The sequence below is a fragment of the Megalobrama amblycephala genome, linkage group LG21, assembly GCF_018812025.1.
Source record: "Megalobrama amblycephala isolate DHTTF-2021 linkage group LG21, ASM1881202v1, whole genome shotgun sequence".
Lineage (NCBI taxonomy): Eukaryota > Metazoa > Chordata > Actinopteri > Cypriniformes > Xenocyprididae > Megalobrama > Megalobrama amblycephala.
In genome coordinates this window covers 581,443-642,390 of record NC_063064.1, presented here as the reverse complement: position 1 = coordinate 642,390, position 60,948 = coordinate 581,443, and the positions used below count along the sequence as shown (strand labels likewise).

Sequence of the window (60,948 nt, the reverse complement as noted above, 5' to 3'; positions counted from 1 at the left end):
TTTGAAATCGGCCATCACTATATAAGTCATTTTTTTTTTTTTTTTTTTTTTTTTTTTGGTGCACCAAAAATATTCTCGTGGCTTTATAATATTAATATTGAACCACTGTACTCACATGAACTGATTTAAATATGTTTTTAGTACATTAATGGATCTAGAGAGAGGAAATGTCATTGCTGGCTATGCAGGCCTCACTGAGCCATCGGATTTCATCAAAAATATCTTAATTTGTGTTATGAAGATTAACGAAGGTCTTACGGGTGTGGAACGGCATGAGGGAGAGTAATTAATGACAGAATTTTCATTTTTGGGTAAACTAACCTTTTAAATGTAAGGATTAACACTGATTCTGAATCATTTGAAATGTTAAGGAAGGCTGCTTACGAGTCGTTTTGTCTGCATTTGACCAGCAGATGTCCTCCGTGCGCCGTTCAGTGAATCATAGTTTAATTGATTCAAAGATCCGGAACTAATGTCTCCCGTTACTAATGTAATAATTTTAATTTATATGCACCAATACATCAAAACGTAAGCAATATTTACCAAAAAAAATTACTACAACATTAGAAGCACGTCACGTGGGCACTACTTCCGTGAACATTTTGACTGATGACGCAAATGACTCGTTGAAAGGGTTTTGAATCGGTTCAGAAGATCCGCCGCCACACAGACACAGTAAATATGGCTGAACGCGGCAGTGAATCTCGAGTTGACATTGAAGTAAATAAAGAGTCCAATTCGAGTGAAGCTGATCTCAGAAGTGTTCTGGTCACGAGTGTGCTGAATCTGGAGAAGCTCGACACCGACCTGTTCAGGTGAGCCATGTCTCTTCGAAACACTGAGTGTGTTAGTAAACGTTCTTCCAGGAACATTAACAGAACGTTCATTCAGAGTTATCTGGACTTTAATAAACATTATTTATTCGTCAGTTGGATGCGCTTTATAAATGTTTCAGAACGTTCAGAAAACGTTTAAAGAACGTTTGCAAAATTCTAAAATGGAATCTTTCCTTGATATTCTTATAACCAAGAAAAAACGTTTATAAAACATTTAAAAAACTGTTTTAATGTTTTAAAGGTTCAGAAATAATGTTTTTCTAACTTAGAATATATTTTGTGAGCTGGGCTTCCACTCTTACCATGGTAATACCATGTTTTGCCTTCTCTCAGAGGGACACATCACTGGGTTCCTCGCACCCAGCGCCTCTTCGGCGGTCAGATCGTTGGACAGGCTCTTGTAGCTGCGGCCAGTTCTGTCAGTGATCACCTCTACGCTCATTCACTGCACTGCTACTTCGTGAGAGCAGGTAAACTCAGGTGTATCTAACCACACACGGGTTTATATGGAAACTTTCCCTTTATTTCTCAACACTTGTGTGCTCAGGGGACCCAAAGGTGCCAGTGCTGTACCAGGTGGAGAGGACTCGGGATGGCCGCAGTTTCTGTGTGCGGTCTGTGAAAGCCATTCAGCACGGTCAGCCCATCCTGATCTGCCAGGCGTCGTTCCACATGCAGCAGCCCAGTCCACTGGAGCACCAGTTCCACATGCCCACCGTCCCTCCGCCGGACACACTGCTCACGGTCGAGCAGCTCATTCAGCGCACCCTCAGGTCTCACACCAAACCTGTGCTTGCCACAGTGAATCCTCACAGCCTGTTCCACGCATGACTCTCTCCTTGTTTTTCAGTGATCCAAACCTGGCAGATAACACACGACAGGGCCTGAATAAAATACTTGCTGATGAAGTTCCTATAGAGATCAAGCCAGTCAACCCGCCTGATTTCTACAGACGCGTTGCCATGGAACCGAAGACGTTATTCTGGGTGCGAGCGAGAGGGCATATAGGTAAAATAAGCCTGTCGTCTCACCACATCTTTATAGTTAAAACCACTAAAATGATGTCATGCACTGAGAGCAAATGTGCAAAAACGGCAGCTTTACAGACACAACACCCTGTCACTGACAGAACCCTTAAAGGGTACTAGAATAGACCATTCAGGGGTAGATTAGGCACAAAATGGTCCAAGCTGTTTTTGCACATTCATTTCTCGCAGTGTACAAGTATTTATGATTAATGTGCTATACAGTTAGGGTTTGTGAGGTTAAAATTAAAATTGCAAGATTATTTTTCTTTTCAGATCGATGAACCTCTAATTTTTTCAGTATTCGGGATTCCCGTAGTCAAGAAAAACCTGGAAATACACTTTAGCATACTTATTATGGAAATAATATTCTTTAAAAGAAGAAACTGAATGTAATGTTTTTGGGCACTTAGTTGCATTTACAATTAATTCAAAATGTGTAATAGTTTAAATGTAATGCATTAAATGCATTTAGTTCCAGTGCTTTTCTGACCCACTTACATCATGCTTCAAGTTCATTTTTATATGTAATTTCATTCTTATTTTTAATTGTCTTGGAAATATGGTAAAGTGTGCTGCTGAATGTACTGACAAGCATTTATGGTAAACTAAAATTACTTTAATGTCATTTCTATTGAAACTTGTATGTCATTTATTTGTAATTACACATTTGTAATGATGAAGCTGCAATTTAGCATATTTAAAGTAAAACATTAAAAATGTAACTACAGTTGAAATTATAATCAAGCTCTTCAGTATGTTAGTCAATACGTTATAATAAGTGTTTTAAAGTACAACAAAAGATTATTACAACATAAAATTAACTTTAAAGAAAAACTTCTAAATGTGTACTTAAGTGTGTTAAGAAACATAGCCATGAAAGACACTTAAGTGCCCTTTTCTTTCATTAATATTATATTATCTGCAAGGAGTTTTTCAAATATTCTCTTAAGATTTGAAGTGCACGTTCACTACTGTTAAACTGCGTCCCTGGAAAATTATGGAATACAGTAAAATGAAAACTCCATGGTGAATATACATTTGTTTTGTTTACGCATTTCTCTAAAATATTGGTTAATCTCTGTAAAATTAGTTTTTAAATTCCTTACCGAATAACTTCAAAGGTTAATAAATAAAAAACATTATGGAAATTGATTGGTCAGAAGGAGTAGGAACTGCATTAGTCATTCATGCCATTCAATCAGATATTGTTGTTTAATTCAACTCAGATCAAAAATGAATTTATTATAGTCATATATTAATCAATGTACAGTCAGATGGACGGCCATTACTGTAAGAAAAGAGCTGTTGTGTTTGTTTTGCATAATGACTGTATCTGACTCCATATTTCTGAATATTGTGTGTATTTCAGGAGCTGGTAACATGAAGCTGCACTGTTGTGTGGCGGCGTACGTGTCGGATTACGCGTTCCTGGGGACGGCGCTGCTGCCGTACCCGAATCACAGGGCACAGTTCTCGGCCTCGCTGGATCACGCCATGTGGTTTCACAGCACGTTCAGAGCGGATGAGTGGATGCTGTACGAGTGTGAGAGCCCGTGGTCAGGTCGGTTCATTAATGTACCACATGATTCCATCCGAGCTTTGAAATATCGCACAAAAACATGCTGGATAGAGACGACAAGATGCGCTTAAACTGTAAAAACTAATGAGGAGAGTCATTTTTTTTATCCGATAAGAAGATGCGAATAAATCCCTCAAAACCCTCTGTGATTGGACAACTGGACTAACCAGCGGACCAATCACATCGCAGCATCTCAAATGTTGGTTTGGTGGTTCTGAGCCAAAGTCTGTCATCAGAATGATTTGGTTTAATTCCCTCCAGAAGCGTCTCTCAAACACCAGCATCCGAACGCAAGATCACATGACAGAGTTTATTGAGTTTCGTCTGACGCTCTGAGACCAACTCATTTATGATGGAGGAGAAAAGAGCCACTTCCATTTTTATTACTGATATTTTGTGGCATGAAATGACGATTTTGTTCTCTTGAGCACATTGTTAAGGTATGCTGGTGTAGAGAAGAGGCAGATACGGATTTCCACAATTACACGTAGTATTTAATACACAGAAGGCAAGGAGAACCAAACATACACGTTATACAACATTCAGAACGGACAAGGAGTGAAGGGAGTGAGTGTCATATAAAGGGAGTGCTAACAATAGAGTCCAGGTGCAGGTGATGAGTGTTGATGAGGAACTGACGAGGGAAGTGAGTGCAGGTGACGAAACAGGAGGATCATGGGATATGGAGTCCAGGGAAACAAGGGATCCGTAACAGTACCTCCCCCTCCCGGTAGGCGCGTCCTCGCGCCGTAGATGTAACAACCGGGAGGGGGGCGGGCGCCCTGGAGACCTCAAACCGAAGCAGGGGGAGGAGTAGACTGGAGTGGAGGTCTCCAGGGCAGGCTCAAAAGCCATGGCGGGTCAGGAGCCGTGGGCAGCCATGGCGGGTCAGGAGCCGTGGGCAGCCATGGCGGGTCAGGAGCCGTGGGCAGCCATGGCGGGTCAGGAGCCGTGGGCAGCCATGGCGGGTCAGGAGCCGTGGGCAGCCATGGCGGGTCAGGAGCCGTGGGCAGCCATGGCGGGTCAGGAGCCGTGGGCAGCCATGGCGGGTCAGGAGCCGAAGGCGGCCATTGCGGGTCAGGAGCCGAAGCCGAATTGTCGCCGAGCCCAGGCGGCGGTGAAGGACCGGCGGGAGATGGCGGAACCAGCGGCTCCGCCGACCGAAGCGCAGCCGGGGCTCCAGAAGGCCGCAGTTGAACACAGACGACAGACAACAGAGTGAACACCAGGGGGAGTGAGGAAGCCAACTGGAAACGAGGGACGGAGGGACGGAGCGGAGCCGGAGGAGTGCAGTCCAGAGGGGAAGGCAGGCTGACGAGGGACCAAGGTGTGAGCGGAGGCAGGATGGAGACTTGTGAAGCTGGTGGACTGATGGGCAACGGTGGAGACGAGGGAGGTTGGAGCCAGGGTGTAGGTAATCGCCCAGAGGTCCGAGGTGGAGATCTGGGCGAGGGGGCTTGAGGTGGAGGTGCAGTGAGTACATACATGGGAGGCGGGAGAGGGAGGCAGGGAGGGAAAACAGTCTTATCAAAGTTCATAGCTGGAGCGGCTGGCTCGGCGGCGGCTGGAGCGGCTGGCTCGGCGGCGGCTGGAGCGGCAGGCTCGGCGGCGGCTGGAGCGGCTGGCTCGGCGGCGGCTGGAGCGGCTGGCTCGGCGGCGGCTGGAGCGGCTGGCTCGGCGGCGGCTGGAGCTGAGGGCTCGTAGGCGGCGGCTGGAGCTGAGGGCTCGTAGGCGGCGGCTGGAGCTGAGGGCTCGTAGGCGGCGGCTGGAGCTGAGGGCTCGTAGGCGGCGGCTGGAGCTGAGGGCTCGTAGGCGGCGGCTGGAGCTGAGGGCTCGTAGGCGGCGGCTGGAGCTGAGGGCTCGTAGGCGGCGGCTGGAGCAGAGGGCTCGTAGGCGGCGGCTGGAGCAGAGGGCTCGTAGGCGGCGGCTGGAGCAGAGGGCTCGTAGGCGGCGGCTGGAGCAGAGGGCTCGTAGGCGGCGGCTGGAGCAGAGGGCTCGTAGGCGGCGGCTGGAGCGGCTGGCTCGGCGGCGGCTGGAGCGGCTGGCTCGTAGGCGGCGGCTGGAGCAGAGGGCTCGTAGGCGGCGGCTGGAGCAGAGGGCTCGTTCATCCCTCAAATACAATTAAAATCCCCACAGGCACTGGAGCTGGCTCTGTGGGGACTGGAGCGGGCTCTGGAGAGACTGGAGAGGGCTCTGGAGAGACTGGAGAGGGCTCTGGAGAGACTGGAGAGGGCTCTGGAAAGACTGGAGAGGGCTCGTTCATCCCCTCAAATACAATTAAAATCCCCACAGGCACTGGAGCTGGCACTGTGGGGACTGGAGCGGGCTCTGGAGACACTGGAGCGGGCTCTGGAGATACTGGAGCGGGCTCTGGAGATACTGGAGCGGGCTCTGGAGACACTGGAGCGGGCTCTGGAGACACTGGAGCGGGCTCTGGAGACACTGGAGCGGGCTCTGGAGATACTGGAGCGGGCTTTGGAGAGACTGGAGCGGGCTCTGGAGATACTGGAGCGGGCTTTGGAGAGACTGGAGCGGCTTTCTTCCTCCTCCTCCGCTTACTGGGCCCAGTAGAGGAATGTGGGTCCAGCATGGGGCAGGCAGGGAGTTTGCTGGAGGGGTATGCGGAGGAAGCCGGAGGTTGACTGACTGGCCCGGCCAACCATGTTTCTGGATGGACTGGACGACAACACTTATCCTGAACCATGTCCACGAAGAATTTGGAACCATTTAAACACAAAATTAAATTGATAGTTTCGCTTAAGGAGAAACGAAAAACAGGTTCATCAAAACGGATAGTGTCATCATCCAATCCATCCAAAAACAGGGAGATCAAAACTGCTTCAGGCCAGTCAGACAAATAAGCGAGCTCAACGAACTCCTCCACATACCTCTCCAGCGAACGACCTACCTGCAGGAGCCCGATAAGGCGATCGCTGGCGGTCAGAGTGAGAGGCGTTGGAGGAGCTGAATCCAGGGACCCGGTGAAAGGCTCCATTTTTTTTTTCCCGTGGAAAATCCGGTCGTTTTTCGGTCCGTTCTTCTGTTAAGGTATGCTGGTGTAGAGAAGAGGCAGATACGGATTTCCACAATTACACGTAGTATTTAATACACAGAAGGCAAGGAGAACCAAACATACACGTTATACAACATTCAGAACGGACAAGGAGTGAAGGGAGTGAGTGTCATATAAAGGGAGTGCTAACAATAGAGTCCAGGTGCAGGTGATGAGTGTTGATGAGGAACTGACGAGGGAAGTGAGTGCAGGTGACGAAACAGGAGGATCATGGGATATGGAGTCCAGGGAAACAAGGGATCCGTAACACACATGGGATAGAAAGTTTTTTTTCGCAAATGTTTCATGCGATCTTCCAATTTTGTGCATTAGTTAAATTCACAACTTTGGATGGAAACAAAGCGAGTGATGACTATATATGATAATAAACACCTTTAATGTCTATATTAACGAGTATATATGATAATAAACACCATTAATGTCTATATTAATGCGTATATATGATAATAAATACCATTAATGTCTATATTAACGAGTATATATGATAATAAACACCATTAATGTCTATATTAATGCGTATATATGATAATAAATACCATTAATGTCTATATTAACGAGTATATATGATAATAAACACCTTTAATGTCTATATTAACGAGTATATATGATAATAAACACCATTAATGTCTATATTAACGAGTATATATGATAATAAACTTTAATGTCTATATTAACGAGTATATATGATAATAAACACCATTAATGTCTATATTAACGAGTATATATGATAATAAACACCTTTAATGTCTATATTAACGAGTATATATGATAATAAACACCTTTAATGTCCATATTAACGAGTATATATGATAATAAACACCTTTAATGTCTATATTAATGAGTATATGATAATAAACACCTTTAATGTCTATATTAACGCGTATATATGATAATAAATACCATTAATGTCTATATTAATGAGTATATATGATAATAAACACCTTTAATGTCTATATTAATGAGTATATATGATAATAAACACCATTAATGTCTATATTAATGAGTATATATGATAATAAACACCATTAATGTCTATATTAATGAGTATATATGATAATAAATACCATTAATGTCTATATTAATGAGTATATATGATAATAAACACCATTAATGTCTATATTAATGAGTATATATGATAATAAACACCATTAATGTCTATATTAACTTTAATGTCTATATTAAGTATATATGATAATAAACACCTTTAATGTCCATATTAACGAGTATATATGATAATAAATACCATTAATGTCTATATTAACGAGTATATATGATAATAAACACCTTTAATGTCTATATTAATGAGTATATATGATAATAAACACCTTTAATGTCTATATTAACGAGTATATATGATAATAAACACCTTTAATGTCCATATTAACGAGTATATATGATAATAAACACCATTAATGTCTATATTAACGAGTATATATGATAATAAACACCATTAATGTCTATATTAATGAGTATATATGATAATAAACACCATTAATGTCTATATTAACGAGTATATATGATAATAAACACCTTTAATGTCTATATTAATGAGTATATATGATAATAAACACCTTTAATGTCTATATTAACGAGTATATATGATAATAAACACCTTTAATGTCCATATTAACGAGTATATATGATAATAAATACCATTAATGTCTATATTAACGAGTATATATGATAATAAATACCATTAATGTCTATATTAATGAGTATATATGATAATAAACACCATTAATGTCTATATTAACGAGTATATATGATAATAAACACCTTTAATGTCTATATTAATGAGTATATATGATAATAAACACCTTTAATGTCGTATATATGATAATATATTAACTATATTAATGAGTATATATGATAATAAACACCTTTAATGTCTATATTAACGAGTATATATGATAATAAACACCATTAATGTCTATATTAATGAGTATATATGATAATAAACACCTTTAATGTCTATATTAATGAGTATATATGATAATAAATACCATTAATGTCTATATTAATGAGTATATATGATAATAAACACCATTAATGTCTATATTAATGAGTATATATGATAAACACCATTAATGTCTATATTAATGAGTATATATGATAATAAACACCTTTAATGTCTATATTAACGCGTATATATGATAATAACACCTTTAATGTCCATATTAACGAGTATATATGATAATAAACACCTTTAATGTCTATATTAATGAGTATATATGATAATAAACACCTTTAATGTCTATATTAACGAGTATATATGATAATAAACATTAATGTCTATATTAATGAGTATATATGATAATAAACACCTTTAATGTCTATATTAACGCATATATATGATAATAAATACCATTAATGTCTATATTAATGAGTATATATGATAATAAACACCATTAATGTCTATATTAATGAGTATATATGATAATAAACACCATTAATGTCTATATTAATGAGTATATATGATAATAAACACCATTAATGTCTATATTAATGAGTATATATGATAATAAACACCTTTAATGTCTATATTAACGCATATATATGATAATAAATACCATTAATGTCTATATTAATGAGTATATATGATAATAAACACCATTAATGTCTATATTAATGAGTATATATGATAATAAACACCATTAATGTCTATATTAATGAGTATATATGATAATAAACACCACACTGGTGCACTACACTGTGTTCCCATCAGGAGGCAGCAGAGGGTTCGTCCAGGGCCGTCTCTGGAGACAGGATGGGGTTCTCGCAGCTTCCTGCGCTCAGGAGGGCGTCATACGAGTGAAGGCAGTTCCTCAGAGTAAATTATAGAGGATATACTTTGAAATAGATTGGAATTCTTGAGATGCCTTATGATAGTTGCCAGACTTTTTGTTGTTTATTATTTGTCATATTACAACACAATGTCAAGATTGCAGCTGTTCTGCAGTAAATAACAGCAGTCATAAACTTTGATTTTTTTGTCTCTTGTGTTAAAATAATTGTCCATTTAGGTGAACTCTGTTCAGAAATGTTGAAGACAGTGTTTTGTCATGAAGTGTATGAACAATGAGATTATCTTCACTGTTTAATTATAAACAAAAGTCTTCAATGACATACTGCAGGATGTGAATGTGACCATTTCAAATGTAAACAAGAACTTGAATTATTTATAATTTATTAATAAACTAAACAAACTGAGGTTGTGTTGTACATTTGGATTCATTCAGTATCTAAACAGTTATTATTATCTAGACTACTGCTGCTCGTGCGTGTTCCTGCGTGCGCGTAGAGACGCCGGAAGTGACGCCGCTATAACCGCTAGGTGGCCATTCCGAGCAGACCGATAGCGCTTAAAGCTACGGGGTTTCGTGTGTTTGACTCTTATTTATTGAGCATTAATCATGCCGCGGGTGTACGTCGGCAGACTGAGCTATCATGTGCGGGAGAAGGACATCCAGAGGTTTTTCAGCGGGTACGGGAAGCTTCTGGAGATCGATCTGAAGAACGGGTGAGTTTGTGCAGCAGAAGAGCGCGCGGCCTCGACTCTTCCTCATCATGATGATAACTTCACATCTTCAGACATTTAGGCACACTGAATGCCTCTTAATGTCTGCGATCTTGGATTCAGGTGGCATTTTAAACGCTCGGTGTGGAGGTTTGATGAGTTTATCCGTCTGACTGACGCTCTCGCCGCGTGCTCAAAATGGCGGCCGTTTGTTGTTCACAGCGCGTGCACTTCTTTATACGATCAGATCTTTAACAATACTGAAACATCGACGCTTTAACATCGTCACTGTAAATAAATGACCCTTTATCTAAGGGTGAGATCAGCTGAGCTTTAGTATGTAGAGTACACATGTGTAATGGTGCTGACCTGAATTCGCGAACCGTTGTTTGTGTGTCGCGCGCATCAGTTCTCGCGCACTTCAGTGTTTGTGTTTAAATGCACCTAAATCTGTTCGGACACTTTTGGAGTAGCATCATTCCCACACGATTCTCGCACTATTCCTCGATTATATTGTATGGCCCGTGCACAGTTTGCCAAAATGTGCTGTGCATTAAAACTGGCCAATATGGCGGTCATTTGGCCTTATATTGAGCTTAAACTGCATTAAACAGAACGCTTCATCTAACGCGAGTAACGTTATATAGAATGCGTTTAATAAAAAGAAATTGACTAAGATTTTGTGCATGTCAGAAATTTTGTCCTGGTGTAGTGTTTGACCAATAATGCTGCAGTTAAGCGCGATTATTTAGAGAAGTCGAAATCATGCGGACTGAAAGCGTTAACAATCATTTATCGACCTCGTTTATAACACCGTTAAAATAATAATTTCCTCATAAAGGGAAAATCAATGGAATTTTTACTTCCAGAACAGAATTTTGACCCCTGCCAAACTGTCCTAGTATTGGTAGGATTAGGTGTGGGGGAGGGGATAGGATTAGCCAATCAGGTAGCGACTTCAGAAATTCGGCACAACACTGGACTTCCGAAAGGGACTTCTGTTGTGTCTGCTATTGGTGGATCCCATGTGAGTGACAGGTTGCCCCGCCCTTGCGCCAGTAAACGCATCATATTTTGACTTTTTTTTTTTTTTTTTTTTTTTTTCATGCGTTTTCACTTATTTGTTTATACAGTGCATATTTTGTAATTGTTTTTGTATTCTTCTTGGTTTATCCTTTATTGTTTGTTCTTTTATATTATATTTTATTACCTTGTCTTTTATATACAGTAGTCATCATTTGAATTGGATTAAAATTTTTCATCAAAGTTGTCCTAAAACCTTCTAAGGGTGTGTTCACACCAGACACGAATGAAGCGTTGAGCGCGAGTGATTTACACGTTAAATCAAGCAAAGATGCAAATAGATATCCTGTGGTGCGAATGATGCGACGCGAATTGAGCGTTTCAGATGTTTGACGTGCGTAACGTGTGATTCGCAAGTTTTTTTTTTTTTTTTTTTTTAGTTGTATTTTACAACTACTTTCCCACTGACGAGTTGTTTATTCAGAGGAAGTGTGGAGAAACGAGACACAGCCCCTCTCGTGACGTGAATTCGCATCTGTTGTGAAGCGAGTAAACTCAATGTTCAAGCGTCCAACTACGCGCAAATAGCGCGATTTATTCACGCAAGCCGCGTCTGGTGGGAACGCCTCATAAGGACAACTTTGAACTTTTTTCGATCCACTTCAAATGTTGACTGCTGAATATTGTATTTTATTGTCTGTTCCTGTTCTACTGTCATGATGACGATGAATTTCCTTGTACCGTACGAATGATCTTGAGTAGCCCGTATTCTTGTGTTTATAGTGCTGTAGATCTTTAACTCCGGTTCTGATTATAATATTTTTCAGGTACGGGTTCGTGGAGTTCGAAGACACCCGCGACGCAGATGACGCGGTGTACGAGCTGAACGGTAAAGACCTGTGCGGGGAGCGTGTGATCGTGGAGCACGCCCGAGGGCCGCGGCGGGACCGAGATGGATACGGTGGGGGTTATGGGGGCGGCGGGCGCAGTAAGTTCAGTCTCATTCATCATCCGCACAACCCTGTTCTCTCTTCATTTCCCCTCAGGCTCGAGGAAGAAGTGGAGGTGAATAATCACTCTTTTAACTTGCAGAGGACTGTCGTTTCAAAGCTATTGCGCTGCATCCAGTGACTAACTACATTTCTCTGAAGTCTGCAGTTCCTGTGGTCCGGATCGAAGGACTTTGGGATCTCTTTTGTTCTATTTAATGCAGATGGTCCTGAAATGTGACCTTTTTAAAATGGGGATTCCCTCAAAAGATGCCTTTGCTTTTGTAGTTTTGGCCCATTTTAAATGCCAAGGGTCATGAGAAGAATATGCAGTATAACTTGAGTAATCTTCAAAAGTTAGGGACTAAAGATGTTTACATGTCAGGTGGTGGGCTGTTTCCACTTTTCATTGGTCCAGCTCTAAATCTATTCTAGCCAATAGATTTAGTAATGAGTAGGGCTGCCCCCGACTAAAGAGATTTCTAGTCGTTCATTTAAGCCATTGGTCGACTAATCGCTCGTTTATATTAATTTAGTTATTTAAATGTATACTGAGAAGAATACTAAACCATAACGAGCGTTTATTATATATAGCTGTAATGGCTTATTCTGCGCTCGTAAAGCTGTCGCAAAAGTAATGATTATGAATGTGTCTGAAAAATGAAGTTATTAATAAACTTGCGTCAGCGGCAGAGATGTTGACGATACTGACGCTCATCTCCGCGGTTCAGTGAACACGCCTACAGAGAAATTCACCTTTCAGAAGGGTTACATCAGCAGAGAGTTTCTCTTTTCGATTTTAATTGGTTAGTTTAAAAGTAGACATTTCAAGCCTTCTATAGATATATTTCACATGACTGTGAGGCGAGTATGCACACTGAGTTTGGTTTATTTTGTGGCGCGCTCCAGTTCACAGATGGCAGAAGGCGCTTCACGATTGATTTCTTTATTTTACAAAGGCACGATGTTTCCTGTGAGTTCACACAAAGTAGTAAACTCTCTTACGCTGGAATGATGTGTCTGTATGAGCATAAGTGATCGCGCCTCCATGTCTTGCAGTAAGCGCGCTGTACACAAACACATGGATATGCGTCTAATAGTAGCGCACACTTATCTACGTTAGAGCGAACGGACGTGTAAAGATGCTAAATAAGCAGGTCGATGGACTGACGTTTAGTCGGCTGTTAAGGGGCAGCCCTCGTAATGAGTTGTTTTGTTTTTGTTGCTTTCTGTCACATCCTGACGCCTCACTGGCATGTAAACAGTATGACGTGTGACGATGCGATTTTGTGTTTACATCTGAATTCAACATTAACAAAAGTCCTTGATGTTTCAATTTAAAAGAGTCCGGTGCGGGCTGAGTCCGAGTCCATTGAGGCTAAGATGACTGCCTGTCCCGTTTGGCCTTGGCTTTCACCTTACAATGTGTGTGTGACCTTTGCCCTTTGACCCTTGGCTGACCTAACCGGAAGCCATGATGACAGCTGCCTTTTGCCAATAGACCAGGGTGATGGTGAGGAAACCCATTGGTTTTTATGTTGAACGAAATATTGGTCAGGTTAAACGAATTTATGTAGCTACCCGCTAGTTTTTCCTTTTCTTTTTTTTCTTTTCTGTTTATTTTTTTTCTTTTTTATTAAAAAGAGCAATGGGCTTCCCTTGCTATCTGTCTTGTGCTGTCGCTGTTCTGTCAGTAGACAGGTAACGTCAGCTTCTAATGTAAGTAGTCTTGGTTATTTATTAAATTTTTTTCTAGTTTTCCAGTTTGTTTTCATGAGGGTATCATGTACTCGTTTGTTAAACCTGTGTCGCTGCAGCGGTATCATGTTCAGAGCATTGCTGTTCTTGAGCTGTTGGGTAAAGACCAGCAATGCGACCTTTGGCCCTTTCAGAGGGACTGATTGAACAAATCCAGTGCGGTCAAATGTCAAGATTTATTTTGTTTGTTTTTAATAATCCCACAGTAATCGTTCCCTTCAGAACTGTGTGGTGCTGAGGGTGTGTATTGATGGGGTGGGGTAGGAAGACACCTGAACATCACGCTTTATGCAGTTGATGTCTGAAGAGGTTGCCTTGTGTGCGCCCTGTGCGTCTGCTCCAACTCAGTGCTGATTGTCTGCTGTCTTTTGGCTTTTGTCTGAAGGCAGTAGTGGTTATAGCAGCAGGAGCCGAAGCGGAAGAGACAAATATGGGCCTCCGGTTCGCACCGAGTACCGTCTGATCGTGGAGAACCTGTCCAGTCGCTGCAGCTGGCAGGACCTCAAGGTGAGCACTTACTTGAGACTTTAATTGATTGTTGCTATGTTCTTATTACCTGATTCACTGACTTTACTGGACTGTGGCAATGATTTAAGGGGTTAGTTCACTCTTTACTTTGTAGACATTTGAGGAAGTAATATCTGGACTGGGATCGAGGTGTTTTAGGCAGGTCTGGATCAGTGTTCTGTTAGAATAAATCCCTCTGGGAGACCGTGAGCTTTGAAACATTGCAGATCGTATACACGCACAAACACTTTTAGGAAGCATCATGCGACCCCTTAAACTTTGATATTGAATGACGCACTATATTTACGAAACGTGCTTTAACGCATCAAAATGAGTGTTTATTTAAAGTCACGACAAAAGACAAAAACAATGATTAAAAATGTTGAATTAAGATTTACTGAAGAACAATATAAAGTGCACTTGAAGTCAAACATGGAAGTGTACTCGCTTTAAGAACACTTGATCTTAATTTCATTATCTGGTTTTCTTTTTAATTATTAGCATGTGTAGTTTAATTGAGCTGACGGCTTATTTTAGTAATTCTGACACCGAGTGACTTTGGAAAGATTTGTGTCCGTAACGGAAAGTCTTGTTGTTCTTCACCGCAGGACTTCATGCGTCAGGCCGGAGAGGTGACCTACGCCGACGCCCACAAAGAACGGACCAATGAGGGCGTGATTGAGTTTCGCTCCTACTCCGATATGAAGAGAGCTATTGACAAGTTGGATGGCACCGATATTAATGGAAGAAAAATCCGTCTGGTGGAGGACAAGCCCAGACGCCGCCGTTCCTACTCTGGGAGCAGGTCCAGGTCAGGCCTTCGTCTTCAGCTTCGTCTCAGTCATGTGTTTCTGTAGATCTCTCGACTCAAACGCTCTTTCACAGGTCTCGTAGCAGACGCCGTTCTCGCAGCAGGAGCCGCAGGAGTTCCCGGAGCCATTCCCGCTCCAGATCTCGGTAGGATGGCGTGCGTTTGTTTGTTTGTTTGTTTGTGCGGCTGAAATGCGACTCCGATTGCTTTTTCTAACTCTCTTCTGTCCGTCTTCTCCAGGTCAAGGTCCCGCAGCAAGCGCCGCTCCCGCTCCAGGTCCGGTCGCAAGTCCCGCTCCAGGTCCGGGAGGAAGTCTCACTCCAAGTCCCCGACAAAGTCCCGCTCCAGAAAGTCCAAGTCTCGGTCCCGCTCGCGCACGCAGAAGTCCCGCTCTCGCTCCGATGCGCGCAAATCTCGTTCCAAGAGTCGCTCCAAGAGCCGCTCCAAAGCGAAGTCGGAGAGAGATTCCAGAAGCCGCTCCAAGGAGAAGTCTGTGAGTAAGAAATCCCGAAGCCGCTCCGCCTCGCCGAGGGAGAACGGAGACGGAGAGAGGGCCAAGTCCGCCTCTCGTTCGCCGTCCCCGAAAGAGAATCGCCGTCAGTCGGAGTCGCCCGGCAAACGCTCTGCGTCTCGCTCTCCGTCTCGATCAAAGTCTCGTTCCCGCTCCAGGTCTGCGTCTCAAGACTAGTCTCTGATTGGATCTCACAGCAGGAACATCTGATGCAGTTCAGTGTTTAATTGATCATTCACAGCCTATGAACACTCACCAGACGCTCGAGAGGCTGCGCCCAGTGTAGTATTGATTCACGTGCCGTTTTCAACATTGCATGAAAACACATTTGCATACAGAGGGTTTTTCTCCCCACGTGAGGCGTCAAATCAGAATTTGTAATATTTTGTGCTTGTAAGCATTGTTCGGGTCATTGGTTGTTCTTCTTGCTTTAGTATGAGACGTCTTTAAGAGGCTCTTGTCATGTTTGAGGATGCGCATCTGTCCACACATGTGATCGTTGAGTGTCCGGCGGAGCGTCCTCACTGTAGAGTAACTCATTCCTGTCTCTCGCTGATGATTTTTCTTTTTTTTTTTTTTTTTTTTTTTTTTTTTCCCCTGGAAGCTTTTGTTTCTGTTAGTGCTTTTGCTCATCTTGAAATGACTTTGAATTTTTGTTTTTGTTTACAAAAAGTTGAATGCATCACTTGCGGTGTGATTTCTGTGATTGATCTCATTTTTAAATGGATTTTTGGATATTTTCAAGTGTTTTAGTTAAATAAACATTTAATTGGTTATTGGTGTTGCTTTTTTCTTTCTCAAAATAAGAGTTTTTTTTGTTCACACATGAGGTGTAATTACATCAAATACACAGACACGTCCAGCCATTTAACCTCAACATATTTTACTTTAATAATCTGGGTCAAAATAATTCTTCAGCTCACAATTCTGACTTTTTTTTTTTTTTTTTTTTTTGCTATTGCGAGATATAAACCCTCAAGCTTCCAATAAACCATTTGATCTGGTGAGTTAAATCAGAATCTCCTCCTTCCTTCAGACTATTACAGGAGAATCTCCTCACCTGAGTGTCCATGTGACCATCGCTGAACACAAGGTCTTACTGTCTCTTAATGTTTCATGTTAATTTGCTCATTCTTAGTTCCTAATCCATTAACAAAAGTTAATATTTGAAAACTAATGGTTACCAAAACATATAAGATATTTTAGGCAGATAATAAACACATTTTGGTCTCTTCTCACATCAAAACAATCCAGTGACCACGTGTTGCTCTGGAGTTTGATCTGTATATTACAGTATGTTTATTATTTCTGCTCTCATCTCTGGATCAGAGTTTATGATTTCAGGTTCATGTCTGCCTTCAGTTTCATCTGAGGTGTTTTTGTTTTTTGAAATTTGATTATCTTCATAATCTAGAAGTAAAATAAAATTTGAACTCGAGTCAATATTTCATGTCCATATCTGATTATTCCTGAATGTCAGTTAATGTCACTAAAAGAAAGATAATTTCTTGACATTGAAACTTTGATAATTGATCAGAGCTGTTTCAGGCAGTTAATTAATTTTGTGTCGTCATCCTCTCACTTTCTTCTGATTAATAATTCTTCACTCGTGGACTTTATTTGTTTACATTTTTAATATTTACTGTATGTGGCGCAAACTTCAGAAAGGTAATTTCGACTTTTAATCCAAATATGAGCTAGTATGTCATAGTTTTGTCTCAGGATGTCATTATTCGACTCATAAATATGATTTAGTATGTAAAATGTCGTAATTCCGAAGTTTTACGGCATAATTTCGATTTAACAAAGCCTGATCTTCTCTTAAGTGGTGTAAATGGACATCTATAACTGTCTCAGTCACTTTTAAGAATTAATAATAAAGTATCCTGTTTTATTTCTACACGCGCACGCGCACGCACAGTTGCTATGAAGGAAGCGCCCCTGGTTACGCTCGTGTTGTCCAGATACCCACAATGCATCGCTCTCGGACACTACATTATGGTGAATTCTGTGGTAACTTTAATGCCTTTTTCGTTGTTTAGAAGCATCTATATTTTGTCGGTGATGTAGCGCTATAACTGTGCCGTGTTTGAGCAGATTTGATCAGTCGTGTCGCGAGAGAGATTAGCTTTAGCTGCTAGCTTAGCCGCTCATAACAGTGACGTGATGATGCACAATATTTACAGTTTATGTTATGAAATATTTACAGTTTATGTGTGTTTTGCAGTTCTTGCTGTCGTTGTCGTTTAACGTCAGGATCGTCCCGAGGAGATAATGTGTTGAAACATTAAACTCATCAGCCTGTGAGGAGGAAAACAGCGAGGAAGAGACAGAAATCTGTCCATCAAATATAATATCGAGATCATATCAATATAATATCGTGATCATATGTCAGCATGGACCGAGAGCAGCGGAATATCGTCATTCTGAACGCGTCGAAACGAGAGCTGTTCAGCTCCAGCTCCGGGTTCAAGAGCCTGCAGAAGAAGCTGAGAGCTCAGTGGAGGATCCAGAGGTGAAACTGCTGTTATTCTCATCGTCTACATCACTAAACACCAGTTACACACACACATGCAGCGAATAAAATACTAGAAATGAATGATTATGAATCAATGTGATCTGGTGGCAGTTTCATTAAGAACTGGATTGACCAGCAGTTGACCAGGAGTGGTCAGTCTTACTTTTCATATTCAGATTAGACCAATCTAAAATAAGCCTGTTTCTGCTACAGAATAAAAAAATAAAATAAAAATGTAATTCTGACTTTTTCTGAGAATTGCGGGAAGTTAGAATTGTAAGATATGAACTATTTAATTATAAATTATGAGAAAAAAGAATTGCAAGAAATAAACTCAGAATTGCAAGAAAAGGTTAGAATTGTGAGATTTAAAGTCGCTATTTTCTTAAAATAAAATAAACCCTGAGAATTCTGAGAAAAAAAGTCAGAATTACGAGATGTAACTCAGAATTACGAGATGTAAACTCAGAATTACGAGATGTAACTCAGAATTACGAGATGTAACTCAGAATTACGAGATGTAACTCAGAATTACGAGATGTAACTCAGAATTACGAGATGTAACTCAGAATTACGAGATGTAAACTCAGAATTACGAGATGTAACTCAGAATTACGAGATGTAACTCAGAATTACGAAATGTAACTCAGAATTACGAGATGTAACTCAGAATTACGAGATGTAAACTCAGAATTACGAGATGTAACTCAGAATTACGAGATGTAACTCAGAATTACGAAATGTAACTCAGAATTACGAAATGTAACTCAGAATTACGAGATGTAACTCAGAATTACGAGATGTAAACTCAGAATTACGAGATGTAACTCAGAATTACGAGATGTAACTCAGAATTACGAGATGCTACTCAGAATTACGAGATGCAACTCAGAATTACGTGATGCTACTCAGAATTACGAGATGTTAACTCAGAATTACGAGATGTTAATCAGAATTACGAGATGTAAACTGAGAATTACGAGATGCAACTGAGAATTACGAGATGCAACTCAGAATTACGAGATGTAAACTGAGAATTACGAGATGTAAACTGAGAATTACGAGATGTTACTCAGAATCACGAGATGCAACTCAGAATTACGAGATGTAAACTCAGAATTACGAGATGCAACTCAGAATTACGAGATGTAAACTGAGAATTACGAGATGTAAACTGAGAATTACGAGATGTAAACTGAGAATTACGAGATGTTAACTGAGAATTACGAGATGTTGACTGAGAATTACGAGATGTTAACTCAGAATTACGAGATGTAAACTCAGAATTACGAGATGCAACTCAGAATTATGAGATGTTAACTCAGAATTATGAGATGTAAGTCAGAATTACGAGATGTAAACTCAGAATTACGAGATGTAAACTCAGAATTACGAGATGTTAACTCAGAATTACGAGATGTAACTCAGAATTACGAGATGTAACTCAGAATTACGAGATGTAACTCAGAATTACGAGATGTAAACTCAGAATTACGAGATGTTAACTCAGAATTACGAGATGTAAACTCAGAATTACGAGATGTAAACTCAGAATTACGAGAAAAAAGTAAAAGTTATGAGATCTAAACTAAAAAAAAAGTTACAATTACAAAAAGTCAGAGGTGAAAAAGGCACAATTACCTTTATTTATTTATTTTTAAATTTCACATCAGAAACAAGCTTCCATGCTAAACTGTACATGTTCCTCAGCATCAAAGAGGAGCTGAGCTTGGAGAAGCTCCAGGGAGTGAAGTTATGGATCACCGCAGGCCCTCGGGAGAAGTTCACCGCCGCTGAGGTGAGAATCTGCTGAAATGCTCTGATGTCGTCAGACGCTCGGCTCTAATCGTCTGTGTCTGCTGTGCTTCAGCTGGAGGTCCTGAAGCAGTATCTGGACGCTGGTGGAGGGATTCTAGTGATGCTCGGAGAAGGAGGAGAAATGAAATATGACACTAACATCAACTTCCTCCTGGAAGAGTTTGGCATTATGATAAACAGCGGTGAGTGTGGATTGGTCTTCATATAATAGTCTCATTACTGACAACAACATTTTCACATGAATTCAATTGTTTTGTGCCTCACAAAAATCAAAACTTGAATTTAGAAGTTTTAAATCTGGGAAGAGATGTGTTCAAGTTTAAACTGTTCTGAAACGGATTGGTTTTCTTCTATTGGATCTGCAGATGCAGTAATAAGGAACGTCTATTACAAATATTTCCATCCCAAAGAAGCTCTCGTGTCCAACGGTGTTCTGAACAGGTTTGTGTCTCCCATGTGGATTAAAATGTTTCTGTGTGAATTTGTGTGGAGATTATATTGAAGCAAAGCAGTCTTTACAGGATTTAATTGATCTGAATCTCGTTCTTTCAGGGAGATCAGTCGTGCCGCGGGTAAAGTGGTCACGGGAATGATTGATGAAGAAAATTCGGGGAATAATTCACAGTAAGCTTGAGCTGAACTTTCTATTTATGTTATCGTGAACATCAGCAGTCGTACAGGTCAGTGGATGATCAATGTTTGAGGAGTAACCGTACGGAGATACAGTGGTTTTACAGTTAAAGTGCCCTCTTCTGCTGTTTTAAAGGTTTCTAATGTCGTTTCTCGTCTCCTACAACAGGTTCACATTCATCCGAGATCAAAAACACTTTAATTCTCTCATAATATCCACTGCAGCATCAGCTCTTTTCTCTCAGTGTCTGAAACGCTTCCATCAAGGATTCGGTCTCTCTAAACCCCGCCTTTCTGAGAGCTGCTCTGCTGTGATTGGTCAGAAACCAAACGCTCATTATCATATCTGAATCTCAGCTCTTGATTCGCAGTGATACGAACAGTAACGATGGCGTCGGTTTTACCGTATCAATCTCAGCAGAAAACAGCGTCTTCTCGACATGAACGACACGAACCAAACTCTTCCAGTCTCAGATACAACTACAGTGATTGAGGGCGGGGCAAAGAGACGCTGATCAGCCAATGAAGAGCAGAGGCGGGCATTATGCAAATTAGTTACACACCTACGAGCAGGAAGTGAGACTGAATTACTGACGACTCGTTTCAGTTCAGAGTCGATTCTTTCTTTTAGGAGACAAAAACTCTAATTATCTTTGAATCTTTGCAGATCTTTTACGGTCACAAACAGCTCAATCACACACTATACATGATAGAGAATATTTTTGTTTTAATTTATTTAATTTACTAAGGTTTAACCCCATTTTAGAGGGGGTCTCAACATGTAGTGTAAGACAATCAATCTGTAAAAGCATAACAGGGGCACTTTAAAGTCCCACATCAGAACAAGTAATGACTTTATTTGATGATTAAACAGGGCGCTGACGTTCGTATACCCTTACGGGGCCACACTGAATGTGATGAAGCCGGCGGTGGCCGTCCTGTCCACTGGATCCGTGTGTTTTCCTCTCAACAGGCCTGTTCTGGCCTTCCATCAGCTGAAGGTGTGTCCAGTCAGTGTGATTATCTGTGTTCAGCTGTCCTTATTCTGTGCTTTAACGTCTCTGTTTGTGTCAAGAACGCCGGCAAGTTGGCAGTTCTGGGTTCGTGTCACATGTTCAGTGACCAGTACCTGGACAAGGAGGAGAACAGTAAAATCATGGTAGGATATTCAGTTGCTTTTGCAAAATGTCACTGTTACTGATGGTGAAGATTCAGGGTTTGTTCAATGTGTGCTAAACTCTAAATTAGCAGTGTTTTGCTATTGCTCACACTTTGAACAAACCCCTGACCCTTAACCTTCTCCAGTCACTCGTCTTACACCGTTTGTGTCAGTGATGAACCTCAAATCATGTGGTTCACGGCTGTAACACATGACACAGCGTGTGACCCGATTATCATATGATGTGTGTGTCGCAGGATGTTGTGTTCCAGTGGCTCACGACCGACAGCGTTCCTCTCAACCAGATCGATGCAGAGGACCCGGAGGTGAGTCACATGATTAACCCGGTTCAGCCTTCATATCTTCATTCTCAGTACAGTAGTGTTCAGAGTCATGGGATTCTGTGAAAAGAGTCTCTTCTGCTCACCAAAGCTGCGTTTATCTGATCAAAAATACAGTAAAAACAGTGAAATATTATTCCACTTTAAAAAAAATTTCTATGTGAATATATAGTAAACTAAATTTTCAGCATCATTACTTCAGTCTTCAGTGTCACATGATCCTTCAGAAATCATTCTGATATGATGATTTGACATTTATGATTATTATTAATGTTGAAAACAGTCATATTTCTGTGGAAACATCATGCATTTTATTTTTCAGGATTCTCTGATGAACAGAAAGTTCAGAAGAACAGCATTTATTTGAAATAGAATCTACATTATAAATGTCTTTACTGTCACTTCTGATCAGTGATCATGTGATTCTAACAGCAGCACAGCTCATGTTCAGGACTGAGTGACGTTGTTCCTCTGATTTCTCCCAGATCACAGACTACACCATGCTGCCGGACACTGGGAGTCTGTCGGAGCGTCTGAGGGTGTGTCTGCAGGAGGGAGACGAGAATCCGCGAGATTTCACATCTCTTTTTGACACGTCTCTGCTGAAGCTGCACACAAACACTCTTCCTTCAGTGCTGGAGTAAGACGCCTTCAGCTCACGTTCATGTTGTGTTCAGACACACACACAGTCAGTCATCGAGCGGTTCCTGTGTGCTTTAAAAACACGAGTTGGTAGAATAAAGAACTTACAGTGACATGAGTTTGTGTTCTCGGCCAATCAGACATGCGTCGAAATATTAATAACTAATTAATGTCTGTATTTTCAGTTCTTACAAGCAGCTGAATGTAAAACATGAAGCTCTGCAGCTGATCACGCCTCAGTTTGAAACACCTCTGCCTCCTCTGCAGCCGGCCGTGAGTCTCACACACACACACACTCACACACTCACACACTCACACACACACACACACACACACACACACACACACACACACACACACACACACACACACACACACACACACACACACACACACACACACACACTCACACTGTTTTCACTTTCTCTGGCTCAAACTTTGTTTCTGCTGATGTAACCGAGGCCACATGGGTGGAGCCAATTACATCATAGCTTACTTACAGAATGATCAAATCAGTGCAGCATGATTATAATCTGATTATAATGATTGTGTGTGTGTGTGTAGACGGTGTGTGTTTGACGGAGGCTGTGTCGTGTGTTCAGGTCTTTCAGCCGGCGTTTAGGGACCTTCCTCCACCCATGCTGGACCTCTTTGACCTCGACGAGACCTTCTCCTCTGAGAAAGTGAGGCTGGCTCAGCTCTCAAACAAGTGTGAGTTTCTACCGTCGGTTCAGAACGCACACATTTGTAATGCCGTCATTGTTCAAGGCGATTCGTAACGGATGTGTCGTCTTCTCGAAGGTACCGACGATGATCTTGAGTTCTATGTGCGTAAATGTGGAGATATCTTAGGAGTGACGGGGAAGCTGGACAAGGAAAAGCGAGATGCCAAGCACATTCTGGAGCACGTCTTCTTTCAGGTGGTGGAGTTCAAGAAGCTCAATGTAGTAAGTCGAACACGGAAACATTTGCATTTTATTTGGCCAAGATTTATCATCATCATTCGTGCACCACATGTCTCAAACCTGTAGGATTTTCTTCTGTCTGTGAAACACAAAAAGGAAGTGTCCCGCTGCACTTTCCCACACAGTGTTAGTGAGGGCGAGAGTCTTTGAACTTCAGTTTCATTCAGTTTCATGACTGTAGAATATCAATATAGATTAAATAATGTTAAACACATGATATTTGTATATGGTGTTTCATTGGTTCTTTATGGAGTTATGAAAAAGCACAGCTTGAACATGCTACCCACAATCTCTTTTTGTGTTTGACAGAAGGTAGAAAATAATGTAAATGATGGTAATTAAATTACAACATTTTATTTTTGGGTGAATTATTATCTTTAAGTCATGATGAAACAGAAGTCTCTTCTCTCCACTGTGACGAGTGAAATGCTTCGCAAACAAGAACAAATGTAGGGCGGGGCTTGATTTTGTCTGAGGGGAATTGATTGGATGGTTGTGGCTTGCAATTGGTGGATCTCATGTGAGTGACAGGTTGCCCCGCCCTCGTCATCAGAGAAGAGAAGATATTCTGATTCAAGATTAGCAGAACATGAATTTAACACAATAATGATAAATCATTTAGAATAAACGCTGCAATATTACATAAAAACAAGAATTGTCACTTTTGATTTTATGGAGACTTTAAGATGGCTTCTTTTTCTCTTTCCTCAAGGAGCATGATATCGACACCACAGAAGCACGGTTCAACATGTACTGAAGCAGACCGTGGAGCTGACGAGTATCAGATGTGTGTGTGTGTGTGTGTGTGTGTATACAGTATAAACACTCAAACTGCACATCGCTTCAAGAACAGTCAGGTGTGCTTCATCACAACTATGGTTTAAAGAATTCACAAGCTTTCTTGTAATATTTGAGTTTTTTCAATAAATATGAGTTTTGTTTTCTCATGTTGGAACATATTTGTATTCACACACATTTTCGTCCAAATCCAGTATTCAATAATGATTCTGACACTGCAAAAGATTGACTCTATTTCATTGGTCCTGGAGCCTCTCATGTGACACTCATTGGAGTCACAAACAGAAAATTGTGTTTTTCACATACAGATGACACCATTGTCAAAAAGATCCCATTCACACAAATTCATGAAAACCACTATAAGGGCTGTGTTCTGCTGCCGGGCCAGTAGATGGCGACGTCACTTCATAAAGAAACACTACACACCTGTAGACTGAACACACACGCATGACGTCATGTTTCACAAACTCATGTTTCTGCAGTTTACACAGAAATTATAATGGTATTGCTTTCAAAAACTTGCACTTTGAAACCCGGATTAAAAAGTTTGCATTTTCAGACCCCCAAAACTGTAAATGAACGTCCACAACATACTGAAGTGTTTGTTTGTATTTGAACGGCTCTATAATGTGCAGTTCTCCGTCCAGGACCAGGGTTAGGAACCGTTGCTATGGTTCGTTGTCACATGACCACATGTTCCCTCAGTTTTATTGGCATGTTGATGTGAGCCAATCACCTGAAGCTAAACGCTGGGTGACAAGTCACATGTTCCTCACACAGGAGGTGATAGTTGATGTGCGGCAGCTGTTCAGATCACGGTTTTATAACACTTTATGGTACAATCTTAAACATGCGAGACCCATAAATATATTCAAAATAATAACTTTTCCTGACATATTTTGGCCTTTTTAAAGATGTGTCACTTGTAGGCCGATGTGGTAAACGGACACAGTTTCCCTTTAGCAGTGTGAATCTCACTCACCCAACACTGATCATCTTCAGCAGACTCTTTATAACTTCAACACTTTATTTTTTGATGAAAAACATTCTAGAAACACATTAATAGTACAAATATATTTACACAATCACAGGTGCGTTCATCACATCATCTGTGAAACAGAGCAGAAGGTCAGAACGATCTACATTTAGATGTTTCTCAAGGATGAGTGTTACTATACCTAAAACAGGGTGTCCATCACATGGCCAAGTTGGATGAGCTCAGTTCCTCTCGGAGATCTGGGACTGCCGGAGCCGATCCCTGCCAGACCGTCTCCCTCCACGAGCGCTGGAGCTCCTCTGAAGACATCCGCTGCGAGATCTCAGGAGGCGCCGGTGGGTTGATGGGACTCCATGAGGACTCCAGACATGACTTGGGGCTCTCGACTATGGCCTTCACGAGGGACACCTCCCATGAGGGGTGGGTGGCGGTCAGGTCCACGCAGGACAGGTCCAGCGAGCTGGCCAGGACGGGCTTCTGAAGCCAGACTCTCTCGTAGGGCGTGGAGGACTTTCCTTCCACCGGGCTGCTCAGCGCCGAGCTCAAGGCGTTTCCTGGAGAGAGAACGTTCTTGTTGAGGGCAACTAAAGGTGATAAGAGGCTGGAGTAGTTCAGACACGGGTTGGGCTCCGAGTACTCCAGCACAACGCCTTTACTGGGCCTCAGGAACCCGTCGACTGACACCGCTGACAGGGACAGACTCTGGTCCGTACAGAACCCTCTGTCAAAGTCAGACATGGACGGGCCCTCGCCGCTCACGGTCAGCTCTGCAGAACAAACATTGTGTTACTGCTGAGAAAGCTCTGTTAGACTTCATTTAAAACATCAAAATGAGTGTATTTTTGAATATATATGTATTAGGACTTCACCAGGTCTATCCCGTCCTGAATCCATTAGGAAAGTGTGGAGTTGATTAGATTCAGCTTGTATTTATAGCTGTGCTTGATTGGGCCATTAATGAGCAGTTCTCCATCTACTGGCTGCTTTAGGGATCGCAGTGTTGCCAAGTCTAGCGTTTTCCTGCGGGATTGGGCTAGTTTAACACTGCGACCCCAAATAACGATATTTAGCCCCTGAATTTTACCAGAAGAATCCCAAAAACACGGATTTTACCCCCCCTTGAAGCGCGATTGGGCTAGTTTTGAGTTTTTGGGCGGGTTTTATTGTGAAAATCCCTGATCGGCTCATTTTACTGACTCATTCAGCAGAATGAACTAATCTTTATTCAAATAATTTTAATACATAAAATGAATAAAATTAAATTTAATAAAACAAAAATGATATTTTCAATAGCGAAATTCTTCAAACACGTCCAAATACGCAATTTTTTATTGTTATAGTAAAATATGAAAGATGTTATAATCGAAGATAAATGATGAGGAACAGAAATTAGTTTACTCCTTGAGCTCTTAGTAATTTGCAACGTGAAAAAAAAAATAAAAAATACGAACGACCAAAAACTAATTTAGTCATGAATGTTTATTTTAATTAAACACATTGTAAAGTTGTTCCCTACACCTAACCATAGTTAATGGAATTACTCTTTCCTAACATATATTTTGGACAGTATGTTTCGGTTTTAAACAAATTATCAGAGGTTTATATATTAATAACTGCAATATATTCGAAACAATTACATACAGTAGATGTTTCTGACAAATTTTGATTTACATCAAAAGAGAAGCGCGTCCATGTGTTCCCGAGCGCGCACGCACTGCGTCCTGTGCTTAGGGAGGTGCGCGCGCAGTGTGTGTCTGTGACGTCACTCGCGGGAATGGCTAAGAAAAAGAAGCGCGAGATAGAAACTTGGGCGCGCAGGAGCTGATGTTTATCCGGCGCTGTTTAATGAAAGAGTTTACTTTATTTGATCATCTGTCTCATTAACATCACAGATGTTTTTGCGTGTGTGTGTGGCGCTCACTGTGTGCTCGTGAAGTGTGTTTTATTGGTGTGTTTAAATCAAACTTTAGGGAAATGTCGTGGTGGGCGCGCGGGTAAGTACAGAGTTTATCATTCTCGTGTTTTGTGTAATAGAGTTTTACTTTAGGGCAAGAAAATGAGCAGCAGAGATCATTAAACACAATGAGTGTGACTGTAGAGATCGTTGACATGAATGATGTCGAATATAATATAATAATATAAGAGCACAAAGAGACACTCGCGCGGCGAAACTGACCAGATTTCAGTCAGACTGTGTTTATAATGTTAATAATAACACAAACCACTGTAATATAATGTTAATAATAACACAAACCACTGTAATGTGTGCGTTTATATAAGAACTGAGAGATGTGGATGACATTTATTGAGGATATCAGCCAGTAGATTGAGAAAGCTGATGCTTTACATTCGCATTATTCTATCTAGAGTGATGAAATTATGACTTTATTATTTATTATCGCTGATGTTTAGTCAGAAATGACGCTGAGATGTTCAAACCTGTCGATGATGAACATTATCTGATGTGAAGATCAACACACAGCTGCCAGTGTTTGCTGATCTGTAGACAGAGATGTTTCCCAGCCCTTAATGAGTGTGTGTGTGTGTGTGTGTGTGTGTGTGTGTGTGTGTGTGTGTGAGCAGTGAGGAAGAGGAGGAGGCCATGTGTCAGGACACAGACTCTGATGTCGCTGACCAGAAGGATTGTGGGAAAGTGAAGGTGAAGTGGACGCAGGAGGAGGTACAGTGATCATGTGATCAAAGACATCTCTTGGTCTTATATTGCTGAAGTCATAGACAGTAAAAACAACATTATACATCACCTAAAGATGAGATTATTCATAACAGTCAAGAGACTGATGTTATACGCCTGAAACATCATGTTTTACAGAGCTACAGTTCACCCAGAAATCACCCTCATGTCCTTCCAAAGGCTAACGTTTACACTCGTGTTTATATGTGAATGAAAGACTCGCTCGATTCCTGTGATTCTTGTACTTTTTAATGCGTGAATGTTTTGGTTGTTTGATCTGATGAGAGGATAAATGCACCCGTTTACTGTCTCATGGTTTATTCAGCTTCAATCCCAAAGAACTTTGTTGAAAATAAAGCTTATATTGGGTTTTCCAGGATGATAAGCTGCGGAAACTGGTGCTGAACGTCGGACCAAATGACTGGAAATACATCGCTGGCTTTTTACCTGTAAGTGTGTTCACCTCGATGATGAGAGACTCTGTCAAACATTTATTCATCTCCACATTAATGTCTCCATTAAACATGTCTGTTGTTTCATCATGAAGAGCCGATCGGAGCATCAGTGTCAGCATCGCTGGTTCAAAGTTCTGGATCCGGATCTGGTCAAAGGACCCTGGACCAAAGAGGAGGACGAGAAGGTGTGTTTCATCAACTCCGACTAAAGATTTAAGCCATTAGTCGATGAGCCGCAGGAGAAATACTGAACCATAATAGTGAACGTTTAATATTGTGTTCGGGTCATTTTGACCTGAAGAGGATTTTCTGTTTCCTGAAAATGTTAATGTTATCACATTGGACAAACTGAGTTTGCTCACATAGCGAATAACTGCTTCCCAACATTTTTGGGTTAATTTTTGTACTTTTTTGGGGATTTTTGTTACACTTGTGGTCAAAAATGACAAAAAATAACTTAAAAATCGTATGCTGTATTATCACCAGTTACTGGATTCAATCTTTTCGTTCTCTTTCAGATAGGACAGGATTAGTGTTTCTTTATGAACTGATTCTACGCCTCAGTAATCGTCTTTGACTGGGAACACAAATGTGATTTTGTGCAAAATAAAAGCGTTTAAAAACAAACTTCCTAGTTAAACATTAAAGCACACAAAAAATGTCCATATTTTGTTGAATATTGGTAAATTATCCACTTTTTTTCACTCAGAACCTTAAGAGCATGAGCTCGGATCAGTCAGATCCAAAAAGAAATTGTAAACAAGTTGACAGAAAGATTGAATCCAATATTTGGTGATGATGATAATAATATCAATAATATAATTTTTGACCGGGAACATCAAAGCTGTCAGTGTTTTCATCACCGCATCAAGAACACCACATGACCTTCTGAGATCAAACAAAAACAAAATAAATAACCTGTAATATAAATAACATCTGAAGTTAAAGGAATATATTTTCATAATGTAGGACACAAGTACAGTTATAAACAAATGAATAAATAAATATACAGCAAACTGAAAGGGTTAAAAGAGAAATATCAGCGCAAACATTATCAGCCTTGACATCCACTGAAATCTCAGGTAAAAACATGATATAATGAAGTGAACTGAAAAACTGACCGTTTTGCTGTTCCTGATTCACCGTCGCTGGTTTTCCTTCCGTCAGTCTTCACATGTTATGAGGAGGAGCACGAGTTATCAGGGAGAAGCTCCGCTCTTGTGGCTGACCTTAGGCTACTGCTGTGTTTCAGCGAGTCATGTTTGAGGTCACACATCATCCTTTATCCTCTTGAAGTGTAAATATTACCAATGGAAACCCACATGGCAATTTCTTCACCAGTAATCCTGACCAATCAGAGTAGCCGTAGAAGTGTGTTGGTGGACCTGTGTTTAAGCCCTGCTTGACTGTGTTGCTCCGTCAGGTGATTGAGCTGGTGAAGAAGTACGGCAGCAAGCAGTGGGCGATGGTGGCCAAACACCTGAAGGGCCGTCTGGGAAAGCAGTGCCGGGAACGCTGGCACAACCACCTCAACCCAGACGTCAAGAAGTGCTCGTGGACTCCGGAGGAAGATCTCGTCATCTACAAGGCTCACTGCGTGCTGGGAAACCGCTGGGCGGAGATCGCCAAACTGCTGCCCGGAAGGTCTCAGATTTGATCTATTTTCATAATCGGAATAGACGGTCTGAATGACTCGTCGACGGCTTGGCTTTTAACCCTGTAAAACCTGACATGACAAGAAAAACCTTTGTGTTTTGTTGAGTATCATGTGATCCGTCAGGCTTTTATGGCTCATATAGTGAGAATATAGAAACACCATTCAGAGGCTCAAACTGAGCAAAAATATAATCAAATGAGTGCAGATGATGCAGATCATTATCTACCAATAATGTCTTAGTAGAATGATATTTAAATGCTTAGTTTAATGAACAAATGATGATTGAGAGATGAACAAATACACCATATTGAAACAAATACACTCATGATTTGGATAATAAAGTAAGCCCAGGTTGCTTCAGTGCAGTAAGTGTTCATCTTGAAATATTACTAAGAACATAAAAAGGTATTCTTATTTTTCCTTTATAAAAATCACCGGCCTAAAGCTGGATGTTTTTGCTATTACACTAAAAGGCCGTTTACTTGCTGAGTGTAAATCATGAAGGGTGAGACTCTGATTAAAGTTCTGTGTATTTCTGCACGTTTGTTTCTCAGAACAGACAATGCGGTGAAAAACCACTGGAACTCCACCATCAAGCGTAAGGTGGAGACGGGTTATTACACCGGTGTGGACACGACGCTTCACGAGCTCCAGCAGACCGACAGCGACGAGACCGGCCAGCAGCAGGTGCGGTCAGCCGTGATTCTGACTGACATCATTAACCGCTGATGAGGTTTGAGTTTAACGTGTGTGTGTGTGTGTGTGTGTGTGTGTGTGTGTGTGTGTGCGCAGGTGGAGTTCTGCTATGACGGAGCCAGTGAGGGACTGCCAGGAGAAGTCTTAAAGCGGGTATAAACATGAAAACACAGTCTTAAAAAGATATACAGTACAGTCCAAAAGTTTGGAACCACTAAGATTTTTAATGTTTTTAAAAGAAGTTTCGTCTGCTCACCAAGGCTACATTTATTTAATTAAAAATACAGTAAAAACAGTAATATTGTGAAATATTATTACAATTTAAAATAACTGTTTTCTATTTGAATATATTTCACAAAGTAATTTATTCCTGTGATCAAAGCTGAATTTTCAGCATCGTTACTCCAGTCTTCAGTGTCACATGATCCTTCAGAAATCATTCTAATATGCTGATCTGCTGCTCAAGAAACATTTATGATTATTTTCAATGTTGAAAACAGTTGTGTACTTTTTTTTCAGGATTCCTTGATGAATAGAAAGTTCAAAAGAACAGCATTTATCTGAAATACAAAGCTTCTGTAGCATTATACACTACCGTTCAAAAGTTTGGGGTCAGTAAGAATTTTTATTTTTATTTTTTGAAAAGAAATTAAAGAAATGAATACTTTTATTCAGCAAGGATGCATTAAATCAATCAAAAGTGGCAGTAAAGACATTTATAATGTTACAAAAGATTAGATTTCAGATAAACACTGTTCTTTTAAACTTTCTATTCATCAAATAATCCTGAAAAAAAATATTGTACACAAATATTTTGTACAATTGTACAGATCAGCATATCAGAATGATTTCTGAAGGATCATGTGACACTGAAGACTGGAGTAATGATGCTGAAAATTCAGCTTTGCATCACAGGAATAAATTACTTTGTCAAATATATTCAAATAGAAAACAGTTATTTTAAATTGTAATAATATTTCACAATATTACTGTTTTTTACTGTATTTTTAATTAAATAAATGTAGCCTTGGTGAGCAGACGAAACTTCTTTTAAAAACATTAAAAATCTTAGTGGTTCCAAACTTTTGGACTGTACTGTATATACACACAGTCAGTTTTAGGGTTACTCTGTTCAAACCCTGATTTAACAAACAAGCATATATATATATTCATGACTTACAGGATCCTGAAGCACATGAGAAGGTCACCACTGCGCCACAGAAAACTGCTTCTCCCAAGACACCAAAAGCTCCTACAACCCCCAAAAGTGAAGGCGGAGACTCTAACGTGTCCACCTGGGTGATGGACAGCTCCGGATTCCTGTCTCCGTCAGCGGCCCCGACCCTGAAGGAGGTGATGGAGCTGATGGACGGGGTGAGTTAGGCCCTGAAAACTACATATTATAGCGTGAGCCACATCATGACAGTCACGGGTGAAGCGAATATCGCCGCTGTTTGAGCAGCACAGTGAGTGACCATAATCCTGGTTTGTTCCCGGAGGATCTGGAGGGCTGGTGTACGATGTCGGACTTTGAGCTGCCGGAGGAGAGCCAGAGCTCCGAGCTGCTGCAGTTCCGTCTGGAGGGAAGCGCCCTGCAGGAGCTCAGCAAGGGCAGCAAAGGAGAGCTCATCCCCATCTCCCCCGGCGGAGCCACGCCCCCGTCCATCCTGAGCCGCCGCAGCCGCCGCCGCATCGCCCTCTCGCCCGACCCCAACGACTCCATGACCCCGAAGAGCACGCCGGTCAAGATCCTGCCCTTCTCTCCCTCACAGGTGCGCTCTTCACAAACCAAGGAATTAAAAATGTTAAATGGAGACCATAAAATAGTGAAGACGGAGAACAGATCGCTGTGTTTCTGTAGGCCGAATCCACAAAAACACGATAAGATGTTTTCATTGGATCAAATACAAAAGATTTTTACACATTTTGTTCATGATCATCTTCACAAATGACAACTTTTATGAATTTTGAAGCTTAAATACAATCAGCAGAAGTGAAAATCTAAACGTTGGCTATAAATCAACTACACCACGGTCACCTTGTTAGATTGTGTTCAGCGCTGACCTCATTTCAGTTATTCAACAAAAAACCCATTCAAAAACACATTGACTTCAGGACGATGGTACCAGAAGTGCTAAAATTGTACCCGTTTCTGGGGTTTTGGCCTACAAAAAACACACATAGGAGCTCAGATGATCAGGGTCAAGATAAAAGTCACATCAGCCAAACTGAAACACAACAATGCTGATAAAAAATGGCAAATATTGACCAATATAAGAACAAAAATATATAATCATTTATGATTTTGACTCATCCCTTTTCTTTAATAAATGGTTTAAAGGCTAAAATGTGAGGTTTAACATTTCATTAAACTTTGTCAAAACCCTGTATTATTTTAAATATAAAGTACTTTAAATGTCATGTTATGGTTTGAACGTTATCATAGCCCACATGATATTAACTGTATTTGAGCAGGTCTTAAGTCTGCAGAAGACTGTTTTGATTCAGAAAGGCTTGTGTTTATTCAGCGCTTCAGTGACACTGCGTTCATTTCATATTTCTTTTCTGTAAAATAGCCTCAAATATTATCTTAATGTTTTCACAGTTCCTCAACATGTGGACCAAGCAGGACACGCTGGACCTGGAGAATCCGTCTCTGACCTCCACGCCGGTGTGCAGCCAGAAGGCCGTGGTCACGACCCCGCTGCACCGGGACAAAACCCCGCTCACGCAGAAGGAAAACTCTCTGTACGGCTCTGCGTTCCTTCACACACCGCTGGATTCAGATCATTTGACTTCCTGTGTCACTGATAAACCTCTGTTTCCCCCCCTGTAGGTTTATCACACCAAATCACAAGTCTGATCTGGACACGACGCCCCGTACGCCCACTCCGTTTAAGAACGCCATGGAGAAATACGGCCCTCTGCGGCCACTGGTGAGACCATCTTCTAATAACTGAGGTTAAAACTGAAGCTGAAGGTTGACCTCCTGTTTGATATTCTAGTTTTGATGCTTTGAGATGAAGAAAACAAAGTGTTTTGTGTCTTTGGTTTGGTTTTCTTAAGCCTCCGACACCAAATTTGGAGGAGGACCTTAAAGAAGTGTTGCGCAGCGAAGCCGGAATTGAGTTGATCGTAGAAGATGAAACTCCTACTGAGAAGAAACGCAAACAAGTGGTAAGAGAGGAAAGAGACTGTCATGAACGAACACAGTTTCCAGGTTATTACTGTATAAAGACACACTGTGCCATTAATGCATCTCTTAAAGGGACAGTTCACCCTAATTCAGTATCAACCCATCATTCCCTCACCCTGCTGTTGTTCTAATGCCGTACGCCCTCCTTTCTTTTTTTGGACCACAAAAGGAGAGTTTCTAAAAAAATGTCCCGCTCGCGCTCGTCCATAATATGAATTAATCATCCATCAGCAGATGTGAACGCAGTAACTTCTTGTGACGAACACGACGGATATATTCACCTCAGAGAAGGAAGTACATGGAGTTTCTGATTTTTCTGAGCGAGTCGGAGTGAACCGCGGCACTAATAGAGTCGCGTGAACAGCGAGTCGAGCAGCCAAGGGCAGGATTTTCATTCAATTATATATATTGTGATTATATGACACGGTCACATCAGATCATTCTGTGATACTTCAGCCACTGTAAAAGCTTGAAGCAGTTGCTGTTCATATGGACGAGTGTGTCCTGGTCCAAAAAAGAAAGAAGGGTTCATGGGATTAGAACGACACTAGTGTGAGTAACTGATGGCTGAATATTGAACTATCCCCTAAAAGTGCACTGTAAAATTAATGAAAATGAATATTTCCCAGGGCTGTACGTTAACTTTCTCTGGTGCTACAGACTACAGCTGCACGATGAATCATTAAAAGATGGTGAACTCGACTCAGACACGCATGTGATCTTATTCATAAATAACAGCGATTCGGCTCTGTTACAGCTTTGACGAGTCCGATCACAGCGACATTCAGATCTGTTCTGATCCAGAGCAGTCAGTCACGTATAGATATGAAACAGCTTCACAAACAGCCTTTTCAAACACAGGATCATTATTTCTGTCTCACAATAATTCAGATTATCACAGAAGTACTGAGTATTTGTCATTGAATCATTCATTCAAGAGATTCGTTCAAAAACACTGATTCATCCAGTAATGAAACAAGTGAAGTGCATCTTTTCCATGAATCGGCACCGCCTGAATGAGGAAACATCTCACACTCTATCTGCCAAAAATATGTCTTAGTAAGATGATATTTCAATGCTTAGTTTTATGATCACTTTTTTATTGTGGGGAGCAAAACACACTGCGCTACACCTGTGATGATGATGATGATTGAGAGATGAACAAATAAACCTTCCTCAAAAGATGATGATCATATTTGAGACTCACATGTGAATGGAGTAAACCTGAGCTGCTTCAGTCCAGTCAGCGTTCATCCTGAAATGTTACTTACAATATAAAGGTTTTTCTTGTTTCTATAAAAATACTTTTCAGTCAAAAGACACATGAAGTACGATCTGAAGGTGGACCGATGTTCTTATTTCTTATTTTATTCATCAGATTTTGTTCATCACATGATCATTTCGAGCTCTTAGAAATCTGCAGACGTGAAACGACCAGATCAGTAAGATCAATATTACTTGTTTGCTGTTGTCTTGAGTTGTGTTTGTCTCCTTTCACAGTATCGTCCTCCCATGAAGAAAGTGCGTAAATCTCTGGCTCTCGATGTCATCGACTGCAGCGAGACGGTTTCTGCCCGAAAGCAGCAGATCAAACACACGGTCCGAGCGCATCAGAAGGTACAGAACCGGACGGATGCGTGGCGTTTGCCCGGTGTTCCTGAACAGATTATAGAGCGAGTGTTGTTTTGACTTTGCAGGCTCAAACCGTGCGGTCGCTCCCTCTCGAGACGTCCTGTGCCGTGAAGGAGGAGAACCTGCTGGATCAGGGATTTATTCTGGGACCGAATGAGAGCGGGATTCCCTCCAAACCTGCGCCGCAGACGCTGAAGATGACTCCTCCACTTCCTGTGAGTGATGTCATTTACAGAACATTAGTTCTTATAATTCTTGCACATTGTATGTAGTGATAAGACTGTCACAACACCGTTGTATCTGAGACTGGAAGAGTTTGGTTCGTGTCGTTCATGTCGAGAAGACGCTGTTTTCCGCTGAGATTGATACGGTGAAACCGACGCCGTCGTTACTGTTCGTATCACTGCGAATCAAGAGCTGAGATTCAGTTATGATAATGAGCGTTTGGTTTCTGACCAATCACAGCAGAGCAGCTCTCAGAAAGGCGGGGTTTAGAGAGACCGAATCCTTGATGGAAGCGTTTCAGACACTGAGAGAAAAGAGCTGATGCTGCAGTGGATATTATGAGAGAATTAAAGTGTTTTTGATCTTGGATGAATGTGAACCTGTTGTAGGAGACGAGAAACAACATTAGAAACCTTTAAAACAGCATAAGAGGGCACTTTAACTGTGTTAATATAAAAATAGGCATTAAACAGTTGTTAAATTTCCACTGAAGTGTAATATATGCTGTAACGATGATGATAAATAATTAGACCACTGCTAATTGTTTTTCCTCGTCTGATAGATGTCTCCAGCCTGGGAAACTGTCGTCTGTGGACGGACAAAAGACCAGCTGATCATGACGGAGAAAGCCCGACGGTACCTCCGCTCTTTAAAGTGTCACGCCCCGAACCGAGCCCTCATCCTCTCCTGATCCCAGCGCAGCCGCTTCGGTTTTGTTTATAAAACATAATGTGGAAAATTTGTGTATGAATATGAACCCAATTACTGTTCCAGAATAGACTCTTTCTGATAATGCTCTCGTCCCGTTTCCTGTGGCTTATTAGTGCATTCAGAACTCCATTTTACTTCATTAACCCTGTATAATAAGTGTTGCTCTTTTGTTTTATTTATGTGTTGTCGACCCGTTATCGATGTGGCAGCGAACATGTGTAAACATTTTAAATGCCAAGCTGGGGAAATATATATTCAGGGATCTCACTATCTGTTGACATTTTCTGCGTTTCTTTAAGGACAAGTAGACGTCTGCGAGAGGTCATGTGACGCACCAGCTGTATGTACAGTTTGTGTATTAACAAAAAAAATAGGTTGACAGTTTTTCCTGCTGTTAGGAAAGTATTATACATGTTGAAGTTTTGTAAAATAACTTTTAGGAGCTCGGAAGTCATGTGATGAGGCCTTAATTCAGTGTGCATAGAAACATGATGTTTTTTCTTTAAAAAAAAAAGTAGATTATTGTATGCTATGAGAAAAATAAAACAGTTGTTGACTGTTTCGATGCTAACGCTGTATATTTGTGGAATAACTAAACTTTGTTCAGTAACTTTGTTCAGAATAACTAAATTTCAGGAAAACTGAAATAGCTGAACTAGAAATACAGCAGCTCTGTTACACGTTCTGAAACTTGAGTTTGGAGGGAAACTGTGATGAGCATGTAAAGTTTATATACAACATTTAAACTGACCAAAGTTACATAGAATACATCATATATAACAATATTCTCCTCAGAAATCCCATGTTTTGCTCTCCAGGATCAGATAATCCATCTTACTTCTGTGCCAGTTTTTCAAATTAGGATCCAGATACACCTGTTCAGATCAGATCTGGATCAGCAGCTCCAAACGGTTTCATTCAGTGTGTCTATATGAAGAAGAGTCGGTGTGTGTCACTTTAACTGCTTTTATTTGAAGAGAAACACACACCCTCTTCCATTTTCACTTTCCTTTAAACTAACATCCATTTGGAGGCACTAAAGGAACAAATATGAGATGGAAGAAAAATTATATTTCAAAGCTTTTGAGCTCATTTGCTAAAGATTCAATGGAAAGCAAGTAGTTTTTCCTCCCTCCCTTCAGGGTTTCTGTAGCACCTCATGTGACCCACAACAAAAACAAACAAATACATACATGTAATGTGATTGTTAGGAGTTTCTTACGACCGGTTCATCTCTGATTAATCTGCCAATGCGGTTTATATACAGCAAATAAAAAAGTGAAAGCTAAATATATTATTTTTGTTTGATATTGACAGCTGTTTGAGGGATTACTTTATGTTACCAAAATCTTTTATATTTTACCGTACTGAAAAGCTTAATATCCGAGGGCCAGTTGTTCAAAAGTAATCGGATCGGATTTCAGCCACCGGATTGGATCAAATCCTGAAAATGGGTTGTTCAAAAGGAAAAAAAGGATTCTGAATTCAGATTAGATCACAAAATCCAATCTTGGTTTTGATCTGGATCAGATCATCAGTTTGTGTTCAAAACTTTTTAGTAAGATTGAGAGAAAATCTGGATTATACTGATCCCATCAGAAGGGTGGATTTCAAGAACAAACAACTTTAAAAATGGTCAAGAAATACATTTGAATCAGATAATATACACACACACACATTTAATTTTTTGCTCTTGATTAGTTTAACTGTTAAAGTAATAAATTAGAAGCAGGCATTAGGCATATTTTGCCTTTCAGTAACTTACTGTAAAGTAAATAAAGAGATTTTGGAGCCATAAAATAATCCCCAAATCGTAAATATCAAACAAAAATTTATTTGAAGTGTTTATCACTATTTGTAAACTACATTGGCACAATCTTGAGAGGAACCAGTCAAATGTTTGTGAGCGAACGCTACGCTGAACTTTCCTGAGAACACAAAATCATTGTGTTCATAAAGTTTCATCTGGATTTATAAATCCCATGTTTTACTCTCAGATAATCATCTTTTGTGCCAGTTTTTCAAAGCAAAATAGGATTGGATCATCAACAGTCTCCAAACAGGGTTTCAGTCAGTGTGTGTATGAAGAAGAGTCATGTGGGTCACTTCCACCGCTTTTATTTGAGAGAAACACACTCCATTTTCACTTTGTTGGATACTGACAGCTGTTCGAAGGATTTTATGGTGCTAAAATCTTTTTACTTCCCTGTACTGAAAGGCTGAATATCTACTGCAACAGTTAAACTGATCAAGAGCAAAATAAAAATATACACATGTATATTGACAAAAAGAAACAGTGACAAACATATTTAAGTTTTAATAAGTTTTATGAAGTTACGAGAGCGAGACAGACAGGATGTTCTCAAAGCATGGCTTTATTGTGTTTGGTATAAAGTCCTTCTGGAGAACGTCTGTACACCGGTCACTCAGCGGCCTTCATCTATTTCGTCGCCGCCGCTGCTGCTTTCCTAGCGATAGTCCTCGCCCCCTTCTTGTTGTGTTTCTTGGCAAAGCGCATGTTCCTCAGAAACTTGGGATCCACCTGTAACAGGAAACACAGGCATTAAAGGTGCCCTAGAATGAAAAATTGAATTTACCTTGGCATAGTTGAATAACAAGAGTTCAGTACATGGAAATGACGTACAGTGAGTCTCAAACTCCATTGTTTCCTCCTTCTTATATAAATCTCATTTGTTTAAAAGACCTCCGAAGAACAGGCGAATCTCAACATAACACCGACTGTTACGTAACAGTCGTAATCATTAATATGTACACCCCCAATATTTGCATATGCCAGCCCATGTTCAAGGCATTAGACAAGGGCAGCCAGTATTAACGTCTGGATCTGTGCACAGCTGAATCATCAGACTAGGTAAGCAAGCAAGAACAACAGCGAAAAATGGCAGATGGAGCAATAATAACTGACATGATCCATGATATCATGATACTTTTAGTGATATTTGTAAATTGTCTTTCTAAATGTTTCGTTAGCATGTTGCTAATGTACTGTTAAATGTGGTTAAAGTTACCATCGTTTATTACTGTATTCGCAGAGACAAGAGCCGTCGCTATTTTCATTATTAAACACTTGCAGTCTGTATAATGCATAAACACAACTTCATTCTTTATAAATCTCTCCAACAGTGTGTAATGTTAGCTTTAGCCACGGAGCACTATCAAACTCATTCAGAATCTAATGTAAACATCCAAATAAATACTATACTCACGATTAGACATGCTGCATGACGAACACTTTGTAAAGATCCATTTGAGGGTTATATTAGCTGAAACTTTGTTTATGCTGTTTAAGGCAGTCGCGAGCTCCGGGGCGGGGAGCAGGAGAATTTAAAGGGGCCGCAGCCTGAATCGCCGCATATTTAATGATGCCCCAAAATAGGCAGTTAAAAAAAAATAAAAATCTATGGGGTATTTTGAGCTGAAACTTCACAGACACATTCAGGGGACACCTTAGACTTATATTACATCTAGTGAAAAGATGTTCTACGGCACCTTTAAAGCTGAACCAACACTAACAGACTGAAGCTGGAGCTGAGGAAGTCCTCACACTACAGCCATGAACCATGAGCTGACCGGTCGAGCGTGTGACCCTTACAAACTCAACGTGTATTTCAGACGCTGTAACAGAGCGCCTCAGATCCGCTCGACCGGAGCAGATCATCACTGGAGCATCACAGGAAGTCGAGCTCGATCTGAGGAATCTTCCATTCTCAAATAAAAACTGCTACAGTTTTAGGGCGGATTTGAAGCTTGTGATTCAATACTGGACACACATCAGGTTCATGTTTCTCAAGGAAAAACCTCAAATAAAGGTGTAAACTACAGAGGGAACGAGGAAACTTTTTCATGCTTGATTTATTTAAACATTAAATTCTGAAGAACAGGTTGAGTAAATATATAATATAGAGCATATATTTATTCAAACGCTCCTCTTGAGTTATTTTTCCAACCAACTTCATGGTCATTGAAAGTCTTTTCTGAGGTTTTATTGACGTCTTTCCTGCGGCTGAAACACTGATTGATGGATTACGTGAGACATGATTCATGTCGGTCAGTCGTTCTGAATCTTTCAACATTCCTTCTGATGTTCATGTTGATTTGGTGCTGCAAGCAGCAGTGAAGAGGAAGAGATGATCGGTTCAACTCCAGCGATCCGTCACTTGACACGAGACGGTCTCAGCTTTCAGATTCTGTCAGGTTCATCACTAATTTCAGTCAGTAAATGTGTTTGTGGCTCTTTAATGTGGCCTGAACGATCATCTCTTCCTCTTTACCGCTAGTTACAGCAGCAAATCAACATGAACGTCAGAAGATTCAGAAGGACTGACTGAAGTGAATCATGTCTTAATCTGCTCTTCAATATTCAGTGTTTGAATAAATCTAATGAAAATGACTATCGCAGTCACCCTTTATATGCTGTTGAGCAGAAAAACTATTTCATTGAAAGTTGATATATATATATATATATATATATATATATATATATAAAAAAAAAATAAAAAGGAACAGTTCTGTACCTAATAACCGAAACTCAATTGAAATCAACTTGTGAATAGTAATTGAACAGATTTGAGAAGCGTGTCAATCGACAGCACTTACACTTTACAGATGTGATTGTGAACCCTGGTGAAAAAAGTACACTTCTATAATGTACTTAAAGTGCTCTATTTTCGTGCACTAATTTTGTACTTGATATACTAAAAATTCTTCTTTAGTACTTAAGATCATCTTAAGAACATCTAAGTGTACTAAACTGTGCTATTGAGACGGCATGAAATATGAACTAAAATGTGCTGTTAATATACTATCCCTGTATTTAAAAAAATATATTTAGATACTACTTACTGTACATTTGAACCCATAGTGTACAAGTGGAGGTAATTTATTTTTTTAATACAAAGATTATATTAAAAGTACATTTTAGTTCATATTTCATGCCATCTCAAAATAGCACAGTTGAGTACACTTAGATGTTCTTAAGATTATCTTAAGCAGTACTAAAGAAGAATTTTTAGTATATCAAGTACAAAATTAGTGCAAGAAAACACTTTAAGTATATTATTGAAATGTACTTTTTTCACCAAGGAATTCATGGTTTCAGATCAAACGTCTCATTTTAAATATAATCCACAAGCACTGCAGAATTCAATAGAGTATCACGTCTCGCTCTGTAACTGGATCAGAACTGACCGCTGAGAGTCAGTGTTGATAAACATCAAACACCATTAGAACAAACCATTAAATGGGCGGAGATTAGCAGCATGTCGTCTCCCATTGGTCAGTGATCACTAATGTGCTCTTCATGCCTTTCAAACAGTTTATATTTTCCATTAGTTTCTAATCAAAGCAAATGTGTCGCTTTCACAGGTGAGCGTCTCATTTTAAACACGCGGAGCATCAACAGACACTCAAATCCGTTTATCCTGCATTCAATGATTCATTCTTTAAAATTACTTCATGCACTGCCGGGGATTCGAACCCGTGACCGCGGTGTTGCAAGCGCCATGATCTGCAGGAACACTGACGCTTCTAACAGACTGACATTACTCTCTGTTCCCCATTTCAAACATCAGGACTAACACTGATGGAGAGCAGCTCTAACATCAGACACACACTGAAGACACAGATGATGATGATGATGATGAAGACAATCGCAGGAAGTGTCTTACCCCTTTGAGAGACTCGTAGCGCTGAGAGCGAGGCTTCTTGATGCCGTTTCTGTGCCACTTACGAGCTGCAAACACACATTAAATATCATTAACACTCACAGCATCACAAACACACATTAAATGCCATTAAAACAGTTATTAAAACAAACACACACACACACACACACACACACACACACACACACACACACACACACACGGACACTTACACTGGTTGTGTGTGGTGTGGTTCTTCGACTTGGCCATTTCTGATCACTGTCTGATAAAACAACAGATGAAAGAGTTAGTAAATCAGACCTGCAGGACATCAGCTGCTCTCAGACTCTGAACTGATTTAATGTTTATATTAATAAAGAGTCACTCGGAGCATTAGCATCATGCTAACAGATCAAAAACTCAATAATGAGCGGCGCGCGGGATCAATACTGCTCTCGCGCTGCTCATCGAGTGTCTCTGGACACGATACTGAACTCATCTCACAATAACGCTTCACACTTTATGAGGATTAATTCAGATTTCATTTCGACACGGACACAAGCTCAGTACCTGCCACACGAAGCGGACGACAACCGGAAGAGAGAGAGAGAGCAGGGCATTGTGGGAGATAAAAGTCCCCGTCACCGGATGTGAACTGCGGCAAATCATATCGTTCACACATGTAAACAAACACACTCATAATTTTATTTCACGTTTAAATGTGAATACTGTGGAATCCTACGGAGCCCCTAAAGGGATATGGTGGTAGAAAAAAAAATGGGAAGGAAGGAAATTTTACGTGGTGGTGGAAAAAAATCCCTCGCAAAGATGTTTTGCGTTCCCTCGCAAAGTTATAATCGTTCCCTTGCTGTGAGCTCAGACAAACACTTCCTCTTTAATGTCCCGCTGGCTGGCAGTAGTGTTTTAGTTAGTAACATACGTTAATAAAGCACACAAATAATGCGCGGCTCATAGAGTTTGAACTTGTTGGACTCAAAAATGAAGAAATGCAGTCAGTGCTTATGTCAAGCAGTTTGGTTGGTAATATATTCACAGATTCGAGCTTCCCGGATTAATAACTCGTGAGCTAAACGTTGTTAAAAACACAAATGAAGCTACTTCCAATCATAGTAACCTAGACAACAAGCTACAACAACCCAATTTTCCTCAAATGTGTTTTATAATAAATTGGTCTCTATGAGCAGGCGGCGGAGAGACACGCCTGAAGGGACCGTCTGAAAAGTGCAAAACCCTAACACTTAGTTTGATAAAAAAAAAAAATGCATAACGTTTATGATTATTAATTATTAAATAAAATAATATAATAATAACTTCACTGTTATTAGTAAAAATATTAAATAAATTGTAATGCCATCAAATCCAGTAAGCCATTATCATGCAAAAGCTGTTGTATGTAAGCTGTGTACATCATTTGTGTAAAGAAGGCCTTTAAGTGCTACTTGCCAAACTAAGTGTTGTAGCACCTATAACCAGCAGGAGAGCAGTGATGTATGAACTGAATTTGGTGACAGTACAGTGTGTTACAGTGAAGTTATTGAGTATTTTTCGTAATATAAAATGAGCAAAAAGGTTTCGGGTTTTGCACTTTTCAGACGGTCCCTTCAGGCGTGTCTCTCCGCCGCCTGCTCATAGAGACCAATTTATTATAAAACACATTTGAGGAAAATTGGGTTGTTGTAGCTTGTTGTCTAGGTTACTATGATTGGAAGTAGCTTCATTTGTGTTTTTAACAACGTTTAGCTCACGAGTTATTAATCCGGGAAGCTCGAATCTGTGAATATATTACCAACCAAACTGCTTGACATAAGCACTGACTGCATTTCTTCATTTTTGAGTCCAACAAGTTCAAACTCTATGAGCCGCGCATTATTTGTGTGCTTTATTAACGTATGTTACTAACTAAAACACTACTGCCAGCCAGCGGGACATTAAAGAGGAAGTGTTTGTCCGAGTTCACAGCAAGGGAACGATTATAACTTTGCGAGGGAACGCAAAACATCTTTGCGAGGGAACGCAATCTTTGCGAGGGAACGCAAAACATCTTTGCGAGGGAACGCAATCTTTGCGAGGTAACGCAAAACATCTTTGCGAGGGAACGCAATCTTTGCGAGGTAACGCAAAACATCTTTGCGAGGGAACGCAAAACATCTTTGCGAGGGAACGCAAAACATCTTTGCGAGGGAACGCAATCTTTGCGAGGGAACGCAAAACATCTTTGCGAGGGAACGCAATCTTTGCGAGGGAACGCAAAACATCTTTGCGAGGGAACGCAATCTTTGCGAGGTAACGCAAAACATCTTTGCGAGGGAACGCAAAAGATTTGAAAAAAAAAAATTCCTCCCATCCCAAATTTTTTTCCACCACCAAGTAAAATTTCCTTCCTTCCCATTTTTTTTTCTACCACCTTGTCCCTTTAGGGGCTCCGTAGAATCCCATTTACAACACATAAGTAAAAAAAATCATAACTATGACACAAAAAAGTCGAAATTCTGACTTAAAATGTCATAAATATGACATTACCGACATGTAAAATAAAGTCACAAATATGACATAGAAAGTCATAATTTAGAATTTTTGTGTCATAATCTCGACTTTATCTCATAATTTCAACTTTTACTGTCATAATTATGATTTACAAAATCTTTTTTTCTTATGTGCCGGAAATGTGATTCCATAGAATACATATGGCTTTATTTATTTATTTATTTATTTATTTAGTATAGATTGAAACATATTATGCTGCCATAAATCAAATACGAAGTTGTTTTTTTGTTTTTTTTCAAAAAAGTAACTTGTTGAGCCACCATTATCCAATAATAATAATTATTATTATTATAAAACTAGCACACACACATAAAATAAAAATGTAATAATATCTATATGAAGTTATTTTGAATGGTAAATTGTATCTGAACGCTACACGTGATGTAGTACAGCGAATGTCCTGCAGATGTCAGTGTAAACACGTCATATCCGCTGATGGAACAGAGATCACGTGAGGTGAGAGAAGCAGCTCCCATTCAGTAATGGCTTCATATTTCTGTTTCACACGAACAGAAGTACACTCACTATGAGAGGAAGACACTGCCAGCAGATGTACATATTTACATTTATAAACATGTTTTGAATATTTCTTAAAGTAAGCCCCAGCCTGCAGTGATGGAGTCAGAAGATGCGTCAGATCTTTGTGTGATCTCTCTTCCTCTCACATCTCAGCTATTCTCCAGTGAAGCTGAAGCAATCACACTCGCTGCTATTAATAGTGTTTCCTCAGCTCAGGCCTGCCTTACTAATGATATGCAGGACTTCAATGGTCTAAATATAGACCACCGAACAGCCTCTTTCTAAAAGAATATGTAGTTTATTACAGGAACAGACTGATCAAAACTGCTTTCATATCATTCCTGTGGGCCTGAGAGGACTGAAGGTAAAGACGAACCCGTCATGATGTCAGTCATACAGAATATAGTTTTAAAGCGGATCTATAATGCCCTTTCACAAGATGTAATATCAGTCTCTGGTGTCTCAGAATGTGTGTGTGAAGTTTCAGCTCAAAATCCCCCACAGATCATTTATTATAGCTTGTCAAATTTGCCCCTATTTGGGTGTGAGCAAAAACACACTGTTTTTGTGTGTGTCCCTTTAAATGCAAATGAGCTGCTGCTCCCGCCCCCTTTCCAGAAGAGGGCGGAGCTTTAACAGCTCAACAACAACAAAGCTGGAGAATCTCACGCAGCCAAAATGAGGATTGTCAGTAACGGTGTTCAGCCTTACATTGTTCAAACCGGAGTCGACACTGATGGAGAGACTCAGGAAGAAGTTACAACTTTTAGACGTTTCTGAATGGTTAGTGGATAAATTGATGTAGTTGCTGTGGAGTTGATTCAACTCATCCACTAGCATGTGCCGTCATGTTCATCTTTTGTGTTGAATTGACCCTCGTTTGTGAAGGCAGTCCGGCGTAAAATGACGGCATGACAACAACACTCGACTACAACAACTCTTCCTCTTCTCTAAAGCAGCCCAACATGGCCCCACCCCCTTTGTTGTGTGCTCTCGGGGGCGGGGTTTATGTAAATTTTAGGGTTAGGTATGTCACTAAGCCAGGAAGAAGCTTGTTGTAGTCCCTACCAGCCGTTTGTTGTAGTCCTTAAACAGCGATTCCTGTAAAAGAAAATATCTCTCTTTGCAGTGAGTGTAGGTGTGGCTTGGTTCTGTGCATCAGTTGTTGATTGGATGTTGAGATGTGGGTGTGGCTCTCAAAAGTGTATGCAGATGAGCGTGAGCTGCAGGGGCGGAGTTTAAGTGCACTAAATGATTGGAGAATCCTGCGTACGTCACCAGAGATATGACTGACGCTTCATTGGGAGATCCAGTGATCATGTTCTGAATAATAACGGTCAACATTTTTAAAAAATGAAACATGGATTAATTGTTCATAATAAGATCTATAACATGCATTTACGAAACAGAATGGGTGAATTTTAATTTCAAGATCATAATAACATGAAGCGGCTCTAGGGTTCGTGTTACAGCATCACAGTCTCTTTTATGTAACAGCTCAAGCCGGCGTCACACGGTCTCAACGCCACTGCCATACGGCTGAAATCCCAGAATGCCTCAGTCATACCACACACTCTACAGTGCCACAAACATCCCACAATCACTCCATTCATCAAAACAGATTCTACATTGGAATAATATTATCATTTCTCACTTATCACTTATCTCACTTATGAAAGTCATATGTGTGGTTACATATTTCTATGGATAATAGATGCCAAATGACACAATATACCTATGCAATTTTTATTACTGATTGCAAACATAAAACAAAAATACAGCAAAGTACAAAAAAGTACCATGGTATTACCATTCACTCTTAAAAATAAATGTTGTTTACTGGCATTGATGGTTCCATGAAGGAACTTTAACATCAATGGAACCTTCCCAAAAATCACATCTTTTGTTCAAAAGATGCTTTATATTAGAAAAATTATTAAAATATTCTAGTCAGTAAGAAAAAAAAGGTTCTTTTAAGAACTGTTCACTGAAAGATTCTTTAGGGAACCTTTATATTTAGGACGGTATTCATGTTTAGGACATGATCCAGAGTACCATGTTAATGTAAGTGTTTGAATGAGCCTCTGAATGTAGTCATCTATGTTTACTGGTGCCGTATAATGAAGCTGCAGGAACAAACGCATTGCATCGCGTCTCTGTCTACACATCTGGCTTCTGTTACAGAGATGAAGTTGTGAGTTGGCTCATATTTCAGAAGGTCTCTAGAGGGGGTTTGACCCGAGGCAGAGGCAGCGGTTCGATGGGGACATTTGGATGTCGTTACAGCGCAGGGCTGTTCTGTAATCAGTGCCTTCAGCTTCCTCTTTCTTCTTAAATGAAAGCCTGGTTGAAGCGGCACCTCCACACAACCTCAGCGGCGTGTCTGAATTTAGCTCACGCCTGCAGCGGTCGCATGCATGCCAGGCGCAGAGGGAGTTTCTGCCACAAACAGCGTGGGGAAACGGGGCAGATCGGGCCTCTTGGCTGGATGTTTACTCCCTCCCGAGCCCTTGACATTCTCCTTCCTCCAGCCCACATGCAGCACGGTAGACGGGTTTAGTGTGCCAGCCGCGGAGTGTTCGAGGACTGTTCAATGGCACACGTCCTGCATGCTGAGTTCAGCAGCGCTCCGGCGCACATGCCCGTCTCACGCTCTATGGCGGGCCAATCACAGCGCAGGACAAGAGGGGGGAGGATGGTGATGTTTTCACGAGAAGATGCGCTGTGATTGGATGAGAGGCAGAATGAATGAAGACAGTTGATTTGAATGAGCACCGCCAGATGTGTACACCGTGTCCTAACCAGATACGAAGAGATTCCAGCGACAAGAACTTTGTCTGTCCACACCAGACACAACGACAAAATCAATCAAAAATCAGAGCCAATCAAGTCAAGTCAAGTCAAGTCAAATTTATTTATATAGCGCTTTTTACAATTGGTAATTGTTTCAAAGCAGCTTTACATATTAGAAGCACAGAAAAAAGGGAAGTGGTTAAAAATAAGCTGTACAAACAAGCGTGGTAATATGTAACATATACAAGATGGTGCTACATTAAGCCAATGAAGAGAGAATCAGAAGAGAGAATGGGCGGAGTCTCTCTGCAGTGCACTGCACTCGCAACCAAATCAATCAAAAATCACAGCCAATCAGAAGAGCGAGTGGGCGGAGTCTCTCTGCAGTGCACTGCACTCGCAACCAAATCAATCAAAAATCACAGCCAATCAGAAGAGCGAGTGGGCGGAGTCTCTCTGCAGTGCACTGCACTCGCAACCAAATCAATCAAAAATCACAGTCAATCAGAAGAGAGAATGGGCGGAGTCTCTCTGCAGTGCACTGCACTCGCAACCAAATCAATCCAAAATCACAGCCAATCAGAAGAGCGAGTGGGCGGAGTCTCTCTGCAGTGCACTTGTAACCTAATCAATCAAAAATCACAGCCAATCAGAAGAGCGAGTGGGCGGAGTCTCTCTGCAGTGCACTGCACTCGCAACCAAATCAATCAAAAATCACAGCCGATCAGAAGAGCGAGTGGGCGGAGTCTCTCTGCAGTGCACTGCAACCAAATCATCCAAAATCACGCCAATCAGAAACGAGTGGGCGGAGTCTCTCTGCAGTGCACTTGTAACCAATCAATCAAAATCACAGCCAATCAGAAGAGCGAGTGGGCGGAGTCTCTCTGCAGTGCACTGCACTCGCAACCAAATCAATCACAGCCCAAAGTGGGCGGAGTCTCTCTCACAGTAACCAAATCAATCAAAAATCACCAATCAGAAGAGCGAGTGGGCGGAGTCTCTCTGCAGTGCACTGCACTCGCAACCAAATCAATCCAAAATCACAGCAATCAGAAGAGAGAATGGGCGGAGTCTCTCTGCAGTGCACTTGTAACCAAATCAATCAAAATCACAGCCAATCAGAAGAGCGAGTGGGCGGAGTCTCTCTCTGCACTGCACTCGCAACCAAATCAATCCAAAATCACAGCACAGAAGAGAGAATGGGCGGAGTCTCTCGCAGTGCACTGCCTTGTAATCAATCAAAAATCACAGCCAATCAGAAGAACGTGTGGGCGGAGTCTCTCTCAGTGCACTGCACTGCAACCAAATCATCCAAAATCACAGCCAATCAGAAGAGCGAGTGGGCGGAGTCTCTCGCAGTGCACTGCACTCGCAACCAAATCAATCAAAATCACAGCCAATCAGAAGAGCGTGTGGGCGGAGTCTCTCTGCAGTGCACTGCACTCGCAACCAAATCAATCCAAAATCACAGCCAATCAGAAGAGCGAGAATGGGCGGAGTCTCTCTGCAGTGCACTTGTAACCAAATCAATCAAAAATCACAGCCAATCAGAAGAGCGAGTGGGCGGAGTCTCTCTGCAGTGCACTGCACTCGCAACCAAATCAATCCAAAATCACAGCCAATCAGAAGAGAGAATGGGCGGAGTCTCTCTGCAGTGCACTTGTAACCAAATCAATCAAAAATCACAGCCAATCAGAAGAGCGAGTGGGCGGAGTCTCTCTGCAGTGCACTGCACTCGCAACCAAATCAATCCAAAATCACAGCCAATCAGAAGAGAGAATGGGCGGAGTCTCTCTGCAGTGCACTGCACTTGTAACCAAATCAATCAAAAATCACAGCCAATCAGAAGAGCGAGTGGGCGGAGTCTCTCTGCAGTGCACTGCACTCGCAACCAAATCAATCCAAAATCACAGCCAATCAGAAGAGCGAGTGGGCGGAGTCTCTCTGCAGTGCACTGCACTCGCAACCAAATCAATCAAAAATCACAGCCAATCAGAAGAGCGAGTGGGCGGAGTCTCTGTGCAGTGCACTGCACTCGCAACCAAATCAATCAAAAATCACAGCCAATCAGAAGAGCGTGTGGGCGGAGTCTCTCTGCAGTGCACTTGCAACCAAATCAATCAAAAATCACAGACAATCAAAAGAGCGTGTGGGCGGAGTCTCTCTGCAGTGCACTCTCAACCAAATCAATCAAAAATCACAGCCAATCAGAAGAGCGTGTGGGCGGAGTCTCTGTGCAGTGCACTGCACTCGCAACCAAATCAATCAAAAATCACAGCCAATCAGAAGAGCGTGTGGGCGGAGTCTCTGTGCAGTGCACTTGTAACCAAATCAATAAAAAATCACAGCCAATCAGAAGAGAGAGTGGACGGAGTGTCTCTGCGGTGCACTGCACTTGTAACCAAATCAATCAAAAATCACAGCCAATCAGAAGAGAGAGTGGACGGAGTGTCTCTGCAGTGCACTGCACTCGCAACAAAACGGCAGGGGTTTCCTCCTCCGAGGAGGCGAGGGAGGCAGTGTCTCCTAAAAAACTGGATAAGAAATTAATCAAAATGAAAAAAATAAAACAACGCAAATATTACAAAATGCAACATTAAAATGTAAAGTAACACTGTCCAACAGCGGTACAGCGGGAGTGCCTCCTCTGAGCCCAGTGAGTTTTAACAGACCCCCTAAAGCCTGCGCTGGGTTTAGTGGGGGGTAATTGAGAATGAATGGGGGAAAGTCACGTGAGAAGAGGCAATGCCTCCATCGTGCTATGATTGGATATGATCAGTTAAGATTGGATATGATTGATTTGTGCGATAAATCCAGCCTCTTGTATTCTTGCTCTCGAATCAGTCTGAATGAAGACACTGATGGCATTAATGGGAAGACTAATTAAAATGTAAGTAAACAACTCAGCCACGTAGATATCACCACTTTATATCACGTCAAAATCAATCTTGAAATGGCTTGAAAACATGATGACTGTGGGGGTTTTAGTGAGCAGCAGGTACACCTTCATATCTGTGATCAGTGTTTATTGAGCTTGATGACTGATGACTATTAAAAATAAAATAAAATAATTGTTGCTGCCCTTAGTTGTTGTTTTGGAATAAATATAAAAATGCGTAAAACACTAACTTTAATAAATAGAACATTACATGGTGTAAAAATACAAAATAAATTTGTATTTAGTCTCTATTTTTTATGTAATGTTTATTTAACCAGGAAAATTAAGTGTAATGGATAAATGTACATTTGATATATAAAAAAATGGAGGACTTTGCCTCCTCATTGTAAAACACCACCACACACCACTGATAGCACAGTAAGAAGATTGTAGTGTGAAATAACACTTGAAAATGGAGAATGTTTTGAAATGAAAACACCATTTCATATGTATCCAGATTAATGTAAAGACACAGATCCGCATCAGTTCATTGAGTGACCTGGTTAAGCAACTGACTGCTGCTTGCATTCTACTATATGATTATGTAACATACGGGACGTTCCTGTATTGTGACACGAGAGGAAAGCAGAGTGTTTAACTCTTTCACGCAAGACCCTTGACTGTTATCAGGCCTGTGTAGAGACAAAGGCAGCAGACGTGGCCATGGGAGACATTCAAGGCATTACAATCAGTAGAGAAATTAAGTTATGTAAGGTGCGGCTGATGACTCATGCTCTTTGTCACACACACACACACACACACACACACACACACACACACACACACACACAGTATTTTTAACCCAGCTTTATTGAGCAATCCGTGCACCACTCCCAGTTCCAGCTTGTAGCCGCTGACCTGCTTTTCCTTTGATAAGAGCGTGGCCGTTCAATCCAACAACTGCTTCATGAAGTGTGTGTCGACTTTCCACACCTCTACAGGTCGATATTCTCCACCAAGTATGATGATGTCTTTGATGAAAGCTATATTGAAGGAAGTTTATTCATCACACACACACACACACACACACACACACACACACACAGCGTGGGTGAGACAGTGAAACGGGTTCAGACTGGTTTGTCCTCACCTTCCACCTTTCATTATGACGATGCCTCACCAGAGAGACTTTCACACTCTCTGAAGAAAACAGGAGTGACGCTTGCTAGGGTTTTGTAGATGGTTGCCAGGGTGTTGTTATGTGGTTGCTAGGTGTTTTCTTCCTGTCTGGTGTCCGAGAGTCTCTGTGATCTTCTGATCTGTAGATGTGACTCGGGTCAATGACTGTGTTTTTTGTAGAATGAATGTACTGCATCTGCCGTGTTGTCTACGGAGTCCGTTCTGTCGCTTCACTGACCTCCTCTCCTGTGGCCTCATGGGATAGTAAGTGTCCATCGGATGCACACTTCAGGATCTTGCCGGAAGTAGTAGATCATCTGGGGACTGTTTTATGAGCACTGTGTATTCAGACATCTGCTCTGCTGGTCACACACTATGTAGGGAAGATGGTGTATTCGGACGCAGCCTCAGTCCAGCAGCAGCTCAGTCTCCATGATTGAGGAATCATTATGTTGGTTTGGCAGACCACCATTAAAACGTGATAAAACATGATAAAACATGCAATGTCCTTAAACATGCTTGAAACGAGGCAGCGGAGCCAATATCTGTATCTGTAACAATCTCAAAATTATTTGGATCTTTATCTGTATTCGGAAGCTTTAACTGGAAGTTTGTGAAATTACATGAGAAACCTGTTTCTGAGAAAACGGTTGCAAATTGCTAAAACAACTTTTACTATGCATATAAATGCAAATCTAAACAAATTATAAAGAATACCAAGGCCTACATAAATGCTGTCTCTGAGCGTGAGACAGAAGATCATATTGTACAAAGGTTTAAAACATTTAAATAAACATAACGAATAGTATAAAATGTGTATGATGTAGTATTTTAGTTGATATCACTCTTGTCTTGTCAAAACCCTGATTCCTGAGAGACTCGACGCAGCTGTTAGATCTGTGCTCATTTCATTCATCAAGTTTACACTCGTTCACTTCACACTCATTATTGCCTAGTTTACAGTATCTCACAGAAGTGAGTTCACCCCTCACATTTTTGTAAATATTTTATTATATCTTTTCATGTGACACCACTGAAGAAATGACACTTTGCTACAATGTAAAGTAGTGAGTGTACAGCTTGTATAACAGAGTAAATTTGCTGTCCCCTCAAAATAACTCAACACACAGCCATTAATGTCTAAACCGCTGGCCACAAAAGTGAGTACACCCCTAAGCGAAAATGTCCAAATTGGGCCCAATTAGCCATTTTCTCTCCCCGGTGTCATGTGATACAAGGTCTCAGGTGTGAATGGGGAGCAGGTGTGTTGAATTTGGTGTTATCGCTCTCACTGGAAGTTCAACATGGCACCTCATGGCAAAGAACCCTCTGAGGATCTGAAAAAAGAATTGTTGCTCTACATAAAGATGGTGTAGGCTGTAGGAAGATTGCCAAACCCTGAAACTGAGCTGCAGCACGGTGACCAAGACCACACAGCGGTTTAACAGGACAGGATCCACTCAGAACAGGCCTCACCATGGTCGACCAAAGAAGTTGAGTGCACGTGCTCAGCGTCATTTCCAGAGGTTGTGTTTGGGAAATAGACGTATGAGTGCTGCCAGCTCTGCTGCAGAGGTTGAAGGGGTCGGGGGTCAGCCTGTCAGAGCGCAGACCATACGCCGCACACTGCATCAAACTGGTCTGCATGGCTGTCGTCCCAGAAGGAAGCCTCTTCTTAAAGATGATGCACAAGAAAGCCTGCAAACAGTTTGCTGAAGACAAGCAGACTAAGGACACGGATTACTGGAACCATGTCCTGTGGTCTGATGAGACCAAGATAAACTTATTTGGTTCAGATGGTGTCAAGCGTGTGTGGCGGCAACCAGGTGAGGAGTACAAAGACAAGTGTGTCTTGCCTACAGTCAAGCATGGTGGGAGTGTCGGTCTGGGGCTGCATGAGTGCTGCCGGCACTGTGGAGCTGCAGTTCATTGAGGGAACCATGAATGAGCAGAGCGTGATCCCCTCCCTTCGGAGACTGGGCCGCAGGGCAGTATTCCAACATGACCCCAAACACACCTCCAAGACGACCACTGCCTTGCTAAAGAAGCTGAGGGTAAAGGTGATGGACTGGCCAAGCATGTCTCCAGACCCGAACCCTATTGAGCATCTGTGGGGCATCCTCAAACAGAAGGTGGAGGAGCACAAGGTCTCTAACATCCACCAGCTCCGTGATGTCGTCATGGAGGAGTGGAAGAGGACTCCAGTGGCAACCTGTGAAGCTCTGATGAACTCCATGCCCAAGAGGGTTAAGGCAGTGCTGGAAAATAATGGTGGCCACACAAAATATTGACCCTTTGGGCCCAATTTGGACATTTTCTCTTAGGGGTGTACTTACTTTTGACCAGCGGTTTAGACATTAATGGCTGTGTGTTGAGTTATTTTGAGGGAATTTACACTGTTATACAAGCTGTACACTCACTACTTTACATTGTACCAAAGTGTCATTTCTTCAGTGTTGTCACATGAAAAGATATAATAAAATATTTACAAAAATGTGAGGGGTGTACTCACTTCTGTGAGATACTGTATGTATAATATCGTGCTTTCCGCTGCTCACCTGTTATCCAGCAATTTTGATGCCATTATCTGTGCCTTTCTGAATAAGGTACTCGGCTTCAGGATCCCTAACATGTGCTAAATGTGGTAAAACATACGAGAAAACATGCAAGCATTGTGATAAAACATGTTAGCAATGTGGTAAAGGTGCCCAAGAATGCTTTTTCACAAGATGTAATATAAGTCTAAGGTGTCTCCTGAATGTGTCTGTGAAGTTTAAGCTCAAAATACCCCATAGATTTTTTTAAATTAATTTTTTTAACTGCCTATTTTGGGGCATCATTAACTATACACTGATTTTTTCAGTCGCCGCCCCTTTAAATCACGTGCCCCCTGCCTCACGAGGTCTCGACTACATTACAGCGCATTTACAAAGTTCACACAGCTAATATAACCCTCAAATGGATCTTTACAAGATGTTCGTCATGCATGCTGTGTGCATACATCGAATCATGTGAGTAAAGTATTTATTTTGATGTTCACATTTGATTATCTATGAGTTTGAGGCTATGCTCCGTGGCTAAAGCTAACATTACCCACTGTTGGAGAGATTTATAAAGAATGAAGTTGTATTTATGAATTATACTGACTGCAAGTGTTTAAAAATGAAAATAGCGACGGCTCTTGTCTCCGTAAATACAGTAAGAAACGATGGTAACTTTAACCACATTTAACAGTACATTAGCAACATGCTAACGAAACATTTAGAAAGACAGTTTACAAGTATCACTAAAAATATCATGATGTCATGGATCATGTCAGTTATTATTGCTCCATCTGCCATTTTTCACTATTGTTCTTGCTTGCTTACCTAGTCTGATGATTCAGCTGTGCACAGATCCAGACGTTAATACTGGCTGCCCTTGTCTAATGCCTTGAACATGGACTGGCATATGCAAATATTGGGGGTGTACATATTAATGATTACGACTGTTACGTAACAGTCGGTGTTATGTTGAGATCCGTGTGTTTTCCGGAAGTCTTTTAAACAAATGAGATTTACATAAGAAAGAGGAAGCAATGGGGTTTGAAACTCAATGTATGTCCTTTCCTTGTACTGAACTCTTGTTATTCAACTATGCCAAGATAAATTAAATTTTTCATTCGAGGGCACCTTTAAGACATGTCAGTAAAGTATGACAACAACGTGCGTAAGCAATGCTTTTATCGCTTGTTTCTGCTTCTTCTTCGCCTTTGTTTTGATCGGGAGATTCTGTACTCTTTCAGAAGTTGTGTAACAGCGCTCCCTGTCGTATAACAGTGAACACATGGATAATTCCATCAATGGCGGGGAAAGAGTTAAAACATGTTAGAAACATGCTAGGAATGTGCTAAAACATGCTAGAAGATGTCTGAAACCAGCTGAATCATGCTAGCAACATGCTAAAACATTTGAAAGCTTAAACTTTCAGACAAGCCAGCATCAAAGCTTGTCTTCAAACCGTATCTGTCTAGTTCATGAAGCACAGACACGGCAGGAACTTTCTAATACCTAGCATTAGTGATCTGGTGTAAGTATGAGCAACAGAAGCAGTTAATCTGGCCTACTGGAGTGAAGTGTTAAGAAGTGGGGATCAGATTTGAGCTTCAGCACAAGTTCCTATACCTGTCTGAGTTTTTATCCTGACGCTGAAAAGCATCAGAGAGCCAACGACATGATGGAGAACGCTTCCTGCAGTTCAGACGTGAAAACACACATCTCATGACAAACGCTCTGCACATGTGTGCCCGAAGCCTGAGATAGCATCTGAACATCTGGATTATTCCCCTGACGAGCAGCACAAGCTCGAGGAACAGGTGTGTGTGCTGTTACTCACAGGAGAACACGGTAAACACTGTAACTGGATATGACCATACTCACACATTTGATGGATTAGCCTACATTAAGAAATGCCAATATTTAAAACTTTCCGGTTGACGACCGTTTGAAGAATGCACAAGTCGATTTGCGTATCCTCTGACCACATAATGATGAACGCGGAGGTGCAGAGGATAGAGCAAAACAAATCACCGGTGACGGATTAGAAGTCTAAAACGATCATTTCGATATAAGAGAAGAGGAGCTTAAATTTATTGCACAGCCCTATTTGTGTGAAGTTTACAATACTACAACCTGCGTCATACATCACGCCGGAGGTTACTCATTTGGCGCAAGTCGACTTGCACATTCTGCGTACGGTCGTATATATATATATATATCTCTGATTGTGTTCATCTGAAAGGAGATAATCATATACACCTAGGATGGCTTGAGGGTGAGTAAATCAGGGGCTAATTTTCATTTTTGGGTGAACTAACCCTTTAAAGACTTGAAGAAACCCTAACCCTGATTCTTAACTTGTGAAAGATTTCTCAACAGTCCATCACGCTTCACTAGTGACTATAAAAGTCCAGTTCATGAGGCTCTTGGTAAAGCCAGTGTTTTCCCACAGTTGGTCCATCTCACCGTCTCTAGTGTGGACTGAGCTGGTCTCGTGTCCCTTTATTGACTGCAGTTTTATTTCTCATTGCTAATCAGGAATGACTGTCATTTCTCGTAGCTTCTCATAACATGTCATGAAGATTGCTCTCTTGTCTTCTCCATCTTCTCACGTGAAGACTCGACATGCAGGTGATTCATTTGCTAAGGCACTCAAACTATTTTTATTGAAATATATATGTATTATATTCATAATTAATGCTTCTTTCATCTCCATCTGCCGTGCTGAATGAATTTTTCACGGTAACATTCTGGAAATATACTCAACACCGCAAACATGTTCTTCTTCAGTATCTTGTTTTCCAGCACAAATATCTAAACATTTACTGAAGAAGAAGAAGAATGACTGAAGATATTTAGTGTTGTTTACTGAAAAAATCAAGTGAGATTGTGTTTAAAACAAGAACAAAAATCTGCCAATGGAGTCAGAAAAATAATCTTGTTTTCATTTTGGCAGATATTTGTTCTTGTTTAAGGAATGACAAATATTTACATTCATTTAAGCAGCAGATTTTCAGTTTCACATTCCCTAACTCAACGCCAAATTTGTCTTATTCAGAAAGAGGCATGACGACAATCCAAAACACGTCAAATATGATTCAACTTGACTTGGCAGTTAAATTTTGTGCTTGGTTGGCAATCTAACCCTTTCAGCAGTGCAGGAAAGCCCCTGTACGACTAACACGACCACACAGAAAGTACAGTGAATAAACTGAAGAATCAGGAACAGTGGGTTGTTGAGGGATTACCGGTGCCATACGTGTCATTGTAAAACTGGAAGCTGGTAATCCCCGTAATCCTTCCAACATTCAGGGAATTGGGTTTTCTTGGAGTCCTCTGGCTCAGAGTTGGACACTCTCACGGTCCGCCTGAGAAACATGTTGTATTGAACGAGGGCTGGATGCAAATCCTACAGTGCTTTCACTTGGTACCGTCAGTGGGGATGTAGAAATGTCTGAGCAGCATCACGAGGCGTCGGTGAGCGTGACGGACCGGGCCGATGCGTGGGGAGCGGGGAAACAGGGTCCGGACGAGAGCGCAGACCTGTGGGAAAGGGTTGTGGAGTGACTCAGTGATGACAGAGGCTCTAGATTACAGGCTTTAGGCCTGTACTTCCCTTCACACAACAAACGTCGCCCACGCAGGGGTGTGTGTGTGTGTGTGTGTGTGTGTGTGTGTGTGTGTGCTCTGACAGCCCTAAAAATGGAGCCCTGGTTTCCTGACCAAGAGCCCAGAGAACAGGATTTCACCGTGTAAGCCTGAGAAAAGGTGAAGTGAGTTCACAGTTCACACGCTGATTCTCAGGTGAGACGTTCATGAATCTTTTCAGATGTCCAGAATCTAATGCGTTTAAAATATTCATGGTTTCTGAATCCAAATACTTTCAGAGGAGAGTATTTTCTAACCAGAACTGTCCTCTAATGGTAAGCAATTCAAAAATAATTCACTCAAATATCAATTCTGTCATCATTTACTCACCTTTGTGTAGTCATCACTGAACACAAAAGATGATTATCAGAATAGTGCTGCTCTTTTGCCTACAAATAAAGCAGAAACAGACTGAACGCAGGCAACCCTTTATTTTAAGGTGAAGTTGTTCCAGTGTAATTACACAAATAACTACTGAGTAACATTAAGGAACTACATGTGCTTACTATAGGGTTAAGGTTTGGTTTAGGGTTAGTTGCATGTAATTATGCATAATTTACTGTTATTACTATAGTAAATACATGTAATGAGTAAACGTCACCTCAAAATAAAGTGTTTCCTGAAAATGACCTGCATGTGGCTGTGACACACATGAGAACAAATGCGTTTGGCATCATCGAGACACAACACACAATATATGATACCGTGAAAGAGTTTTAGTAAATAACGATAGCTATGTCTTATGACTTTATGTTGTGGAATTCAATTTCATTTCAGCAATCTGCTAACGCTATATCTTCTTTTGTGTTTCACGGAAGAAAGAAAGTAATATGGGTTTAAAACTCAGTCTATATGATGACAGATTTGTCATTTTGGGGTGAATTATTCATTTAGAGGAAGACAAAGAGACTAAATAACCCGTGTTTCATCCACTACTGGAGAACTAAGTAAGAATATATTACCTGGAATTCATCGAACCTTTACTGATAGTAATTACGCATCACTGTAAAATGGACTTTCCATTGTGGAAGTGACCAGAGGAAGCAGATTCAGATCTGAGCTCAATTACTTACCGTTTCTCAAGAACATCCCAAAGACTTTCAACAACATTTTTAATAATACAGAATGATGTCATTTCCACAACAAAATAATCAAATATCAATAATGCACACCTCTCATTATAACAACTGTGCGAATAAGAGATTCACATACAGTCTGTTTGCTTTTCTGTTCAAATTAACAGCGGTTTGTGAATGTAAATGCTTTAATAACAAATAATGTATCGGGAGCGTTTACTCTGGGATGTGTAACTTGAACTATTTCAAGGAAAACTATTTAAATGTGAAGCACATCTCCTTGGCCTTACCCTGGAGTCGGTTCATCCTCCAGCTACAATCGGAAAATTCATATTTAATGCATTATTACACAAAACAGAACTTGAAACATATATTTGTAAATGACTATCACTATTTTTATTTTTATTGCTATTGTTTTTATTATTATTGTGTTGTTGGTGGAATCGAAGAGCTTTTGTTGGCATAATGATGTAGGTGTAAGATGGACTATCTTGTGTTTTAATATAGAACTTGAACTATTTCAGTTATACTAAATAACTATGGTTTCTTACTGTTTTGCTGAATTTCTGTTTCTGAGATCATAAATGAACCCAGTCTATATGTTCAGCCGACGGCCTGGTGTCTCATGAAGGGCTTGTTTCTGCTTTTCATGGCTCCATAGTTTCACATATTGGGAAACATCACGTCTGCTGATGGTGCAGATATTAATTCTACTAACCCGAACCCTAACACTGAAAAAGCACTGAAACTACATTTTTACAAATTTCACAAAAATGTCTCGTTGCAGAAAAAGTATGTTGCAATATCTTATCGATGGTGTTACACAGAAGAGATATGCGGGATGTTATCAGTTTGGTTTCCTATTTTGTGGAAATTCTGCAGAAAATTGCAACAAGACTCTGAGGGCATTTTGTGGTCATCAAGATGAATAAAGCCTGAACATGAAACTAAAGTGTGCTTTAAAGGAATAAATCACCCTAAAATTCAGTCGTTATTTACTTGCATGTCATTCAAACCCACAACTTTCTGTCTTCTGTGGAAGAGAAAGCCGACCTTGGGCCGATTTTGAGTGAATAACAAACAAATCCACCGAGTGACTTTAGAAGACTAGTTGTATGGATCATTAAATCGTTATGATACTTTTATGGTGCTTTTTCATCCATTTTGAAGCTTGAAAGCCTCAGCCACCATTCATGCACAATGTGAATCTTTCATGTTCCACAGAAGAAAGAAACTCGTACGGATTGTTGCATGAGGAATATTAAAAGCGTCCAATGAGAGCTCAGCGTTTTACTGCTACAGCAGCATATGGCTCATGTTTATTTT

At 40.9% G+C, this 60,948-nt stretch overlaps 6 protein-coding genes across 7 annotated transcripts; 4 read left to right on the top strand and 2 right to left on the bottom strand.

Moving 5' to 3' along the window:
* The first annotated feature begins 606 nt into the window (after window positions 1-606).
* acot8 (acyl-CoA thioesterase 8) lies at window positions 607-9,726 on the top strand. The gene is made up of 6 exons (XM_048172997.1): window positions 607-815; window positions 1,170-1,306; window positions 1,384-1,609; window positions 1,687-1,844; window positions 3,234-3,425; window positions 9,242-9,726. Exons 1-6 carry the CDS (start codon window positions 682-684, stop codon window positions 9,355-9,357), a joined length of 963 nt encoding a protein of 320 aa, XP_048028954.1. The 5' UTR covers window positions 607-681; the 3' UTR covers window positions 9,358-9,726.
* Window positions 9,727-9,813: 87 nt separating this feature from the next.
* Window positions 9,814-16,406, top strand: srsf6b (serine and arginine rich splicing factor 6b). Its single transcript, XM_048172996.1, has 6 exons — window positions 9,814-10,036; window positions 11,884-12,044; window positions 14,189-14,310; window positions 14,919-15,121; window positions 15,196-15,267; window positions 15,362-16,406. The coding sequence occupies exons 1-6, from the start codon at window positions 9,930-9,932 to the stop codon at window positions 15,807-15,809; spliced, it is 1,113 nt and encodes a 370-aa protein (XP_048028953.1). The 5' UTR covers window positions 9,814-9,929; the 3' UTR covers window positions 15,810-16,406.
* Window positions 16,407-17,493: 1,087 nt separating this feature from the next.
* On the top strand, window positions 17,494-24,652 carry ift52 (intraflagellar transport 52 homolog (Chlamydomonas)). 2 transcript variants are annotated; one of them, XM_048172994.1, is made up of 14 exons: window positions 17,494-17,633; window positions 17,860-18,147; window positions 19,861-19,948; window positions 20,021-20,150; window positions 20,334-20,409; window positions 20,521-20,592; window positions 21,473-21,599; window positions 21,674-21,757; window positions 22,015-22,083; window positions 22,584-22,738; window positions 22,926-23,013; window positions 23,343-23,451; window positions 23,542-23,687; window positions 24,418-24,652. In XM_048172994.1, the coding sequence occupies exons 2-14, from the start codon at window positions 18,029-18,031 to the stop codon at window positions 24,460-24,462; spliced, it is 1,308 nt and encodes a 435-aa protein (XP_048028951.1). In that variant the 5' UTR covers window positions 17,494-17,633; window positions 17,860-18,028; the 3' UTR covers window positions 24,463-24,652. The 2 variants fall into 2 exon arrangements, with proteins under 2 accessions (XP_048028951.1, XP_048028952.1); XM_048172995.1 differs by having other exon boundaries at window positions 17,551-17,645.
* Window positions 24,653-25,516: 864 nt separating this feature from the next.
* si:ch73-303b9.1 lies at window positions 25,517-26,526 on the bottom strand. Its single transcript, XM_048172998.1, has 3 exons — window positions 26,370-26,526; window positions 25,682-26,267; window positions 25,517-25,612 (listed from the first exon to the last, which is right to left on the bottom strand). The coding sequence occupies exons 1-2, from the start codon at window positions 26,392-26,394 to the stop codon at window positions 25,699-25,701; spliced, it is 594 nt and encodes a 197-aa protein (XP_048028955.1). The 5' UTR covers window positions 26,395-26,526; the 3' UTR covers window positions 25,517-25,612; window positions 25,682-25,698.
* A 732-nt stretch (window positions 26,527-27,258) lies between these two features.
* On the top strand, window positions 27,259-37,332 carry mybl2b (v-myb avian myeloblastosis viral oncogene homolog-like 2b). Its single transcript, XM_048172993.1, has 15 exons — window positions 27,259-27,494; window positions 28,084-28,180; window positions 28,570-28,641; window positions 28,740-28,832; window positions 30,071-30,291; window positions 30,859-30,991; window positions 31,097-31,153; window positions 32,183-32,374; window positions 32,500-32,772; window positions 33,606-33,748; window positions 33,837-33,936; window positions 34,067-34,177; window positions 35,697-35,813; window positions 35,894-36,043; window positions 36,616-37,332. The coding sequence occupies exons 1-15, from the start codon at window positions 27,475-27,477 to the stop codon at window positions 36,742-36,744; spliced, it is 1,908 nt and encodes a 635-aa protein (XP_048028950.1). The 5' UTR covers window positions 27,259-27,474; the 3' UTR covers window positions 36,745-37,332.
* A 1,740-nt stretch (window positions 37,333-39,072) lies between these two features.
* rpl29 (ribosomal protein L29) lies at window positions 39,073-43,138 on the bottom strand. The gene is made up of 4 exons (XM_048172999.1): window positions 42,998-43,138; window positions 42,661-42,710; window positions 42,452-42,516; window positions 39,073-39,306 (listed from the first exon to the last, which is right to left on the bottom strand). Exons 2-4 carry the CDS (start codon window positions 42,695-42,697, stop codon window positions 39,205-39,207), a joined length of 204 nt encoding a protein of 67 aa, XP_048028956.1. The 5' UTR covers window positions 42,698-42,710; window positions 42,998-43,138; the 3' UTR covers window positions 39,073-39,204.
* Between the last annotated feature and the right edge of the window lie 17,810 nt (window positions 43,139-60,948).

Bases quoted from the DNA above. Each gene is read 5' to 3' on its own strand.
- srsf6b (XM_048172996.1), top strand. From the start codon at position 9,930: ATGCCGCGGGTGTACGTCGGCAGACTGAGCTATCATGTGCGGGAGAAG. The intron at 12,045-14,188 runs GTAAGTTCAGTC...TTTTGTCTGAAG, and splicing joins TTATGGGGGCGGCGGGCGCA to GCAGTAGTGGTTATAGCAGC. The intron at 15,122-15,195 runs GTCAGGCCTTCG...GCTCTTTCACAG, and splicing joins TACTCTGGGAGCAGGTCCAG to GTCTCGTAGCAGACGCCGTT.
- acot8 (XM_048172997.1), top strand. From the start codon at position 682: ATGGCTGAACGCGGCAGTGAATCTCGAGTTGACATTGAAGTAAATAAA. The intron at 816-1,169 runs GTGAGCCATGTC...GCCTTCTCTCAG, and splicing joins CTCGACACCGACCTGTTCAG to AGGGACACATCACTGGGTTC. The intron at 1,610-1,686 runs GTCTCACACCAA...CTTGTTTTTCAG, and splicing joins CTCATTCAGCGCACCCTCAG to TGATCCAAACCTGGCAGATA.
- ift52 (XM_048172994.1), top strand. From the start codon at position 18,029: ATGGACCGAGAGCAGCGGAATATCGTCATTCTGAACGCGTCGAAACGA. The intron at 21,600-21,673 runs GTGTGTCCAGTC...GTTTGTGTCAAG, and splicing joins TGGCCTTCCATCAGCTGAAG to AACGCCGGCAAGTTGGCAGT. The intron at 23,452-23,541 runs GTGAGTTTCTAC...GTCTTCTCGAAG, and splicing joins GGCTCAGCTCTCAAACAAGT to GTACCGACGATGATCTTGAG.
- si:ch73-303b9.1 (XM_048172998.1), bottom strand. From the start codon at position 26,394: ATGGATTCAGGACGGGATAGACCTG. The intron at 26,268-26,369 runs GTGAAGTCCTAA...TTTGTTCTGCAG, and splicing joins TTCAGGACGGGATAGACCTG to AGCTGACCGTGAGCGGCGAG.
- rpl29 (XM_048172999.1), bottom strand. From the start codon at position 42,697: ATGGCCAAGTCGAAGAACCACACCACACACAACCAGT. The intron at 42,517-42,660 runs GTAAGTGTCCGT...GTGTGTTTGCAG, and splicing joins CCACACCACACACAACCAGT to CTCGTAAGTGGCACAGAAAC. The intron at 39,307-42,451 runs GTAAGACACTTC...TTCCTGTTACAG, and splicing joins GCTACGAGTCTCTCAAAGGG to GTGGATCCCAAGTTTCTGAG.
- mybl2b (XM_048172993.1), top strand. From the start codon at position 27,475: ATGTCGTGGTGGGCGCGCGG. The intron at 32,375-32,499 runs GTGAGTTAGGCC...TTGTTCCCGGAG, and splicing joins TGATGGAGCTGATGGACGGG to GATCTGGAGGGCTGGTGTAC. The intron at 34,178-35,696 runs GTAAGAGAGGAA...CTCCTTTCACAG, and splicing joins AGAAGAAACGCAAACAAGTG to TATCGTCCTCCCATGAAGAA.